The sequence below is a fragment of the Cupressus sempervirens genome, chromosome 6 (genome assembly GCF_028749045.1).
Source record: "Cupressus sempervirens isolate cs-2001-9-10 chromosome 6, ASM2874904v1, whole genome shotgun sequence".
Classification (NCBI taxonomy): Eukaryota; Viridiplantae; Streptophyta; class Pinopsida; order Cupressales; family Cupressaceae; genus Cupressus; species Cupressus sempervirens.
This window is the reverse complement of record NC_143123.1, coordinates 138,137,917-138,210,005: the sequence shown is the minus strand read 5'-3', so window position 1 is coordinate 138,210,005 and position 72,089 is coordinate 138,137,917. Positions and strand designations below refer to the sequence as shown.

General features: G+C 36.0%; 1 protein-coding gene across 1 annotated transcript; it reads left to right on the top strand.

Moving 5' to 3' along the window:
* The first annotated feature begins 17,809 nt into the window (after positions 1 to 17,809).
* Positions 17,810 to 63,160, top strand: LOC149551608 (protein RMD5 homolog). Its single transcript, XM_089787115.1, has 2 exons — positions 17,810 to 18,224; positions 61,485 to 63,160. Exon 2 carries the CDS (start codon positions 61,520 to 61,522, stop codon positions 62,666 to 62,668), a length of 1,149 nt encoding a protein of 382 aa, XP_089643241.1. The 5' UTR covers positions 17,810 to 18,224; positions 61,485 to 61,519; the 3' UTR covers positions 62,669 to 63,160.
* The last annotated feature ends 8,929 nt before the right edge of the window (positions 63,161 to 72,089 follow it).

Sequence of the window (72,089 nt, the reverse complement as noted above, 5' to 3'; positions counted from 1 at the left end):
CTTAATATACAACAATCATCACATATGCTAATTTGAAGATTGTTGGCATAACTATCAAAGGTGTAAACTTAGAGACCGATGGGGGTTGCTAGTTAGACCAATTTATTATAGTTGTCATTAATGTCAACAAAATTTTTAAGTATCAACTGGTATAGGAAAGGAAATTGGTGAGAGAAGGAAGAACACTAGTGTAATTCTAGTCAGAGAGGGACTGCAATTAGAGTATGGTGGAAATTGATAAGTGAAGATGGGTGATCATCAAAACATACTTAGACAAAGTGGGATAAGTATAAGTTGACATTGGGTAGATATTTGAACACGCGAATAGGAAGTGAAGGCTAGTAGCCAAACAAGATAGGATGAAAAAGGAGTCTTCAACAATGACTGGTGAGATTGAGGTGGCATCAAGGCCAAAGGGAAAAGTCAAAAAACACATGATTGGACATGTCATAGGGCTCTAGTGAAATTCATTTAACATATCAAAGAATGGAGAAGGAGTTATTAGATCAGGCTCCAATGGGAAGATAAGAAGGATAATTTTCAAATTTAAATTCTCATCAACAAGTAGATAGGTTTGGGGAATTGTTCTTGGCACACACATCCTATAGAAAATAGCACATGACAGAGGCAAGGGAATTCAAAATTTGTATTGTCACATTAGCGGTTGAAGGTGATTGTATAGGAACCATATATAATCATTCACTTTTGAATGAATGAGTGGATTGCACATTGAGAAATTGAAATACCACAAGGCTGGGTTGTTGCAATCATAGGAGAAGAGAAGAGAACGGAGAAGGGGTCAAGAGTTAAGATGAGGAGTGTTAAATTAAGCCAAGGGAGTTGAACACATAGTGAGATGAAGTGTCGAAGCAGAGAAGAGTCAAGCACAAAAGAGATGAAGTCTCAATTGCAGATCTTAGGAGAGCTGAGCAAGTTACATACTAGTGTCTAAGCATCATAGTGATCTGAATCAAGCTAAGATAAGTAGCTATCTTACATAGGCCAAATTCCTCGTTGTTCTCTCACAATTACAATAGAAAATCCCATTGAGGGTGACACTAAAAAGTATTTTATATTAAATCCATTAATTAGGTAACACATTCACTCATTTTCTAAGTCCTCTAATCAAGCTACCTCTAACTAGGTAAATACTCTAATAGGTCTCCCTCAAATCCCTTAATTGGGTGGCACTTGACAATGTCTTTGTAATTTTCTAACAAGGATAAGCTCTTGATCGGGCACACTCTAGAAGGGTGCAAATTTTGTGAGCCTCATCTCACATTATGGTTTTTACCCAAATTGGGTTTCCATGAGAATACATGTTATAAATTCGATTTTTTCTTTTTAAAAATGATGTGTTATTTACCTAGTCCTTTGGCAATGATCCATACACAATCAATCATCCAAGATTTTAGGAGGAGATAAGGCAAAACTACCCATAGAAAACCATGTGAAAAGGTCTTAGATTATGGGTTGAAGGAAGTGATCCATGATTTGATGCAAATAAGTCTCCTTTTAAGAACCATAGGGAAATGTTAAGAACCAATTCCTTCTTCTCCATAAAATCAAACTCAATAATGAAACACACTTTGGCATAAGATATATGTGATTTATTCCTCTAAGTATTCCTTCCAGTTTTAGTTGTCAAAGTTCAACGAGTCAACCATGTTTGTATAAACCTATAAATTAGGGCAAGATCTTAGAGGTGCTCCTCTTGATTACGGGAAAACATATACATATAAATACATGAAATAGAAGCTAACTAGAGAACAAGAAAAAGGGAGATATAATGCCCAAACAAGCATGAAAAAGAGGAATGTGAAGTAGGAGTGCGAAGGAGGACAAATTGTGAGCAAAATCTGTAAGAATTAAAATAATGCAAATAATGCATTATTATTATTAAGAATTAAATTTTTTATTATTTGAATAAATAATAAAATAATGCATTAACCTAAGTAAACTTAAGTAAAGTGTAAATAGTAAATATCTATTTACACCAACACCCCCCCTTAAGTACAACTTAGGGGAATGCACTTAAGCTCACAAATGCATAATAGGTCCCGACTACGAGGCCATGTTAGGTACCCATGTACAAAAGTAATGCTCTACATACAATGATGTAATGCAATCTCTCATAAAGTGGAGAAAGAGGGAACCTCATGGGAAAAACCCTCCTCCAAAAAGAGATATAAGTACAATAAAGAAGATGAGAGAGAAAAAACCTTAGATGAGGAAAAAAATCCCTCCCAAAAGAAGAAGAAGAGAGAAGTCAAGGGACTCCCCTTTCAGCAACATCCTGCACCCCCAAGAGATCTTGCAAATGAGTATACTTGACCTCAGTGAAGGGTTTGGTGCAGATATCAGTGACCTGCTCTGTTGTAGGACAATATTGTAGTGCAATGATTTGCTCATGTATTGACTCTCTAATGTAGTGCATATGAACCTCGATGTGCTTGGTCCACTGATGCTGAACTGGATGCTTAGAGATCTCAATAGCACTCTAATTGTCATAATGAATAACTATAGGGTTAGGTAGATCAAATCCAAACTCCTTCAGGATATGCTATAATCAAATAGCCTATGTAGCTGCATTGGCAATGCCTTGACACTTAGCCTCTATGGAAGAAAGAGCAACATTATTTTGCTTCTTACTCTACCAACAACTAGGGCCAGAACCAAGGTGAAATATGTAATCTAAAGTAGACTTGCGAGAATCAAGGTCTCCTACATAGTCTGAGTCTGTGTATCCAATCAACTGAAGTTATGTACCTGTTGCATAATGTATCCCATGTGTATGTGTACCCTTTATGTAGTGCAAGATGTGCTTGGCAACCTTCCAATGAAGCTCATGTGGTTCTTGCATGAAGCGTAAAACCATGCCAACTGCAAAAGCTATATCAAGGCGTGTATGTGTCAAGTGGATAAGGCTCCCAACTAATTGTCTGTATAATGTAGCATCAACAAGTGGAGTGGCGCACTTGGCTTCTAACTTGACACCTGGTAGAAAGGGAGTAGGAGCAAGCTTATAGTCACTCATGTGAAATCGAGAAAGCAAGTCAAGAGCATACTTGGGTTGAGAAAGTGTGATCCTAATTGAAGACTATGTGATCTCAGTACCAAGGAAATAATGTAGCAAACCTAAGTCTATAATAGCAAATCTGTCCTATAAAGAGGTCTTGACACTGGCAATGACGGATGAAGTGCTCCCTATAATGATCAAGTCATCTACATAAAGCACTAGTATCAAGTGTGAGTCATCCTTCTAAAGAATGTAGACATTCGAATCAGAATGACATCTGGTGAATCCTGCTAGGAGTAGGAAGGAATCCATCTTGGCATACCAAGCCCAAGGAGCCTGCTTAAGACCATAAATAGACTTCTTCAATCTGTAAACCATAATAGAATCTTGTACGAAACCCTATGGCTACTCCATATAAATCTCCTCACGAAGATCACCATTCAAAAAAGCACTCTTAACATCCCTCTGGTGTACAACCCAACCATGAGCTACAACAATAACTAGTGTCAGGCAAATGGAGTTCATCTTGGCAACTGGTGCAAAAGTCTCTGTATAGTCAATACCTTGAACCTATGAGAAACCTTTGGCAACTAGTCTGGCTTTATGCTTATCCACACTTCCATCCATTGCAAATTTGGTTCAATAGATCCACTTACATCAAATCACCTTTCTTCCCTTAGGAAGGGGAACTAAGTCCCAAGTGTCATTTTTCATCAAAGAGTTGTATTCTTCCTCCATAGCCTTGTCTCATTCTGGAATCCATGATGCTTCTTTAAATGACTATGGATTTGAAGCAATGGCTATATATGCATATGGAAATGACTTGTGTTGTGACCTAGTCCTCCAAGTGTCTGAAGGATTCCCCACTAATGAACCTGCTACATCAAGGGTTTGATGTGCCCAATGAGGTTTAGTGGAAGAAGAAGGAATGTCCTCAAATGTTTGTTGACCATGCGAAGGTGGTGTTCTGCAAGTCAAAGTTGAAGGAATCTCATCTTCCAAGTCACTGTCATCACTATGATCACTGTCCACAAAGGAGGAATAAGGAGGAGTTGAAGAAGCCAAACTTGGACAAGTTTCTTCAGAGTGAACACTCCTCCCATAAAATATTTCATGAGTCTCTAGATCCATTAGTTTGTATGCCTTGAGACGATCAGGATATCCAACAAATATACATGGTTTGCTTTGTGGTTCTAATGCTTTTCACTTTTGTGGAGGTATCCTTATCCATGCTAGACAACCAAAAACTTTGAAGTGCTTGACACTTGGTTTTTTACCACACCACGCCTCAAAAGGTGTTATTCTATCTAAGGCCTTATGTAGAGTTTTATTTTGGATGTAGTTGGCACAACACATGGTTTCTGCCCAAAACACTTGATCTAGAGACTTATGTTGAAGCATACAAGTGGTCATTTCCTTAAGGGTTCTATTCTTTCTTTTAGCAACACCGTTCTATTGTGGTGTGTATGCAACTGAATGTTGAAGATCAATACCCTCATGTGTCCAAAAGTCTATAAGCCTGGAGTTGACATATTCCCTACCATTATCTATTCGTAGAGTCTTGATGGCTTTCCCTGATTTTTTCTCAACTTGAGCTTTGAAGGCGACGAAATTATCAAATACTTCACTCTTATGAGCAATAAAAAAGACCCAAGTGTACCATGAAAAGTCATCAATAAAGGTTAGAACATAGTGGGCTTTACCAAAAGATGGTACTAGAAACGAGCCAGCTACATCACTATGAATCAATTCAAGAATATTAGTTTCCTTCCAGTACTTCCCCTTGTCATATTTCTCTTCGGGATGCTTGCCTACTTCACAACTTGGACATACACCCTTTGAATACTTGACTTGAGGTAGACCAATGACCATATCGTTGTTGCTGAGTTGTTGAAGGTGGTGATAATTGAGATGTCCAAATCTCTTATGCCATATTTTACTTTGTGTGTTTGAATGAGTCAAGAAGGCAAGGGAAGTGGACTTAGGCACAAGATGTGAGAAAGAATAAAGTCTTATCTCATGATTGCCTTTCCAGCTACCACCATAGAATCATCTTGGATATTTTTCACCACAATTATATTGGGGAGGAACTCCACTTTGTTGCCACATCCATAGTGAGTTATTTGATATATGGAGAGAAGGTTGGTGGTAAGGTTAGCAACATGAAGAAAATCCTTGAAGACACCATTTTCCAACTCAACATTGCCTTTCCCTTCAACTTCCACTTGAGTATCATTGCCCACATAGATGTAATGTACATTTGATGGTTTCAAAGAGGAAAACTGCTCCCTTGAAGCAACCATATGATGTGTTGCTCCTGAATCAAGAACCCATTCCTTAGCATTGTTTGTACTTGCTACCAAAGCTTGTCCCTTACCCTTTGAAGTGGATGAAGATCCCTTATCCTTATATGCATTTGGTACATCAATTTTTGTTTCCTCATTATGTTTACCAATTCATCAATCTACTTATCCTTGCACTCATGTTCATCATGACCATTCCTTTTACAATAGGAACAAGTTTTCTTCTCCTTTTTGTTGGAATTGTTCCCCTTTTGGTTATTTTTGGAAGAAGACTTTCGTTGTTGTGAAGAAGATTGATTTGAGGAAGATTTTTGTTTTGAGGAGGATTGTTGTGTGTCATCTTGTGGCTTAGCCTTCCATTGCTTTTGCTTCTTGTTGGAGTTTTTACCACATGAATTACCTTCATTTGTTACCAAGGCTTTGGTCTTGGAAGACTTGAGAATTCCAAACGCACTAGATTGTCATGTTCTAAGATCAACATTTCTGAGAATTTCTTGAATGAAGGCTTAACATAGCACTGCCCATTGTTAATTTGTGTGTATTAAAACTAGAAACAAAAGGAGCATATTCAGGTGGAAGATGAGTCATGATGTGTTTGATCATCTTTCCATCCTTGATGGGTTCACCATAATCCTTAAGTTGTGTCCTATACATGTCTACTTGGGTAAGATAGTCTTTGATGGTGTCAAAATTCCTAGGATCCAACTTGAGAAGTTTATCCTCTATGGCGTAAGCCATGTCTTCATCTACTATCCCATACAAAGCTTCAAGTTTAACCCAAACCTCTATTGGATCGGTAAGCTTCCTAATGTGAAATTTGATAGGATTATAGATATTTTTCAACAAGGTTCCTAGGGCCATCTCTTGTTTGGATTCCTAGTCTTCTTTCCAAGCTTCATGAGCATTAGTAGGAGGTTTCTTTGCTACACCAGTTACATAACACAGTAAACCTTTTTCTACCAGTGGTTCCTTAATGTTTTCTTTCCAAGTAGCATAATTATGTGGAGTTAACTTTGAAAAAGAACCCATAATGCAAGAACACAAGATCAAGGAGACACAATACACAATGCACACCCACCCTCCCCCCCCCTTTTCACTCAATCAAAAAATCCCCTCCCCCCTCCCCCCCCAAATGAATGATTTTGGCACTTTATATATAGTGCATTTACAATAGGCCACTTGTTAAAATGGACAAAGTGGGCTTCTGATTTTGCTAATTACAACCTCTGTATAGAGTACAAATATGGAATTTTATAATGTAGCTAAAAAATACAACAATTGTGAAGCAATATAATGCAAAACAAGACCTATTTGTGAAAGTGGTATTTTTGTCCACACAAGACTACAATATGATTGCAGATTTGAAAAGTAGACAAAAAAAAATGCACTTTCAAAAAAAATAAAATTGAAAAGGAGTCTAGATGAGCCCATACGATGCATTTGAAGTTGCAAAATGCAGGATTGGACAGGTACAATCGCTAAAAAATGTTATTTCTGACAAATCCGTGCACTAAAACTAGAAAAGAGATGCACCACTGAAAAGTTTAGAAAATTTTACACAAAATAAAAAAAACACCTGATTTGGAGTTCGGATGATCGAGTTATGGCCTCGCATAGTCGGGCTGCCAAATCAAAATTACATCTAAAGAGGGGTCTAGAGAGGAAAAGACGATGTTAAATTTGACAATCAAACGACTATCGCAATAGTTCTATTTTTCCCTCGAATGATGGTCAAACAACCGTCAATTTTAGCCTAGCAGTTTGCTGACATCAACGAAAATGCAGGCCCCTACTGACATGGTGATGACATCACTTATACGACTAATGATGTCAGTTGTACAAATTGTACAGATTTGGTAAACATGGCAGTAAAAAAAATCTGACCAGGTGTATGAAAAGCTTGACTGTATGGCCAAGTCGCATGACAGCTGGCACTGAGTGTACAGTACAGTTAACTGACTGGATGCCACGTGGCAGTAGCGGATTCAATTTTGCAATGTTTGCGTGGAAGGGTTCTGCAGAGTTGGTGGCATGTCTTTTAACAGGCAAAAAATTTATGTTGGACTGCATGGCCAAAAGGCACAGCAACACGTGGCGCAGTTGGTGAGTTGTCTTGCACAGTCACGAGTGGGGGAAATGTCGTCGCCGATGTTAAGTTACCATTGCCAAAGTCAGGGTCTCGACGGTGCTTGAAAGTTTAAATAGCGGTCGTGTGTTTTCAATTGTTGGAACCTCCAAAGTGGGTGCTAAAAAACTAAGATAGGTCAGATATTATTTTCCACTAGTGAGATTAAAGTCCAAAATTGACTGTGTGACAATGTCCAAGTGTTTTTAAAAGACTTTGCTGGCAGTTTGATTGTAAATGAAGCTTGCCGGGTATTATGTGCTCGACCTATGTGGTAGGTTGCTCACTGCATCAGATTATGATGTGAGTGGTGCCTGAAAATTACAGGAATAATGACTGCTCGATTAAGGAATCTACTCTGTGATTGAACAATATTCCTCCCAAATTGCAGGGCCGAGGTGTGACTACCCAGTTCTACAAAAAAAAATTCTCTATTAGCCCGACTGGGCAAAAAAAAAAAATCCTGCGAATTTCCAAAAAAAATCAAAAAATAACAGAGAATAATTTCAGATCTGAGAATTAATTAGCAGATCAAATAAAAGATCATACCTAGCTTGCAAATCCGGCCTCCGGGTTCTAATTTGCAAATTTTTTTGCCTCAAGATCAACTTTTGCCTAGGGTAGGCAAATTTATAGTTGATTTTCACTGAATTGTTGCTCAAGACGCAATGGTGAGGTCCACTTCAGCTCTAGATGCCCCTAATTGTTGTAGATGCTCCGGATCTAAATCAGGTCCCTTTGAGAGATGAAGCAACAAGGTCTCCAATGGGTTTGTGATGAGAATCTCCCTCAGCTCTGATACCATGTAATTTCATTTCAAATTTGTACATTTAATTTTCAGATCTGCATTTTTTTCATTTGCATCTTTGCTATTTTTTTCAGATTTGCATTATTTTTCAGATTTTTTTATTAAAATAATGTATTTATTATGCATTCGTGAGATTAAGTGCATTCCCCTAAGTTGCACTTAAGGGGGGGTGTTGGTGTAAATAGATATTTACTATTTAAACTTTACTTAAGTTTACTTAGGTTAATGCATTATTTTATTATTTATTATTTAAAAATTCTTACATGACAACTCAGTGAATGATGCAAACTCCAGTGTTGTAGACACCATGTGTTGAAATAGAGTTGCATACTTCTGTGTTGTCAACATGACAATTCAAAAAGGTACACTAACTCCTAAGTGTCTCGCAAAATAAATAATAAAATAATACAAAATAATAAAATAATGCATTAACCTAAGTAAACTTAAGTAAGTGTAAATAGTGAATAATTATTTACACCAACACCCCCTTAAGTACAACTTAAGTGAATGCCCTTAAGCTTACGAAAACTAGGATGAAATGCATAATGGGTCTCGGCTACTAGGCCATGTTAGGTACCCATGTACATAATGAAATGCAATCTCTCATAAAGCACAGAAAGAGGGAAACCCTCATGGGAAAAACCCTCCCCCAAAAAGAGAGATAAAAACAGGATGCATGGATGGATGGAGTAATCAAGACCCCCCCATTACGACATATATCGAGTATATACAAGAGAAATTGGAGAACGACAAAACCCCCTAAGAGGAAAAAGTCCCCCCCAAAAAAGGAGAAGAAGAAGGAGACAAGGTAGTCCCCCTCCCTTAAAGGTAGTATGTTGATCAGTGAGAAATGCTCCAATATAGAAGTTGATCCATGATCGCCGAATGATGTTCCTCCCCTTTGGAAGAAACAGTAGCAGAGGTATGGGTGAGATGCTTCCGCTATGTGTGGAAAGAATCTCAATGATGAATGGTGTCTCTGAAACTTGTTCAAGTGTCTCTGTGTTGATACTGATGGTGGCTCCTTCCAAAATAGCTAAGAAGTGTATATCTAGGAAGGAATGCTATAGAACCTATTTCAAAGAACCATTTGTTTCCTCAAATTATAGAGAGACCTCCTGTAACTACTGTACATAAGGATCCACAATCACTTCAACCTGTAAAGACTGATCATGTAGAGAATGGACATGAGGGTCAGAGTGAGCCCTCACAACAACTATAGAAGGATCATCCTCGTCAAAGAGAAGCGATATATCATCAAAAAAGTCTCCCAAGTCTACTATGTGTGACTCCATGAACAAACCTGAAATCTCAGTCAAGAAATCATCACTTGAGTCTGGAACTGGAAGACAAAGTGTACCCTACTGTATTGAAGTACATGAATTGGTCACTGTGGTAATAGATGAAGAATTCACCTCAAAGAGAAGACAAATATCACTAGGATGTCTCCCACATCTTCAATGTGAGACTCCACGAACATGCTTGCAACGTTTGGTAGGAAGTCGTTGCATGAAGGTAAAGCAGGAAGACATGAAGTGTCTTGCTGCACTTAATCCGAAGCATCTGGGGCTAAAACAAGATTAGTATGAGCAACAGGAGCATCTAGAGGTGTGATCTCATCTAGAGAGGATGCAACTGCAACTAGAGGTAAAAGATCTTTTGGGAAAGGAGGAATGTGTGGATCTCTACACGTCTCCCAAAGATGGATCCAAATATCATATAAATCTTTTAACTTCAAGTCATCAAGTAAATCCATAACCTCCATATCCATATAGAGAAAGAGGGCACGACAAAGGATGGAACATGTGTCCTCATTGTATAAGAGCCCTCTCGCATATGGTAGTGCATTATGTTGACTAAGATATGGGATAACCAATTGATTCCATTCCTGATAGTTTTCTGGTGTCAAGATAATCAAATCTTCCTCTTCCATGATGGACTAAGCAATGCAACCCCCAAAGATGCAACAGAAACAACCCCCCCCCCCCCCCCCAATGTATGATTCAGGCACTTTATCGGTAGTGCATGTACAATAACCAATTTAGGGCCTATTTCTAAAAGAAGTATTTCTATCCACAAAACCTATAATCTGATTGTAGATCTGGAAAGTAGACAAAAAAAATGCACTTTCAAAAAAAATGGAACCTGATTTGGAGTCCAGATGAGCCTGTACTAAGCATTTGAAGTGGAAAAAATTGGGATTTGCGAGTTTTAGAAAAATTCAGGAACAAAGATCTCAAACCACCTGCACCAATGTGTAGATCATGAAATTCTACCCCAAAACAAAAAAAAATTGCTAGCAAAAAGGAGTCCATATGAGGGAGATATCGTTGTTTGAAAATTGCTACTGCTGTTATTTTTCTTGAATTGTCGTTGTCGTGCCTCCAAAAATCAAATGACTCTAGATTTTGCCTCAGATGTTCGATTTGGATAAAACAAAATTCGATCTGGGGGGTTTTTTGACCTTCTGAATGTGATGCAAATATATGATTTGCACCAACAAGCACCAATCTTCACCTGCAAAAAAATCTCTCTCTTATGGCCCAATGGCCAATTTTTTTTTGAAAAATAATGCAAATCTGAAAAAAATAGCAGAGATATAGATGAAAAAAATGTAGATTTGAAAATCAAGTGTACATATCTGAAATGATCATACCAATTCTGCAAATCAGTCCTTTGGGTGTCGGTTTGCAAAAAAAAATTGCCTCACAATTGACTTTGGCCTACGATAGGCAATTTTATAGTCAATTTTTACCAAATTAGCGTTCCAAATGTAATGGCAAGGTCAAATCTGGTTCTAGATGCTCCCTATTTATGCGATACTCTGAATCTAGGTCGAGGTCTTGAACCAACAATGGTCTCAAACGACTATGTGAAGAGAAATTCTCCAAGAGCTCTGATACCATGTAAGAATTTGCCTTAGGGCAAAATTCACCCAAGAACAAAGAACTCAAACACAAGCACAACTGTAAACCATAAAGAGTATGATCAGAATATCAATATGTATTCGATTCAATATGCACAAAAGTACACTAGAAGTGCTTGTATATAAAGGCCTTTGAGATGCATCTAGAATGCCTAAGAATCAACTACATGATAAGTCATTCAACCAGGCACATGTCCACCAGATATGGGTTATCCTCCATTAAGCACGATAGTAAGTACGATGATGAGAAGATAAGCCTACAAAGGTGTAACACACAAATCTATGTTGTAGACAACATGTGCTAAAAAGGGAGTGCGAATAACTGTGTTGTCTACATGACAACTCAGTGAATGATGCAAATTCCAGTGTTGTAGACTCCATGTGCTAAAATAGAGTTGCGTACTTTTGTGTTGTCAACATGACAACTCAAAAAGGTACACAAACTCCTAAGTGTCTCACAAAATAATAATAATAATAATGCATTAACCTAAGTAAAATTAAGTAAGTGTAAATAGTGAATAATTATTTACACCAACAAAATCTCTGGCATCCAATGTTTAAGATTTGTGTCTTCTAGCTTAAACCTTCTTGTAATTTAACTCTTGATTACCTAAAATATCTAGAAGAGAATAAGAAGGGCTTTATGTATAGAGGATTGAGGGAGATTTATTTCCAAGAAGAGTATCCATAATATAACCTCGAGGATTACCCCCATCATTAAATGTAGCCAAATCTTTTAGGTTGGAAAGAGAAGCCAAACTCTACTTAATAGGGATTTAGGCAAAAGTTATCATCGAAAAGAGTGTAGTGCCTGCCCCTAGTTCACATTTTTGCTATCATTGTCGAACTCTTTTAGGGCTAGTTTTATGTTGATGATTAATAGTGGCATTGTTTTGAGATTATCAGATATTGTTTCAGATTCAATTGATAAATGATGAGATTACTTGGTACTTTATATTTCATGTATGTATGATGATTATTACAGTGTTTGCAGTTATTAATGATGATTAGTTAGATGATTTATTACCATATGTGTTTTCTTATGGATACTTACCCCATACTTGCATGTGTATGGTGTGCGTGTTTATTTTCTTTTTGTATCACCTGCTAGTCAGGATTTACACGATGCACCACTTCCTGCCATTGCCTATTTAGCTTAGTTTATATTATGCTTGTGCATGCATGGATTTTATGCAAGTACCGGGTATCAACTTCCTTGAATTTCCAGGATGAGCGTACCCTATCGCATTATCTCAATGGTAAGAGAGGGGAGATAAATTCTCAAGTTTAAATCCCAACCCTTTAAGCCATTTGTTCTAATTGAAAATTAGGGCAAGTATTTGAGTCGAGTACCCTTTGAATGTGTCGAATGACGTAATTCATGATATTAACCCTTTTGGTTTGATTTTGTACGGGTTTTGCTATGATGGGTTTTTTGTATTTTACTTTACGAGCCTTTGGTGTATTTTCTAATAATCAATTCTAATTAAAAGATTTAATTTAATGGAAAATTAATATGATATTTATTTTATATAATTAATTCAGAAATTAATTAAATAAAATAATTAATTTAGAGATGAAAGTTATAAGTTTAAATTTGGAACGTGACAATATTTATTTTAATAATAATATATTTAGAGTTCATTTTTAATAAATGCTAAATAATTATTATTTAAGTTAATAAATATTTTATCAATTAAGTTTCAAAAATAAATTTAAAAGTGGAAAAGATATTAAAATTATTAAAAGATTCTAGATCGCATGATATGTGCATGTGATTAAAATATATTAAGATAAAATAAGTGGATTTAATAAAGTGAGTGCATGAGATTTAAAATTAATAAATTAATTAAAAAATGAGTTAGTGAATATTAAATAAATTAATGTGCATTATATTTATTCACATAGGAGTATGCGAGCTCTTGGGAGTTGTCATGTTGACAACACAAGAGTTTACACTCTAATTATGCACGTGTTGTCTACACTTAGGAGTTAGCACATTATTTGAGCACATCATGTATACAACATTCTAGAGACCTCATCATGTTTATCTTCTTATCATGGAAGTTATGTGCTTAGTTGTCATGCTTATCTCCTAGTTCTTTCTAGACACATTCTAGATGCATCTTAGAGGCCTTTATATATAGGCTCTCCTAGTATGCTTCTACATCCTCATATGCTTCTACAAGCACTCCTAGTCACTTGGGGGGTTTTGGTTCTTGGAGGAATTGCGAATGTTGGAGAAGGAAGGAATTTTCGGAAAGGAGAAGGTTTTGAGAGGAGGAGCTTTTTTACAATTTTTCTAGGCATAGCGAATTAGCATTAGTGTCCAGGTAGGCACTCATGATTATTTCACATATTTTATTATGCTCTTTCTCTTCCTACCTTCATCGTGTCTGTTATGTGTGCCTGAATAATTCTCTATGAATGAATCTTTAATTTTGTAATTTGGAATTCAAGCATGCATATTGTTTCATCCAGTTATGGGAATTAAAAATATTATTGCAATCTTCTCTTAGTAGAATCAAGATTTGGAAATTGTTTCGGGTTTGGGTTCGAATTAAAATAGAATCTTATTATTATGCATTAGTTTTATATGATTTATTAACTAGTCTAATTAAATTAAATTTAATTAAGATTAGTTAATAGTAGAAGAAGTGTAATTAATTATTAGTTAATTTAAGTAAATGAATTTTTAAATGAGGGCAAATTAAAAGAAAAGAGATATTAATAAGTGGAATTAAATAATTGAATTATTAATGAGATTGATTTTACTTAAAATTAATGAGGATTATTTTAAATAAATGATTGTTCTTGAAGTGTTTTAAGAAAATTGTAAACTAATTATTTGAAGGTTGATAAGTATTATTCTAATAATTTGAATAATGGGAGACGCTTCTTGGAATTATTAGTAACATTGATTTTAGTAAAATAGTGTGAATGATTTTATTAAAAGTCAATAGGAACTAATTCAGTGATTGAAATAAGCAAACAAGTATCTTTGGATTATTTTAGAAAATTATTTTAAATAATGGAGGGATAATTCTATGTTTTATTCAAAAAGATAAATGGGTTGACTTGGAGATTAAATGAAGAATCTTATACACTTGAAGTATACTTGAAATGAAAACTGAAACCTAATATTTGGCTTAACCATGTGACTGAGAAAGCAAACTAAAATATGTGTTTGTATCTTGTTCTTTATGCTATCCATATTTGGGGTTTGGGTGGTCCTAGAGTGTTGACCAGTTAGGATGTCTACCAGAGGTTTGAGAGTTATGCGAATGTGATGACATGTTGATGTTATTTGGTCTCGATTCTTTTAAAACTTAACCATGGTAATGTGATGACATGTTCTATGAGATGTTTGTATTTACTGCTTGTTATTACTTTCCAGTCTTCTTATGTGAAGCTGAGGTGTATGTATTTGAGATACTAGACTTAACCATTTTGAGTCATTGATCAGTTATACTTGGATTACTCTCTAGTCGCCTTGATGGGACTGAAGTGTTTGTTTTGATCTTGATGTTGTCATGTTGTGACATGTTTTGACTCGACCATTTTGGAGTCTTTGATCAGTATTATTTTCTTTGAGATGCCTTTTTGGTTGCTCGTTGAGAACCAATGGATATGGTGATTTATCATTGATATGGATATTGAGATTTATTTTGAGATAAAATACGGTTGCTCGATGAGGACAGATGGATATTGTGATTATCATTGATACCTTCAGTTGCTAATAGAGAACTGTTGTGGTCATGATTATCAATGGATGCTTTTCAGTTGCTCATGGAGATTTGATGTTCTTATTGTGGATTATCTTTTGGTATTTTTCTAGTTGCTTTTTCAAGACTGGGGTGATTTTATGTGATTACTTTTATTGAGCTAGGGTAGGTTATCTACTTGTAGTGTCAAGAAGTGGCTTGCAATGGGGGTCGGGGCCCTAAGTGGCTGCCAGGGTAACTCATTGTAAGATGTATTAATAAGTGAAAACATTACACTAAATGAGGATTAAAATGAACCTAATAAGATAATTGTTTGTTCTTTCCCATGCCTCAAGTGCTAGTACAAACTAGGGTGGGAGTAGAGAGAACGCTTGGTTGTGACCTTGTATTCCGTAGTATGCCTCGTTAGTATGAGAGGATACTAATGGTCGCATAGGGATCACTAGGGGGCCGGGGTCTATTGAGAGACTACCAGGGCAACTCTAGTGTGATTCATGCGATGACACTTTCCCGCTTACATAGTAGGTTTTCTACGTGTCTTGTGTGCCTCTAGGTATAGGTGTCGACCCTTTTATGATGGAACCTTTGAGTTAGCATACTTTTAGGATTTCCTGGAGTTAGAGAGTATTTGTGTTATGTGATTTGATATCATGTTTGGGACTTGAGACTATCTCCTCAGCCCGGTGGGAGTGGGCCATTTAGGTCCCATGTGGTCAGGTGGTAGTGCTTTTTCACTCTTACCATTTGAGATTCGTCCATAGTCACCGTGGCTAGAGCATTCTTTGTTGGTATTTATCTTCATTCTGTTCATAAATCATTATGATGGATGTTATTTATTGGTATGTTTCTTTATATTGATGATTAGCATGTGATAGATGATGTTATCTAATTTGTAGGATCATCTTATGCTTAATTTTTGCATGTTAGATTTCTTTATGCATATGTTGTAACATGTTAGATTTCTTTCTACATAAGTTGTAGTATGTTTTAGGAGTGACATTCTTGGATGTTACGCACAGAGGGATGGCTAGGGCCCACGATGGTCTAATGATGCTATTTACGGTTGGGAGGAACTGTGCATTTAGATAATTATGTGGTGTGTTTATGATATATGGTTATCTTTTACGATGGATGTTTATATCTTCTATGATGATGTATCATGTATGGAATTTGGTTTCATTTACTTTATTGCACTTGCATCATGGATTAGAATAGGATGATGTACTTCATTTTCACACATGTATATTCTTTTAAGCTTTTCATTCCCTTGACATGTATAGTGGATGATTGAGTATTCCAAATTTAATTACCAAGAGGCATTCAGAACAAATGTGTAATATGGACATTAGACTTTCTATTTATTCTTTCATGTGGATGTGGCAGTGGTTAGACTTAGTATCAATTAAATCAAATGTGACTCAACGTCTTGGGATCCTTAAGGAATGTAACTTGTTATGTATGCTTACAATTGATTGTATGTTATTGTTTCCACTACTATGTGTTTGATGTGAATGGTTTATCTTTCATGATTAAAAAAATAAAATTGTTTGGCAAACTTAGTAAAATTTTAGGTTAATTCTTTTGGATCCCTTGGCGGGGCGTTACAAAGAGCATAGTCATGACACAAGAGAAATCATGCACCATAACACCTTCATTTTTCCCCTCATCACTTGAAAGAATCCTTGATAATATACAACAACCATTTTGACCAATGTGACAACGACTGACCAAGATAACAAAAGATGAGTACAAAGGTCATTGTAGAGCTTTATATGTACATACATTCATATATACTTGTTTTACTTTAAAAAAACAATTAATTTTATATCATTATATTTTAAAATTTTATTAAGTTATTAATAATTGTTGTTGGAAAAAATTGTAAATGATATGATAAACTTTAAATTAAGTTATATAATTATTAAATGTAACAATTAAATTTTTTGAATACAATAAATATGTTGCACAAATAAATATTACAATGCTATTATAAAAAAGTGGAGAAATATAAATGCATGACAATAAAATTCTAAAATATAATAATTTAAAATTTAAATAATTATATATACATATATATAATAAAAAAGTATAATTCTAACTTTGTAATTTTAAATTATTATAATTTATCTATTATAACTTAGTTCAAAATAATTATTTTTATAATTTATAATTATTTATTTAAAATCAAATAATAAAATTTAATATCAATATAATAAATATAAGTGATTTTATTAAAATTATAGTTTTAATTGCAATAATTATTTATTATAATTATATTAAAGTTAAAATTAAAATTAAATAATATTTAGGATTATAAGTATTCAAATATTATATTATAATATAAATCTATATTTTTATTTAATATTTGAAACTATTATAAAATACTTCCTTATTTAAAGAAGTTAACACATATTTTAATTTACAAATGATGGAAATTGTTACAATTAATGTTTTTACATGTTACAATTTAAGAATATTTGCACATAGTATCAAAGAAAACAATAGAATGAAGAAAATAATAGAAAATAATATGATGATGTTCCCTTTCTCTATCCTATTATATGATCTGAAAGATTGATTTAAAAATAATTCATGCAGTCCAATAATTCATGCAGTCCAATCCAGAAGCATAATAATTGATAGCAATATAAAATAGTATGAAGAAACAATAGTCTAAAAGATTGAACTTTGCTAAACTTCACATAACAATAATAAACAAAATGTTTTCAAACCAAAATTGTTACCAATGTGTTGAACATCTCTTAATAAAAGATTCTAACACACAAAACTCCAACAATGATACTAACAAAGTTTGAACATTTCTTAATAAAATATTCTAACAATGATACTCTTATCTCATATACTAATAATAAGAACCTAATATTGGCCCTTAGTAATAACAACAATATTTTAATTGGCAAATTTTATTATGGAGGAATATTGCTGAGCCATATTCATTCGTTTGATCTACTACCAATCTTCTCACTCTTTAGTCTCCTCACGTTAAAGACCTTCCCTTCCCTTCTATTATATTCCAGTCTTCAATGGCAATTATTGTACACGTGGCTTACATCGGAGGCACCCTTGGGATTTAAGATATCGGCCTTTAATCTTAGACACAGGCAATGGGCTACCGCGAATGGCCAAGGGTTAGTCCAGAGGATAACAAATTCTGTCGATTAATAACAAATAAATTGATGCGGTGATTGCTTGTGCATAAGGTAGACTTGGCCCGAAGCGGGAAAATCAGATTGGGTAACTGTAATCCTTTTCCGTAGCGCTGAAGAGGAGCAGGGCATAGAAGGCCGGCGTCTTAAGGTAACCTTCAAACTCTTCCAGCGTTTCGAAATTCATATCAATCTTCTTTGTTTGATCGCGACATTTACAAATGTCTGTATCTCTGTTATAAATTTTGGCTTTTGTTCTGGTTTCTGCTTGTCTGTTTAACTCCTGTGTTCTTAGGGTTTCACCCAAAGGCCCAAAATTTTAATGGCCGTTTTCTTTCATCTATTGCTTTCTTTTTCTAATTCCATTTTAAAATATTCGCAAATTGTCCTTTGATACGTACACATTTTCTCGAAATTCTCCTGAATATATACATACAGAATGGCGTCACCTCGAGCTATGCGAACCGTAGGACAGGTAAGATTGACATTTCGACCCGAGAATGGTATGACTGTGGAAAGACACGAATAGCAGGACGGATAAGACTGGCGTTAGACATGACAGCAAATGGAATGAAGGGAAGCTAATGTAATTTGAACCACAATAAACAGAGCAATGATCTGAGATTATGCCATGGTTAAGGGCAAGTCTCTTGTTCCATGGAGAGGATGAACTATCTAAAGTTTCTCAGTGCTCTCTGAGAAAGCTCAGGAGTTTTTAGTAATTAGGCTGTCCTATGGATTTTATAGGAGCAGTTAATGTTATCAATTTGGATGGGGGAGTCGGTTGTGTTCGGGTTATTTTGTCAAGGAGTAAAGACCTGAGATTATGTCACGGTCAAGGGCAAGGCTGGGGTTCCATGGAGGATGAACTATCAAAAGTTTCTCAGTCCTCTCTGTTAAAGTTTAAGATTTTTTAATTATCAGGTTGTCATATGGATTTTATAGGGGCAGCTAATTTGTAAATTTAGCCTAGAATTTATAGGAAACCTTTCCCGTTCCATGATTTGCTCAAACAAGAGAAGACATAAGAGCAGAAATTCACTTGCAAGATTTAAAAACTTAAGATTCCTTTACATGATGCCAAGTTGATCAAGATCCCTAATTGGGTTCTGAGAATTTCCAGCTCCACCGCATTTGCAGCTGCTGAGATTTTAAGGGATAAAACCTAGAGAATTGAATTCTTCAGGATAATGTATCCTTTAGCAGATGTTTTCTCATTACATGAGATTCATATCTCCATAGTTTATAAACCTTAACTCTCTGCATAGGATTACATCCCATTTTTTTTTGATTTGATGTATGCACTAGTTTTCTTTTTGATCACATTGTATTTTTTTAACTTTGGTTAATCTTTTGTTCACTACACATACATGACTAGCAGGGAAAACTTTGGGCTATATTGTTTAGTTTTGGTAGATTAGTGTGCTATTATCATGGTATGATGCCACTACTGCAATGGGCAGAGGTCCATTAGTGCTTAATAGCACAGAAAGTTTCATACTTTAGTAGTTACTGTTGTTTAAATGTTCTCTTTATTATTCATTTTACATCTAGCATTACTAAAAAATATTATGTGAATGATATTAAAGATATTTTACTTTTATTACACACAATAGACACATACACACATATGTCCATCCATCTATGTTAGCAGAAATGAGAAATATGATGGTATCAACAACAATATGGAAGAAGGAATGTAAATATATTACATGTAAGCTGCAAACATATTATGCTATTAGTTTGGAGGCTCGACTCTAGGTCCACTTTTGGTAATTTTAGTTGCAAGTATGTCTTGGGACCTATAAAGCAAGGATGAACTTGTATTGGATGAACTCAGTGAATTAAAGTAGAACTAATGGCATTTTAAAATATTTTTTGGGCATTTTAAAAATTTCCTAATATTTGCATTGGACTTGAATGGTTGAATGGATTAGCAATAATGAAGGAATTGGGAGATATAAGTAGCAGAGAGACAATGAATTGTGTTGTGCCTAAGTTTTAGTTTTTCTAAAATTACGAAGTAGGACAAGAGTGGATTAGCAAGAATGGGTAACATAATGAGTATGGACTATGGACTCATTAGGAGGTAGAGATTTTAGAGGGTGTAGTGTTGACAATAGTTAGCTTGACATCTTTCATGCCTGCAATGGTTGCCTCCAGTTTTTCTAAAATTACGAAGTAGGAGAACAAGAGTGGACTAGTGAGAATGGGTAACAGAATGAGTATGGACTATGGACTCATTAGGAGGTAGAGATTTTAGAGGGTGTAGTGTTGACAATAGTTAGCTTTAGGAGACATCTTTCATACCTGCAATGGTTGCCTCTGCGATTTGGTTCCGATCATTCCTTGTTTTGCAATTTGGTTTTATTGACAATAGCTAGCTCTGGGAGACATCTTTCATGCATGCCTTTGTTGCCTCTACAATTTGGTTATGATCATTCCTTGCTCTGCGATTTGGTTCTAATGCTATGTATCCATTCAAGTGTTTTTTGTAACCTCTAACGCCATCATCACCTATTCTTTCATTGGGGATAGGTGGTTTAAGACTTCAAAGGCTTAAGCCTTCCAAGAGTCTTCATTGAGGACAAGTGGTTTAAGCCTTCAAAGAGTCTTCCATTTGTATATGATCGACCCAAGACTATGAATAATCTGACCCTTGGTGTCAGATGATTGAAGACTATGAAGAGTATTTTGGTTCCAGAAAATGAAAAGGCACCTTCCTGAATAACTGTTGTCGGTTCATTTGTCACAACAGACAAAGCATGTAGAGGTTGTTGCTTTGTGGTAGCATTGTGATTTTGTAGATTAATGTTTTTATTTGGAGATTGTTGTTCAAAAGTGTTTTCTGTGTTTTTTTGAGACAATTGTATCGGTTATCAGTATTGTTCATATTCATATTGTGTATGTACTATATTGTTGATATTTAGTGTTTAGTACTGTACGCAGGGTATAGAGTGTAGTTTTTAATTATTACTTAAGTGGTATAGTTGTGATATGTATTATAACTCAGTTAACAATAAAGAGGAATTATAATTCCTATGTTAATTATTGTGTTCTTGTGCTCACTATTTTGGTTTGATGTTGTTTATGTTATTTTTGGTATAAAAATCAACATGTAGAAACATTGAGAAGATATTGACATTGTGTCAAGGGAAGTTGCTATCAAGGGCATCTTTTTGCAGCTCAACAGGCAATGGGACATGCATGTTTACCAAAAATACCAACATATTTGGTTGCAGACATGTATTGAGGAGGATGATAACATGTGGCATACAAATTGCACACACCAAACACTTGATCTATTGCAAAACACTTATTAGAGGCGTGGATTATGAGTCACCACTCTAAAGAACAAGTAATTAACATGTTGCATAATTTTTATAAGAACAAAGTTATCGTTTAAGTTCATATTTTACCAATATTTTAGTATATTGAAAGTTTTATTATATAAATATAATGGAAATGTTTTTTTTTAAATATTTATTGATGAGATAATTACAATGATGTATAATGATGATGAATTTGAAAGTATTCCTTCATTTATTTTAATATTGAACACTAAATCTAGGTTGTATTTTAAGTTTACAAATACACATATTTATGATAAGTATATGTTTTTTGTAAGCACAAGCCCAAAATGAATTCAATCCCTAACATCCTTTTATTGAAACTCCAAAACAAACCTGTGAACTAAACCCAAACTAAACACCTTAGTATAAATGAGTATATGCATGCATACATTTGTATGTTTGCATAAATGTATGTATAGGCTTGTTTAATTACCTTTGGTTATGGTTGTCTTAAGAGCTTGACCAAAGGATTTTGCTACAATGAGGAACAAAAAAGGTAAGAGTGGATCCTCTTGCGAAGGGCTTCATTGTGCCTTGAGGATTATCATAAGTTTACCATTGATTAATAATAAATGTTGAGAAGGATATTGCTAAGATGCTACTTTGAACCCTATTAGGAAATATGTTGTTTTGGGTTGTTTTAAGCATGCTTTGACTAAGACTCAGTGTCGACTAGCAACCCAAAATAGGGCCTAGAGTCGGCCTAGAAAAAACAAAAAAGGGGATTTCAAGTTTGTTTTTGGGGTTTTCATAAAAAAACGAGGAGTCCTTCCCAAAAACTTGCCAATCTTTGACTTTGACTTTATAAGACTAAACACACTAGTATATGGCGAGTCGACTAAACAAGCTACGAGACTTGCAAGTCATGACAAGTCCCAAGAGTCCTTAAATTATGAATTTAACACCTCACCCATATTATAGTGAGTAGTATATTTGCTTAAAGAAAATTAGGGAACACTCCTTTAAAAATAGATGTATTGTCTCAAATGCTGGGCAAGGCATAATAAAATAAAATTAGTCTGCTGATTTCTATTATGGTATTAGAGTGCTCCATTACGACAATGCTAAGGTGAAAGAAATGACTGCAAGATCAAAGACCGATTCCTCTTTTGAATGAAATGTGGCTAAAATACAACATGGGTGCAAATTTGTAACAACCATCGAGTGGTTGATTGTGAATAGGTTGTGATTGTCGTTGTTGTGGTTGATTCTTAGTGTGAATTAAGTTTACAAGCCAAAAACTAATTCAAGTAAGTTTTACGATACAAGATAGGGATTATACCATTGCTCATGGATTGCGCAACCATATTTACAAATGTAGAAATGACATGTGCTTTAGCGGTGGAAGTAGTAATTGAAGGTTGAGGGTGCAAAGTTTTTCGTTAACAACACATTTAAGCATAAATCAGATCTTCAACACAACATGAGCTAATAAATGAATGTTTGCCCATTATGTTTTTTACAATCTAACTGAAATTGTGGATTTTCTGTCTGACTATTCTTGCGAGTCATAACATTCTGGTGGCAATTCTCTTAGAAATAAGCCTATCAGCTTAATATGTAATTATATGAAATGTTTGCATTATTTGAAATAGTTTGTAATCTTATGTACATTTTTCTCATTCTTGAGTGTATTAGAATATAAATCTTGCAATTTTAAACCATACATCTTATGAATTCACTTTGATTGTCTATCTATCTAGTTCAAGTCAATATTACCATGTTCTATCTTTTACCATTGCATATTTACCATTCAGGAGTCATAGTAGAAATAAAATGTAAATCAGAATTAAATCAACATTTAGAATTTCTAAGTGGTGTGTGGGGCCCAAAATATTTGACCATCCCCTTGGAATGAGCTAGCCTTCTTTAGGCATCCCAGACATTTGAAGAAATGATTATCAATTCATTATGGTCTATTTATGCAATTCCATTAAATACATCAATATGTCATATCATCTCATTTGACCATAAAACTAATGCATAATTAACTTTAATTATCAATTTAGTAATTATCATAATCATCGTTTACCAAATCGAAGACATCAAAGCCCCCAAATAAGTAGGATACCAGAAACACCACAGGACACGTATATTGAACCAAATATTCAGCTACTCGTGTCTTTTTATTTGTTTAAATCAATTTGAATATCAGAAAAATAACATGTACATGTTGATTCATGTTCAAATGTGAAATACAATCAATGAAGCCCAGTCTGGAATTTCAAATAACCTAGAGTTGTCTAGGGTCCCTATTTGAACCTATATTGTATAAAATCAAAACAAAGCCCCTTTTCTTTTATAAATTTTAGGGCAAAACAAAACTACACGAGGATAAATTTGCAAAGATATCGCTCAATGTAGCGTATCATACACAAACTATCGACTCAGACAGCTACATATCAAGCCGAAATGCACAGTACAGTTTGTGGGTACTTCCCTCTATCATTTTGTTTTCCGAACACCAACTATGTTGTTGTAGGAGAAACCATGTTTGTTATAGGTGCAAGGGAAAATTGAAGTCGAAGAAGAAATAACAATTTATAATAATAGATTCAAACATAATAGTTTATATGCGAACACATTGGTCTGGAACGTATTGACGATGAATGGAAGGAGAATTTCACTATAGACCAACATTTTGGGAGAATTATCTAGAAGTGGATAAGGAGGCTCATATGATTCTTATTGGTGGTTCAAATACAAGGATAATGAACATTGATAGAAGTTCAACGAAATCCAGTCAGAATATTCAAATAGGCATAAGGAGTAAACATACAATCATCAAAAGGAGATAGGACATAATACATGGACAAACATATAGGCAAGATTATTACATTTAAGACTCATTCGACTCTCAGTAATGAATCCTCCATGTCAACACTTAATGGAATCCATTCATAGATGTAGAGGAGATGGGAACAAGTCAAAGTGAATTAAAGTTCTAACCAACAATAGAATGTCAATAGAAAGCATTGAATATGGTGGGAGGAATATGAAAAGGATATAAATCAGAGAACATAATATTGGTATTCATAGTCATCCATTTTATACACAAGACTAAACCTTTCATACACATCTTGAGAGTGGTCACAATTTATCGGTTTTGAGCCCTTGTTCCAATGAGAATTCGGATTCGAGGTGATGGGATTTAAGTGTGAGTGTAAGCGGTGCATCTTAGAAAGATCGTTACTTGCAGCCCTCCTGAGAAGTCTCGGTGCTTCACCCCTGTGAGCATCACCTAGATCCAATGAGTGCTAAGTGTTCCATTTATTCTCATGAGAGATGGATTCATGTTGAATCACTGCTCATGAAACATGGGTCAATGAGTTTGACTCAAAAATCACACACTTAAATCTTGATAGCAATATCACAATTTGACTTGTTGTGGAAATTATCTCCTACTCATCAATTGATGAGCTTAAGGGGCTTTCTAATGAATAGTTCACAAGGCACAACACTTGGTGAAGGTTTTGCAAATGGGGTTGTAAGCTTTGGGTTTAACCATGGAGGAAACTCCGTAGTTAAGCGCGCTCAAGCTGGAGTAGTACTGGGATGGTTGACCTCCCAGGAAGTCTTGGTGCTTCACCCCTGTGAGCATCACCTAGATCCAATGAGTGCTAAGTGTTCCATTTATTCTCATGAGAGATGGATTCATGTTGAATCACTACTCATGAAACATGGGTCAATGAGTTTGACTCAAAAATCACATAGTTAAATCGTGATAGCAATATCACAATTTGACTTGCTGTGGAAATTATCTCCTACTTATCAATTGATGAGCTTAAGGGGCTTTCTAATGAATGGTTCATAAGACACAACACTTGTTGAAGGTTTTGCAAATGGGGTTGCAAGCTTTGGGTTTAACCATGGAGGAAACTCCATAGTTAAGCGCGCTGAGGCTAGAGTAGTACTGGCTCTTGGGAAGCCCTGGTGCTTCACCCTTGTGAGCATCACCTAGATCCAATGAGTGCTAAGTGTTCTATTTATTCTCACGAGAGATGGATTCATGTTGAATCACTACTCATGAAACATGAGTCAATGAGTTTGACTTAAAAATCACACAGTTAAATCCTGATAGCAATATCACAATAATTATTTTATCGTAGAGACCTATCTGTAATCCACCTACCGCTGCATCACTCTTAAGTTTGCCATACATGTGTTGTCTCTTATTTTGAATGCGAATTATGATTTGATAGTAGGAACTTGGCAAAGCTTAAGACAAGTAGTCTCTCATATATTAGAGAAAGGATCTAGGCCAACCTATAATACTGCCAATTGAATTTGTAGAGACCAGTGTTCTCATGTTGACATGCCTCCAATGTGTACCTTTTGGGTCTTCCTTAATTTTTCTTCATTTATAACTTGATGATACGAAGTACAGATATGGGATATGATTTATGAGACTTTTTGAGAATAATTATGTTTAAGTCAATAAGAGATCTTATGATAATTAGTGAGATAAAGTTCTCAAAAAGCCATAGATGCTGAATCGTCTAGATAAGTGATGTTTGGTGTAATTTTGTGTTAATATCTTGGACGTCTTTGAATCTAGAGACTTACTATGGAGAGGGGTCCACATTGTGTTAGGAATCAACATGATATGAGCTTCATGTACTCATAAAACCCTCCCGCTTTGAAAGTGAGAATATAGCTCTTGAAATATTTATAAGTATTCCTCAAACACTCATGGAATAAATTTGTTTGGAGGCACATCAGACATTAAGTGTATACATTAGGAAGGCACATACACTCAAAGTAACCATACTGAAAACACATTAGAAATGAATCAAATATGTAAAGTGTGAAGTAATCACCCGAGGCATGAAACATAAACAGTTACTCATGGACCATGAGTACACCAAAGTTGTGAAGTGCATGAATTATACATATGAATGTACATTAGGCAATTAAGGCACAAAATGGGCATCTGAATACATATGAATCATATACATGATTCATAAACCCAAGGCATGAAGCATACAGATGGATATGTGTGGTGTATAAAGCATAATTTTTTTAAGTCAGGAAGTATACATGTACATATACCTAGCACAAAGCACGCACATGAATTCACTTAGTCATGGAGCATACATGTGAATATATATAGCACATAAAACATGAATTCATTTAAGTTTGAAACATACACGTGAATACATATAGCACGTGAAGCATACACATGAATACACTTAAGTCATGTTGCACATGAAGCATATGCATGATGTTAGAAAACACATATGCGAATACAAATAGCACATATAGCAAATGCATGATTTTAGGAAACACATATGTGAATACAAATAGCACACACAGCATGAAGCATACACGTGGATCTACTTAAGTCAGGAAGTAAATGCACGTGATGCATGCATATGCATTTACTTAAGTCATGAAGCATACATGTATGATGTAGCCATGAAGCATGAAGCAACAATATACATAGACACACACAAAAAGAATAAATATATGTTAGGCATGAGCAATCTGCAAGGCATGAGGCATCCATATAAGGCATGTAGTAGTGTACGTGAATACACATAAGACATGGAGTGCACACATAAGGCATGAAGTATAAATGGGATATGAAGCCATATAATGCACGCAAGGCATGCAGTATGCATGTCAGCCATAAAGCAATAAATACACGCCAGACACTTTACGCATGAGGCAATGCACTTATTTACATGCTAAGCATGTAAGGCAGGAAGCAGTAAATAGATACGCGTCAGTTATGTAATGCATGAAGCAAGTGATAAATGCATGCATGAAGCAATACACAGAGCTTGCGTGGGGAACGTTCTCATGGAGTAAACATGCACGAAACAAACACCTGATATTCACATGAAACATACATGTAGAAATGCAAGGTTGGCCTACTTGATTTTTTTTTAACTTATTTGAGAAAAAGGCTGATTAGTTAACTCTATTTAGATGCCAGTTATGGTAGGTTTGTCCTGCAAGGTGGCAGGAGTATGCTTTGATGCCAATTGCAATGCCACCTAGTTGGTGGTTGTCAATTTCCAATGTCTAACATATATAAGCAAGCGTTTAAATCAGATTAATTTTTAGAGAACATTGAATAATTTTTAACATATTTGATAGTAAACATATTTAAGCTCACTTTCTTACTTTTCTCCTAAACTCATCCCTAAGGAGGTCAAGAAATACCTGTCACAGGGCACTTGGAAACTGATCTACAAGTGGGCTTTCACAAGGTTTCTGAAATACATATCCATATCCATCTCGGGACTACTCCCGCAAGGTTTCAGAAACGCATGCCCTTAACCAATCTGTTGATTTGCCTACCATGTGAGAAATTACTCCCAGCTTCACCTACCTTGTGAGGAATTACTCCCAGCCGCTCCCTACAACCATGCTTTCCACAAAAGGTGCCAGAGCAAGAGACTAAGGAATAGGCTATTAGTATACTAGCTTTAAATGGACTATGAATGATTTGTGAATATATATATGTGCATAAATAAAATACATCATAGCTTTTAAATATATATACACGCTTTCTGATTTCACTAATATAAACCGATGCCAATTTTAAAGCAGTATTAAATCAAAGGTAAGTTGCAGCATACTGTTTCTGTTACCTGCTTTCCAATAACTTAAATGGACTTATTCATTTCTGATATCTTGTGAGGTGAATGCCAGATATAATCTATAAACTGATTCTTACATGACTGAATGGGTGATGGGGGACTACATTCTTATATTGAATGTTTGCAGTTATAAGTCTCTTAGCCAATAGATGTACCCCACGCACATTTATAACAAAATGCATCCTTAACGGCTACCTTTTGCTTATTTTAAACAGTGTCTTTTCATAACATGATTGCTTTTCTGCTAATTAACGATGAGTACTGATTACTTATAGCTTTTCCACTCTTATCGTATTCTTAATCGTTAATCGATAGTAATGAGTCTTAGAAATAGTGTACTCTTTCACCTTGTTCCTCTTCGTGACTATTGACAAGTCTTGTGTTATCTGATCTGATGATATTACCATTTCTTTATTTATTATTCACGTCATTGCCTAGCTAGTATTCGTTGCTATCCTACTCCAAGGGAACAATGATATTCAAAACTCCATTGTTCATTCATGTTAATTATTGGTAGTTGGACAGCTGTTATTTCTGACCCGGAAATAGCAGTAGTATTTATGGGTAGCTTGGACAGCTTTCGTCCTTACATTAGTTATGGGTAGTTTGGACAGCTGTTTGTCCACTTGCCAAGAATTAGTAAATGTTTGTTATGCAAGGATAATTATTTACTAATTTAGTGATTTCCTTTTTGGGCACCTTGCAACCAATTCTATTATTGGCTGTTGAGTTATCTTAATCTCAGTCGTTGGTTTGATTTAATCTCGGCCGTTGGTTTTCCAACTGAGTAGTATAAAAAAGGGGTCATTGGGTCATTTGGAAAGAAAAGTTTTTGTAGAAGCATTTGCAGTGATAGCAAATTGTCTTGCAGTGTTAACAAGGGTGCAGTGTTAGCGTGGGAATAGTAGTGGGGAATATCAGCGGGAGAAATTAGGAGGTTGTTGGAGTTTTGCCAGTGAGAGGCAAGGAATTTTGTATCTCTTGATTTGCTAAAGTTTAATATAATTCCTCATTTGTAGAACTAGTTTTCCCTTGGGGGTTTTTCTAGGGACAGTTTGTTTGAAAATATTGTGTTCATAATGTCGTGAATTTCTTTCCGTATTTTATTGGTGAAGTTGTAGTTGTGTTATTTTTCGATATTAAGATGTGAATTTAGTTTCGGTAGTTAAATAATCTTTTAAGATAGGAGATAAATAATCAGCGACTGCAATAGTATAATTTTTCACATGGTATCAAAGCGGTGTTAAGGGTAGAAGAGTTTTGCCCTAGGAAAGAAATTAAGGGTTTATAACACCTAGTTTGATCTCTTTAGATTTATTATTGCTTTAATGAAATCCCTTGAGATGGCTTCTGCTGCTTTGAGAGATCAGGACAGACTGGATGGTGCCTCGAATTTCGGTGTCTAGAAGGCCAAACTTTCTTTATTGTTGGAAGAGAATGGTATCAAGGATTATGTTACCAGTGTTGTAGCTATACCTACAGATGCGACACAACTTGCAGCATAAAAGAAGGACGATGCCAAGGTGAGGAGGATAATCCTTGATGGTGTCAAAGATCATATTGTTCCACATATCTTGGAGCTAGATACAACGAAGAAGATGTGGGATGCCATTTTGAATCTGTACTAGAATGCTACCACCAACAGGAAGATGATTCTCAGAGAGAAGCTAAAGAATACCCAAATGAACCAGGGAGAAGATGTCATAACTTACCTCACCAGGCTCAGACTTGTTGAGGACGAGTTAGCAGCTGTTGGAGATAGCCCTAGCGATGATGTACTAGTGAGAATAGCCCTAAATGGGTTTACTAAGCAGTGGAGTGTCTTTGTTCAAGTTGTCAGTGGACAGGATACTTTACCGAGTTGGGATTGATTATGGAGTGATTTCACTCAGGAGTTTAGACTAAGTCTTGTCAATGGGGCCAACAAGAGTCAGAAAAGTGAGGTGGAACTAGAAAATGTTGCCCTAGCAGGTAAAAGGAAAGCAAAGAAGGGATCTAGCAAAGGATTGAATTCACAAAGTGAGAAGAAGAAGAAAGACCTTTCTAAGGTCAACTGCTTTGGATGTCACGAGTTTGGCCACTATGTCAGTGATTTCCCAGAGAGGAAGAAGGGTAAGAAGCAAGTGGTAGCTTCAACAAGTGCGGAAGAACTCTCCAGTAGAATGGAAGATGAGTTTGCACTCATAGCTTGTATGGTTAGCTCAACCTCATAGTGTGTTTGGTATATAGACAGTGGGGCGTCATTTCAAATGATAGGAGTTAGAGAGTACTTCTCTAGTTACAAGTAGGAGGACACCAACATACAAATATCTATGGGAAACTTGTCCAAACTCAATCCAGTCGGGAAAGGGATTGTTCAGTTTTAGAGGGAGAATGGAAAGATAATTCCACTTCATGATGTGTTGCATGTGCCAGGGTTAGGTATGAATTTGATTTTTGTATTTGTTCTTTAGGATAGGGGGCATAATGTACTTTTTAGAGGGACAAATGTGTTGATTAAGCACAAGGATTGGAAATCACCCATAACTATTGGAGTTATTAGTAGTTGCCTTTATAGGTTGCAGTTTGATACTCTTAAGGCACTCATGAGTAGCAGTAATCCTAAAGATCTTGGAGAGCTATGGCATAGGAGGATGGACCATATTCATCATGGAGCACTTAAATTGCTTCGTGAGACGGTGACAGGTGTGTCAGAGGTGAGCACAGGGCATGATGATGTATGTAAGGGATGTGTGTTGGGGAAATTTGCAAAAGCATCTTTTCCAAGGAGTGACACCAAATCTGAGGGTGTTCTTGATCTAGTACATTCAGAGGTTTGTGGACCGATGTCAACGAAATCTCTTAGAGGATATGAGTACTATATTACTTGTATTGATGATTTCTCTAGGAAGCCCTGGATATACTTCTTGAAGACCAAGGATGAGGTTTTTAGGCGATTCCAAGAGTTCAAGGCTCTTGTGGAGAATTCGACAGGAAGGAAGATAAAGGTTCTTCGGTTAGACAATGGAGGTGAGTACAAAGGGAATGCCTTATGTACCAGAGAAGGAACCAAGAGAGAGTGGACTATTCCTTACAATCCACAACAGTGTAGTTGTTGAGAGGAAGAACCGTTCTATATCGGAGGCAGCAAGGGCTATGCTGCATGACCAGGACATGCCCCGTTACTTATGGGCAGAGGCGTGTAGTACAACAATCTACATTTAGAATAGAGTTCCACACAAGGTGCTGGGGAAGATTACACCAGAGGAGGCTTTCACAGGGACTAAAAGAATTATTGTTAGACGTGATGTCAAGTTCATGGAGGACAAGGCATTCGGGAGATCTAGAGATTTGCTTGCAGATGATCAGAGTGAGCAGCTAGCAGAAGCTCCAAAGCCAAGCCAAGGGCAGCAAAGCTCAAGTGTAATTATAGTGCAAGTGTAGGTTCAGGTAGTGAAGAATCACAGAGTATGGAGCAACATGAAATGCATCTAGAGGATTTAGAGGTTGACATTTCATCCTCTACAGTTGGTAGCAGGAACCATGATGTTCTAGATACACAAAGGGATACTCAGGAGTTTGTGGGAGCTCTTAAGAAGAGTACTAGATAACGGAGACATCTAGCCAAGTTCAATGACTATGTGGCATTAGTTAGTCGGTAGATAGTGAGCCTTCTACCTATTAGGAAGCTGCAAAACATCAGGTGTGGAGGGATGCAATGGTTGAGGAATATTCCTCAATAATGCAGAATGGTGTGTGGGAGGTAGTGCCTAGACCAACAAATAGGGTAGTAATTGGATCACGCTGGATCTATAAGATAAAGCATGGTGCAGATGGTAGCATCAAGAAATATAAGGCGAGGTTTATGGCAAAGGGGTTCTCTCAGAAGGAGGGAATAGACTATTAGGAGACATTTGCACTAGTTGCTAGGTATACTTCTATACGAGCTGTAATCTTATTTGCAGCACAGATGGGATGGTAGATCCACCAAATGGATGTCAAGACAACATTCCTTAATGGAGAATTGGAGGAGGTAGATACATCCAGGGAGAAGGATGTAGATCCCACTTTATACAGACAATTGATTGGTTTGCTTATGTATTTGGTCAACACTAGGCCAGATATAGCATTTGCAGTTAACTCTATTAGTTAGTTCATGGTTGAACCAAAGAGATTGCATTGGATAGCAGCTAAGCATGTGTTGCGTTACTTGCGTGGTACAGTTGAGTATAGGATTAGATATGTTTGAGGTGAACGAATCAGGTTGATAGGCTATATTGACGCAAATTGGGTAGGAAGTACAATGGACAAGAAGAGCACTTCAGGGTGTTGTTTTAGTTTGGGATCAAGAGTTATTTCTTGGTTCAACAAGAAGTAGAAGTCTGTGGCTTTGAGTTCAGTAGAAGCAGAATACATAGCAGCTAGCATGGCGATATGTGAAGCTATATGGCTTCGGAAGTTGTTAGTAGCCTTGTTTGGTCAGAAGGTTGAGACTACTGTGTGAATTTGTAATACATTGTGACAATCAAAGTTGCATCAAGTTGTTTGAGAATCCAATGTTTCATGATAGGTCTAAACATATAGACATCAGGTATCACTTCATTATGGATTGTGTACAATGAGGTATTGTTCAGCTACAATACACACCTACAAAAGAGTAGGGAGCAGACATTTTCGCGAAGGCTTTGGGGAAGGCCAAATTTATCTTCTTCAAAGATAAGATGGGTGTCATGCAGAACAATTGCCTCGCTAAGAGGGAGTGTTAATTAATGGTAGTTGGACATTTGCTATTTCTAACCCGGAAATAGTAGTAGTATTTATGGGTAGCTTGGACAACTGTTCCTCCTTACTTGAAAATAACAGCATTAGTTATGGGTAGTTTGGACACCTGTTTGTCGACTTGCCAAGAATTAGTAAATGGTTGTTATGCAAGGATAATTATTTACTAATTTAGTGATTTCCTTTTTAGGCACCTTGCAACCAATTCTATTATTGGTTGTTGAGTTGTCTTAATCTCAGCCGTTGGTTTGATTAATCTCGGCTGTTGGTTTTCCAACAAGGTAGTATAAAAAGGGGTCATTGGGTCATTTAGAAAGAAAAGTTTTTGCAGAAGCATTTGCAGTGATAGCAAATTGTCTTGCAGTGTTAGCAAGGGCGCAATGTTAGCGTGGGAATAGCAGTGAGGAATATCAGTGGGAGAAATTAGGAGGTTGTCGGAGTTCTGTCAGTGAGAGGCAAGGAATTTTGTTTCTCTTGATTTGCCGAAGTTTAATATAATTCCTCATCAGTTGAACTGGTTTTCCCTTAGGGGTTTTTCTAGGGATAATTTGTTCGAAAATATTGTGTTCATTGTGTCATGAATTTCTTTCCGTATTTTATTGATGAAGTTGTAGTTGTGTTATTTTTCGATATCAAGCTGTGAATTTATTTTCGACAGTTAAATAATCTTTTAAGATAGGAGATTAATAATCAGTGACTGCAATAGTGTAATTTTTTTCACAATTCATGCATGTAATCTTTGGTGTGCTGTTATGTGTCGATCTGATCATAATCTTTACCAATTATTCATAATTCAGTGTATGGTTGGTTATTTGATCGCGAAATAATATCAATGATTGACAATGGTACATATTGATCATTATCATTTTTGGTCTCTGTTCTGAGTTCCCTCCCCTTGATTCGTGTGGTTTTCCTTCTTCACGGTATTGTGTAGTCCTTTGATGGTCTATAAATTCTACGGAATTCTTAGTTCTGCAAATGGTTGAGACATAGGTATTGGTGTCATCTTCAATAAAGCAAGGGTTGATCGTTAATGATCATTTTAACCAGTAACTGGTTCTGACGCCGTGATACTTCTGTCACTATTGCAACCATATGAATGGTGGATTGCTTTCTAACATATTCTGTCACTAGTAATCAAATAGGGTCTTCCATGGTTACATAGCACTTGTCGGATATAGTGCTCAGTGTCTTCGGGTTGCTTTGTTGTAAATGTTCTTTGCTTTAGAATTTCCCATGTATAGATTTATTAATATTATTATTTATCTATTTTTATACTTAAAGCATTTTATTTATTTATTCTTATTAAATCCTATTCCAGGAATGGGACATGCCAAAACTTTCCAGAATGTCTACTAGAAATGCAGTGAGCTTGAGGTTGAGTGGGTGTAGAAAATCACTTGCAACTACTTGGTGTGTGTTAAATGTGTTTATAAGTACTAAAATTAAGCTACTTGTAAAATGCCTTTAATTTCAATTTTTATTTAAATCAACTGATTGTTAGTCTGTTTTTATCTTCTAATCAATAGAAGATTACAATATATATATTGCAACGAATAAGCACTTGATGGCTTTATATTGCAACAAATAAGCATTTGGAATATCACACTAAATAATATGGATTAATCACTTAACGAGTTTATGACACTTTCTATCGTGCAATCATTATGTAACAATAATCAAAATAATAGACGGCTAAGAATTCAGAATATCACACTAACTGGATTCTAACAAAGCCCAAGTCATAATATTCCCTGAATAGGGCTGAATCTTTGGATATCCTTAACCATTGTATCATATGAAAAATCATGCCAATAAATAGCCAGCCATTATCCAGCCTTCCATTTTCAAATCTCTTAAAATATTATGTAGAGATTCCAATACATGTTTAATCTGTGCAATTATATTATAAATAAATATTGATCATGAAAATGGCACGAACAGAATCAGCTATCAACCAAGATGATTTTCAAATTGACACCAATAAACCATAAATTGACTGATGTGAATCTAGTAGAATAGCTCTTACAATAAGATATAATCTAAGTTACCCAGTTCTCCCCCTGGCCCTTCGAACCAGGTGAATTTCAAATCAGTCCTGGTCATGGTTTGAACTCAGGTAGGCTGGTTCCTCCAGGTAGACTGAGTGTGAACCAGGCAGACCCAGGGAAACAGTGCAAACCTGGTACAGTTTCACTGGAAAACATACTATAATTTAGTGCAGAAAATGATTATTACAGGATTTGAATAAAGATATGTAACATTACAAAACAAAATTTGCTGAAGTTCAGATATTTATCACATCAAATTAAATTAGTACTCAAGATTTCTTCCAGTGACTTTTTTATATCCAATTGATGATAATGACCCTTGTCTGATTAATTGGAAGCTCTGTACAGTCATAAATCCTATTTTAAACATTAAACAAGATCTTCAATAGGTGAAGGGAGTTGCAAGCTACTTATATAACGTTTTTCAAGTAGGATATTAATTACAAATAGACAAGCTCTCTGTGCAATGACAACGTAATAAGCATTTGACAATTTGGAAAGCAGAAATGTTATTAGTGCAGCTGATTCCATTGACATTGGCACGGATTGTGAATCAACTAATGCTTTTGATGAAGAAGAAGAAGAAGATGTAGATAATCCATCAAAACAATGACTTGAACTCGATATTACTTTAATATTTTGGTGTTGATAATAGTTATGATGCTACGATTACTAGTATATAGTGTTTTTGTTGTTTTTATGATATTATGTGGCATTCTAAGCTCAATTCATTCTTCTATGCTGCATACGTATGTGTGTATATATATAATTCTTACATGTTTTTGTACTAGCGAACCCAAACCCAAACAATTCCACCATACGAGCGAACTGGTTCTTCGAACCTGAACTTGAACCCAAACTCGAATCAGTAACCTAGGATATAATTATTTGCCAACTAAATTGGCAAAAATAATATTCAGGGGTCCAACATGAACACATTCCAACACAATATTCCAACAATACTTACTCAACTATAGTTCTTAATTCCCATTTTGTCAAATCAGAATGTTCATAAACTACATGCTTGTAAGAAACAATATAAAAAATTTAGTTCAACATAGGATACGGTATGTTTATGGATGGCGGTCTTGTTGTTACCAAAGGTTTTGTTTTCCAAGTGGCTCTCGCAAAAGGTCAGCGATGAGTAATGCTAGTTCTTTATCTTTTGCATTGTAATGAATATTCTCATTTTAGGTCAATTGTAGCATCTCTAAGTACATGGCCAAGGTTTGTTTAAATCATTTGTTCTCTTTCTCAAAATATCATGCTCATAAAGGTGCAAAAGAGACTCACTAGCCCTATTTTTAACCACAGTCTGATTTCACATTCAATACTTCTAGTAGCTTTCATTTTCACCCTCCCTTTTGGGCTGTTTATTCACAAGACAGGCTCAACCGACCTGTCGCGGTTCTTGTCTAGTTTATAATTGTTGGTCTGCCAGAGCCTTTTGAAAGCAGTCGTGGAGTTACAAATTTTTTTAAACCTTTGATTTCTTGTCATCATGTGTTACCGATTGCTTGGTCATAGGTTTTTGCAAGCTTAAAAGCCCCAATCGGTAGTGGTCAGCTTAGGATAATTAGCGATCGAGTGACTAGTGGGTCCCAAGCCGTAGTCGTAACTCCATTGTAGGTGTCCTTCCCTTTGTTACACCAGCCTTCACGCCTTGTATTTGCAACTTGATACTGAAAGTTGCACGATTTTCAAATTGGAATGATTATTACATTAAATGTACGTCTTGTCTGAAGTTAATATATCTTTTGGGTGGCAGATTTTCAAGCATTTGCTCTAGCTTTATCTTGAGCATGCAGTCTGCGATTCAGAGTCAGTTAGCCAAGGTAAAGGACACTGAGACTGAGTATGGAGACTTCGATCAATTTGTGGAAAGATATGAAGGCAACAAAGACCAGAATGGTTGGGAATACTTGCTCCTCCAGAGTGGCATAGTACATGCAGGAGGCTTTCCTTCAACCATGCAATGTCTTGAATTAGTAGCTGCTTATGGAAAGCATTATCATCCTCTTGAGTGAGAATTTTGAATGTCTGATGGGAAGATGTTGGCAAAGATTAATTCAGAAAGCATTGTACAGGACCTAGGCATTCCCTGTGATCACATAGAGAGGCTTATCATCAAAGCTGGGCATTAATTACCCGAAGATCACAAGGCTATTGCCTCAACAGTGTCACTAAGAATTGACCCAAGATAGAAAGGCAAGGTAAGTCCTAGATGCCTAGCAAATGAAAGAAATTTCATTTTAAGGACCCTATTGCTGATGGGATCACATTGTTACACCAAGTAGTCGATAGCCCTAATTATGAGAGCTTTGAGATTTGGATGTGTAAATTCATTTTGTGGGTTAGTTGAAAGAAAGACTATATTCACTGGGTTGTTCTTATGAGTTCCCACCTCCATGCTTAGCTTAAGGACTTTTCCTAGAAGACAATTATATTTTTCTTCTTTATTAACGTATCTCATTGTCGATTATAGAAGTGTTTGGGAGGTTTGACTCCAAAGCCTATACAGTCTGTTCGAGCCCCCATTTATAAATTGTTCCCATAGCTTACTATATGTGAAGGTAACCCACATTTTGCCTTAGTAAATGATGTCTTTCTAATGAAATTGGTTAGAGAATTGGGGGGAAAACCCTACATGAGATTGTCTCAAAAAGTCGCAGATTTTGTCTCAGGGTTTGACAATGTGTTTACTCAATTCAGGCAATTGACCTACCTACAAATAGGGAGCTTTGAGAAAGAGCCTTTGTGATTGCCTAGGTAACTCTCTAAGCTTCTTATGTTTATGGAAGTCTGTTGCCAAATGGTTGTAGTGAACATAAAGTATTCTAGTATGGAAAAGAAGGGTTTTACTTTCCCTATTTCTATGTCCTTATTTCATGTAAAACTATTGTAGCTTCTAAAATGAACTTTTATGGTGCTAGAACTTATTTCTACAAACCTATATTGGAGGACTTTTGGGCAGATTGTGTTGATAAATTGGAACAATTCAAGAAATATTTTAACTAGGCTCACTCTACATCAAATTCGATCCTTTGGGGTCGATTTGAACATTTCTGTTGGAGCACAAGAGGAGGATATTATCGTTGATCCTGAATTTCAAGAGCTGACCAATAAAGGTATTGTCAGCATATTATTGAGTATATATGAAAGGGAGAGATTGTTATCATGATCGGGGAGAATGTTGAGTGGTTGGCACTTGGATTAATTGTTTATGTGTTGCTTTCATTACTTGGTTTGTCATTAATGTCAACTATATGTATTCTGGTATATGATCGACAAAGTTGCAGTATATCGCAGAGGTAGATTTGTTCAGTGAGGTTTTGGCATAGTGAGTTAAGCTATGCAGGTTGAGACAGATGTTCGTGGATGTGTTCAGATGCTACATCTATGTTCGCTTAAGTTAGTATGAAAATTGGGATGAGTTACAGTTAATTTATTGAAGTCTGGTTGTAGGCTAGTCTGCACAAAACAATTTATTGGTAATTCAGTTGTATCTGTAAAGCAAGATGGTATGAGGTTAAGTGAGCTTAGATTGTGGTTGAAGCCATGTTTGTGATGCTATTTTCATAGTAGCAGATGTTGGAGATCATTCTATGGAGGTTCTTGAAGTGTACCGTGTGATATGTTCACTAGCAATTGGCTTTTGTATTGGAATTCATTTTGGTAGTTGTAAAATGTATTGTAGCGTGTGGAACCCAATTGTAATATCTAATTGAGGTCCTATATTTCTCGATGTATATTGGGAAAGGCCTTAAGGTTGACTCAATTAGTTTTTAGGACAAGATACAAAGGAAAGGTTGTTTCCTTGGTTGTAAGTGTGTTGTGTGGTTATGTGGAATTGTATTGATGTCAAGGATGCAAATTTGATCAAATCGGAGAAGTAGATGATGTTGAGATTAGATTGAGAACTTCAAAGGAACTGTATTGACAAAGAAGCTGCTGTTTTGGCCAGTTCACTACTTGGGATATATTATCGTAGAGATTTGTTTTGTGTAACAGTTCATAAGCAATTTGGATAGTGGGTTCAGTTCTCTTCCATATTGCTCCAAATAGGGCTGGAATCTTCTAACAGGGATTCATAGTTTCCTAACAGGGACTCACATGCACTGATTGTATGTAATTGTCTCCTATCAGGGTCATATCCTCTTGTAAGGACCATTTATATTAGTACATCATTTTGTGGGTACCATCCCCATTGGGGCTTTACCTCTGATCAAGGATTTCCCTAGGTAACAAATCATTGTGTTGTGTATGTTTTATCTCTAGGCATTGTTCATATTGATGGTTATTGAAGTTGGATTTGGTAAATTAAGTTCAAGTTGGATTAAGCATACAACTAGTTCACCCCCTCTCAGTTGTATTGGCAGAGTTTACTTTCTAACAATTGGTATCAGAGAATTAGGTCCTTGTTCAGGAAGTTTAACAACTTAAGGAGATCAATGACATTCAGGAAGGAAAGATTGAAGTTTGATGGAGAGAACCATGACAGTTGGAAGGATAAAATGAAAGACACTTGCTATTCATTGGAACTGACTACTAGATGATCACAAGTGATAAGAAGACTGCGGTGGAAGAAAAGGATCTAAATTCTTGCTTTGTAGAATAGAAGGAACTATTCATGTATAATATGTATGCTAGGGAATCATTAACTTCTGCACTTCTTGAATCAGAATTTGTTGAGCTAAAAGGTCTACATCTTGCTTATGACATTTGGACAAGGTTAGAATCACTATTTGAAGGAGATGCACATGCAAAGACTTCTAGATTGCAGAATTTGAAAGCTATGCTTGAGAATGCAGGAAGATGAATCAGTTACAGCATTTACACAAAGAATATCTGAGATTGTTGTAGGCATTAAAAGCTGTGGAGGATCTGTAACTGAGTGAGGAATGTTATAAATTTTTGAGATCTTTTACCCCTGATTATGAGAATAGAATGTTAGTTATTAAGGAGATTATACCAGTTATGATGAACTTTAATAAACTCTAATCGGGAAATTACAAGCATTTGAATCAAGATTGAAACAAAACTTGCCTTGATCTGAGACTGTTTTTAGAAATAGTGTACAAAAGGATAAAGGGTACCAAGCAAAAGTGTAAGCACTAGTAGAGATTTTGCAAAAAAGGTTGTCAGACAGATGCAAATGATAAGAAGATTGAGGAAGCTCTTTTACTAGCTGCAAGGAGGGAACCGAGAGGAAAGAAAGCTTTTGCTTGTTGGACTTATAAAGAATTCGATCGCTTTTCATATCAATGTCCTAAAAGAGAAGAGAAGGTGAAACCTAAAAAGCCTTACAAATCAAAGATTGCAAAAGATTGATTTTTGTTGATGAATTTGATTTCAAAGAGAAACTTTTTCGAGAGTGGTGATGAAGATGAAATAGGATTTCTTGCTATAAATAAAAGAGGCATTTAAAAGTGGAAAGACCACTTGTATCACATGTGAAAAATAAAAAATCTGATTGGATAATAGATAGTGGATGTTAACATCACATGATAGGTGATAAAGGAAAGTTTGTTGAACTGAAAAGCTATGATGGTGGAGTAGTTAGAGTTGGAAATAATGCTCCATGTCTTATTAAGGGAAAATGATCTATTACACTTGATGGTAAAACTAACACCGAGGGTGTATATTTTGTTGATCGATTGAATTCTAACCTTTTCAGTGTTGGACAACTTGTAAACAAGAGATCTTTTGCAATTCGCTAAGAAGACATGTATTATCAAAGACAAAGATGGTAAATTGATTGGAACAAGTATAAGAACCAGAGATAATGTATTTCAATTGAATGCTACATAGATGACATGTTTGGTTGCTAAGATTGATGACAATTGGTTATGGCACAAGAGATTTTGTCATTAAAACTTTGATAACATTGTGAAGATCAGTAATAGTAATGCAACAAGAGATTTACTGAAGATTATGAAACCTTCTAACATGATTTTTAAGGAATGTGTAATGGCTAAGCAAAAGAAGATTTCATTTCTAAGAAAATATTCACTACATCAAAGAATTTGGAGATTGTACATATAGATCTATGCAGTCCTACAAGAACTAAGGCATTCTATGATGAAGGGTATTACATTCTTTTTATTGACGACTTTACAAGAATGATGTGGGTAGCATTTTTTAGAGGCGTCTGAGAAGTTTAAGATTTTCAAGGCTAAAGTTGAGAATATCAATCATGATTAAGAATTAAATGTTTAAGATCAAATAGAGGAGAATTTACATCAAATTTGACGAAAGGCAGGAGGATACGAAGACCACTCCCAAGCTACCCTTGCTAGAGTTGCATACAGAAGCCAACACGATATAGGAGAGACTAGAAGGAATTATATAGATTCCAATGCAGATATAATGAGACAATCTTCATTCAACATGCCAGTCATAAGACCTGTCTGGTTGCAGCTATATACATTCAAATTACAATCTGTGAGCTTAGAAACTTGGGCTTAGCCAAAATCTTGTTATCTTGTTTGTATGTAACTTCATTCTACTTTTCCTAATCCTAGATCCCATATTATATAGCCAACAAGACCACAAGTTGGCTTGTCAAACATATTATTGCAAAATATAGGTCTTGCTCCAAAGGGGAAATCAGTGACCTTACAATTAAGAAAATAAACATCTGTGGGGGGAAAAGATAGGTCCACACGTGATCCAAGAAGCATTCCCCAAGACTGCGGAAAGCCTTGATGTCGAACAAAATCTTGCCAAAGCCAAACTTGCACGTTACTTGAGTTGCCAAGAAACAAGCACAGTTCGAACAAAGACAAGGATGACTCTCACAAATGATGGAATTAGTTTCGCGAGCATAGGTATAGGATCCACGATAGGTCCAAAATAAGGAGCCAATTGTTCGGAAAGAGAAAACACAAGCAACAAAGGTTATTTCTTGAACAACATATAGGAAATCTTTTTGGTTGATGCAAGATTGCCAAAGTAACAAAGATGCTCTTCCATCAGAGACCTGGGGTAAATAAGGATTGATGTCCACATCGGGAAGTCCTGATGGTTTGAGAAGTATCATAAAGATCCAACTCAACTTGAGATATCCAAGAACTATCTTCAATAGGTTTATTTTGCCATTGAAACAAATATTCTTTATAGTCCTTTCCCCTGGTGCTTTTGCTAACTGTTGTATCCAAAATTCTGTCAATTCACTCTGTCTTCTTAGGATAATTAGATTTATTAGAAGTCTCTTCATCATATTCATAGTATTCAAAGATGTGTGAAATATTGAAAGTAGGTGAAATATCGATGTCATCAGGCAATTCAACTTCAAAAGCATTACCGCTGTCATGTTTTTTCAAGATTTTACAAGGCCTAAATTTCTTCATCTTTAGCTCACTATATGTCCCAATTAGAAATCTCTTTTTCTTCAAATGTACCATCACCTCATATCCAACTTCAAAAGTCTTATGTCTTCTTCTCTTATCTACTTGATTATTGTCATATAGATTACTCTTTACTTCATGTAATTTTTTTCGTAAAATCCACAAAATGTTTTGCTTCAGCATCCGGTTTCCTCAACTCAGTAGTTCCTCTAGGACTCATGCCATTCACAATCTCAAAGGGTGTCTTCTTAGTACTTCTATTCACTAAATTGTTAAATGCTAACTTTGCTTGTGCCAAAACCAAGTCCTAGTTAGAAAGTTTATCTCCAATCAAACATCTCAACAAGTTACCCAAACTGTTGTTGACAAAGTTTGTCCATCAGTCTGTGGATGCAATGTAGAACTAAAATTAAACTTGGTACTCAGTTTCTTCCAAAGTGTTCTCCAAAAAAAACTGGTGAATTTAGTATCTCTGTCTGAAACAATAGTCTTAGGCAATCCATGAAGTCTCATTGTCTTTCTGAAAAATAAATCTGCTACATGTACTGCATCTGATGCCTTCTTACAAGGTATGAAATGTGTGCCATTTTAGAAAATATGTCAAACACTACAAAGATAGAATCTTACCTCTATGAGTTCTAGGTAGTCCAGGAACAAAATCCATACTAATATCTTCCCAAGGTCTACAAGGAATAGGTAAAGGCGTATACAATCCCACATTTTGTGTACTTCCTTTAGCTAGTTGATAAATTTTGCAACTCCTCACCATTCTCTTAACATCCTGATACAACCCTGGCCAAAAGTATCTCTTTGAAATTAACTTCACTATTTTATCAATCCCAAAATGTCCTAAAAGTCATCCACTATGTTTTTACTTAATGATATTATTTCACATTGATCCTCTTGGTATACACGACTGAATTCCTATAAACAACATTCTTTCCTGAATGAAATAATCAACCCACTTATCTTGCTCATTTGTCATATGATTCTTACAAGCCTTCCAAGATTCTGTAGAATCAGGGTCAGTTTCATACAAGTTCTTCAGAGCCTCAAACTCAAACACTTCCAACTCTCATCCTTGTCAACAAGCTTCGTCTTTTGCTCAATGCATCTTTCACTTTATTTGACTATCCACTCTTATGCTTCAACACAAAAGGAAAGCTCTGCATGTATTTAACCCATTTCATGTCTATGATTCAACTTATTTCAACTTCCCAAATACTGTAAAGCTTTATGATCAGCATACAACACAAATTCTCTAGGTATCAAATATTGTCTCCATTTCTATAAAGCTTGAATTATTGCATAAATTTTTTTGATCACAATCTGAATATTTCCTCTTAGCATCATTCAACTTCTCACTATAGAAAGCTATAGGCTTACCTTCTTGACTCAAAACAACTCCAATTGCATTCCTACTAGCATCATAGTCAACTTAAAAAAACTTGGTTAAAATCAGGTAAAGCAAGCACAGGTAATTCTGTGACCTTTTTCTTCAGTGTTTCAAAGCTTTTATTTACTCCATGCGCCCATTTGAATTCCATTTTGTCACCTCTCATTGTCTTTGTCATTGTATAACACGCTGAGCTGAATTTTTTTGATAAACTTCCTATAAAAACTTGCCAAGCCATGAAATGTTCCAACTTCTCCAACATTCTCAGTTGTAGGCCACTCAAGAATAGATTTTATCTTTTCAGGTACACAATTTATTCTTTCATAAAAGAACATTTCTTCAAATTTATGAACAACTTCTCTTGCTTCAGCCTTTGCAAGACTTGTCTGATATGCATTAGGTGTTTCTCTTTAGTCTTACTATAGATTAGTATGTCATCATGATATACAACCACAAACTTACCCAAAAACTTCCTCAGAATCTCATTCATCAATCTCATAAAAGTAATAGGTGCATTAGTTAAATTAACATGCATAACCAATCACTCATTCGAACCTTCATTAGTCCTAAAAACAATCTTCCATTCATCCCCTTCTCTGATCCTAATATGATTATAGCCACTTTTCAAATCAGTCTTCATAAAATACTTTGCTCCACTCAATCTATCTATAATGCCATCCATTCTAGGCAAAGGAAACCTTTACTTCACTGTTAGATTGTTTATAGCTCTACAATTAGTGCATATTCTCTATTCTCCATTCTTCTTAGGTGCCAATACAATAGGTAGTGCACAAGGACTAAACTTTCTCTGACCAAACCCTTCTCAAGTAGTTCTTGTAGTTGTCTATTCAATTCTTCATCCTCTACAAGTTTTAGTCCATGTGGTGCTTTATTCGGCAAACTAGCTCCAGGTATCAAATCCATACAATGACTTATCTTCTCATAGGGGGTAATCCATTAGGTACATTAGCAGAAATAATATCTTGAAACTCAGTCAACAAAGATCTAACCTCAGGTGCATGCTCAAGTTCATTTTGTTTCTTTGTCTTCCTAGGAATCAAAGCAAAGCAAACATTCTGTTTCTTCATGTCTTCATGAACTGATTTCCTTCAACCAAATAGACTCTAATTGTAGTATGAGTGATTTTACTCAAGTTTCTCTACCAAAGGTAACATTACTTGTCTCTTTCCATTAGCCCAAATAGTATTTAGAGTCAATCTACTATCTTGTAAAATTTGTCCATCATACTGCCAAGGTATTCCCAAAAGAAAATGACAACAATCCATAAGCATTAATATCACATAAGACTTTATCAAATTAATTCCCAATCTTAAATTTCACAAGACATTGTTCACTTACTAGAAACTTGCATTCATCCTTGATCAAAGCAATGTGATAAGGGTTAGGATGTCTCAATCTCTGCAACTTAACTTAGATACCAACTCTTCAGATGCCAAATGATCAGAAGTGCCACTATCAATGATTACTTTGCAACACTTTCCTTCAATCTTACATTTGGTCCTGAGAAGACATTTCCTTAAAATAGGGTCTCCACCCAATTGTTCATTCCACAAGGTCTTCTAACCATGAGATTCTCTCATTTTTTTAGGTTTATTAGGTGTATCAATTGCTTCTTGTATCAAAGCATTTTTGCTACTACTTGTCTTCTTACCAAAAAAGTTACATTCAAAAGCTCTATGTCCTCCTTCACCACATTTAAAACAAGTACCTTTAAACCAAGATCCATCTTCTCTCTTACCAATACTTTTATTTCTAGAGTAACTAGAATAATTACCTCTAGTGGTGTAGTTACCTCTTCCTTTGCTTTCGCTGTCTTCTTTCTATTTGGATTTGCCTTTGTCATTAGGTGTATTATCAGATCTACTACCATCTCCATAAGATCTACCTCTATTTTGCTGAAATCTTCCGCCTCTTGTCCTTTATCGGTTTTCTTGTTTCTTTGCCAACTTTTCTTCAGCCTTCAAAGCATACAAATGTGATTCTTCAACACTTTCCATTTTCGCAAAACTGATTTCATCTTGTATAGAAGTCCTCAAACCATTTGAGTATCTAGCAACCTTTTCAACCTCATCTCAATATGTCTAGAGCTAATGTCCAACTTATAGAATTTCTCAATGTACTTTTTCCCAGTCATGTCTTTCTATCTCAAATTTTGCATTCTTCTCAACAAATTAACTTGATAATCAATAGGAAGGAATTTCTTTTTGTCATGTCCCCTTTTTAGTGACATAACTTTAACAAGGGATTTGCCTATCATCGACTCTCGTAGGCAAATGATTATGGGAAGAGGGTCATTTTTGTCTTCCGATAATTACAATTTTGCTCTCGAAGAATAATAATTTAGTAAGTGGGGCCTACTCGTTCTAATATTAAATTAAGGTTGTACTCTAACTTTATAAAGTTATTTATTTAATTTTATAAAGTTTAATAATGAAGTACATCATAAAAGATGATTCCGGAAAACTTCCAAAAACTTCTCAGCGAAGTGAATAAATAGAGGACATAAGGCTCCCATTTGGAACAAGCGATTTTGTGGATTCTACTATTTATCATATTGGAGCAATTTGTGGTCTCCGGTTTGCAAATTCCATTTGGTCTTTGGGAACGAAAACTCCCTTGGATCTGCATAACTGAGGAAGTGAGATATCTTCCGAAGGGTTGCACATTGGAGATGGTCTTCAGCCATTTCATGGTGGATGAATTAAAGAATTGATTTTTATTAAGAGCCTGAAGCTAGCAAGGTGGGCAAGGCAATGTGTTACAATTCAGAGGGGCACCATCCAATACGGAATTCACAGTAGCTTCGAAATTTTACAAGGATAATTTTTGCTGACTGACTTCTCCTGAAGCTGTTTCTTTACGAAGTTCTCATCAGTATCAGCGGACCCTTTTTTGGACCATCTCATCACGGGCGGAAGTCTTGAGGATTCATTAAATAAGAAAATTCGTCAGTCGAGAGTTGTTGAGCGGCTACAGCATAAGGGTTTCACATCATAACCAGAGCATTTTCAAAGCACGCCTACCACAGAGATTTCCGAAACAATTGTCACAGTCAGCAAATTAAATCGCGACCTCCATTGGAGATTGGGAACAAACCCGTGTTCGTCCAGTGCAACAGATTCCGTCAGACAAGAGTGTGGAGGGTATTACAGCGGATTCGGAATATTGCAAGATCATTTAGGAACTCCCGATCTATCAGTTCCGGCATTCCCTTCAAAGACGCGATTTAGCTAAGTCTGTAACTAATTTCAGCAAACATAAATAAAGAAATTGGTGCCGACTTGGCTCACGGGTTGCTTATCTCCAGGGACTTGATATTTACTCCAATTTTTGGTCCATCTACTGAAGATCAAATTGTTCATCTCGTTCGAGATAGCAACATATATCCAAAACACTGTTGCAAATGGCGGTTCATGGTAACAGCAGTTGTCAGGTTCCTTCTCTGATATTGTAAGTCAAAGATCTCAGTGATACAGATTGTTATTTGCTATACCAAAATATTTGCAATAGAATTATTTTTTCTTTCTTGCATTCGTTGTTACTTATCTACTGCATTTAGTTACAAATTGATTGGGTGAAATATACATATCATGGGTTAATCCTGTTTAATGCCAAGTGTTCGACAAATTGTCATACTTTGGTGTTGACATAATTCATATAGTAAAGGTCACTACAGTAGCTACTAAGTTTACTGACATCAAATTCTCTGAAATATTAAGATTCTGGTAAAATAACCCATTAGGGGGGTGTTATCTCAGTGGTATCAGAGCTTGTCAACGAAGTGTTCGACGAAATGTCTAACCCTTAAAGTTTGAGTTTTTGGTGTTAAAAGAGGCAATAACCTGTCGGGGTTATTTCACTTTTTCAATTTACCAACCAGTTTCATCCAATTCTTGATCTTTTTTTTTTCTTCTTTGCCTATTAGTTTGCAAGTTTTCCCACGAATCCTCTCCTTATTGCATTCTTCTTAACAAATTAACTTGATAATCAACAGGAAAGAATTTCTTTTTCAACTTACCAACCATTTTCATCTAATTCTTGATCTTTTTTTTTCCTTCTTTGCCTATTAGTTTGCAAGTGTTCCCACGAAAGAGATGCACATCCTTTCAACATCGTAGCTGCTATTCTCACCTTCTTATTTTCAGGGATACTTTCACAATCGAAATATTTCTCAATCTTAGAGATCCAATCCAACAAAGCATCATTGTCAAGTTTTCCACTATAAGTAGTGTTGGTGTAAGTAATTATTTACTATTTACACTTAAGTTTACTTAGGTTAATGCATTATTTTTAATATTTATTTATTAGTCACCTAGGAGTATGTGCACTCTTGTGAGTTGTCATGTTGACAACACAGGAGTTCGCACCTCTTTTATGCACATGGTGTCTACAACACAGGAGTTAGCACACTAATTAAGCACATGGTGTCTACGACATCTCCACTTGAGATACACCTTGTCATTCTTATCCTCTCATCTAGAATGATGGATAATATGTGTGCTCAGTTGTAATGCTTATCTTATCTCCTGGCTCTTTCTAGAGACATTCTAGTGCTTCCTGAGAGGCCTTTATATACAGGCACTCCTAGTGTGTATAATCATCACATACAATACAGAGCAATGTATGAGGACATGCTCTGATATATTGATCATACTCCTTTTTGGTCTACAGTTGTGCTTGTGTTCAAGTTCTACGATCTTGGGTGAATTTTCCCTAAGACAAATTCTTACATGGTATTAGAGTAATACCAAATTCTTACATGGTATCAGAGCTCTTGGAGAATCTTTCTTCACATAGCCATTTGAGACCATTTGTTGCGTCATTTTCTCGGCCCGAATCTGGAGTATCGCAGAAATTGGGAGCGTCTAGAGACAGATCTGACCTCGCCATTGCATTTGGAATACTGATTCAGTGAAAATCGGCTATAAAGTTGCCTACCCTAGGCCAAAGTTGAGTGTGAGGCAAATTTTTTTTGCAAACCGGCAACTCGAAGGCCCGATATGTGAAATTGGTATATGATGATTTCAGATTTGTACATTTAATTTTTAGATCTGCATTTTTTTTTCATCTATATCTCTACAATTTTTTTCAGATCTGCATAATTTTTTTCAGAAAAATTGGCCATCAGGCCTGTAGGAGAGATTTTTTGCAGGTGAAGATTGAAGCTTGTTGGTGCAAATCAGATATTTGCATCACATTTAGTAGGTCAAAAAACCCTCAAATCGGATTTTGTTTCATCCAAATTGGACATCTGAGTCAAAATCTAGAGCCATTTGATTTTTGGAGGCACGATGGCAGTGATTCAGAAAAAAAAACAGCAGAGGTGATTTTCAAACAGCGATATCTCCCTCATACGGACTCTTTTTTGCAAGCAATTTTTTTTTGTTTTGGGGTAGGATTTCGTGATCTACACATTGGTGCAGGAAGTTTGACATCTCTATTCCTGAATTTTTCTGCAACTCGCAAATTCCAAATTTTGCCACTTTAAATGCTTAGTACGGGCTCATCTGGACTCCGAATCAGGTTCCCTTTTTTTTGAAAGTGCATATTCTTTTGTCTACTTTCTAGATCTGTAATCATATTATAGGTTTTGTGGACAAAAATATTGCTTTTACAAATAGGCCTTAAATTGGCAAGTGGCTACCAAGTGCCTAAATCATATATTGGGGGGGGTTCTTTGATTCTCTGGGGGTTCATTGATTGATCTCATTGAGTCTTGTCAAATATGTTAGTCTGGTATTAGACCACAGTTGACAACAAGGAACTATCACAAATGGAGTGCTTTGATACTTGATTATCTAAGAGATCATCAAAAATTGCTTCCTTATCTCTATTCATTGCCACCACATTTTAATTGGACACATCTTGTGCACCCTCATTGCTTTTTGTATAACAGTATGAGTAGGGGATCTTTTGCTCCTCTTAGAATGGCAAGTTTTCCTTATGATATTTGGATGTGTATTTGGGAAGTATATGGAGATCCATGTGTTCCTCCATCTCTAGAGGACATTCTACATCCAGTGACTCTAGCTATGGTTTCTTCAATTCCAGATGCGATCACACCTCCAGATGCTCCTGTTGCTCCTACTGATCCTGTTTCAGCAACAAATGCTTCAGATTTAGTGTAGCAAGACCATCCATGTCTTCCTACTTAAGCTTCATGGGACGACTTCCTATCAGACATTGCAGGTCTGTTTGTGGAGTCTTACATTGAAGATGTGGGAGAAATCTTAGATGATATTTGTCTTCTCTTTGAGGTGAATTCTTCATCTATTGCCACAGCTACCAATTAATGTACTTCAACACAACAGGGTACACTTTGTCTTCCAGTTCCAGCCTCAGGTGATGACTTCTTGACTGACATTTCAGGTTTGTTCGTGGAGTCACACATAGCAGACTTGGGAGACTTCTTTGATGATATATCGCTTCTCTTTGATGAGGACGATCCTTCTACAGTTGTTGCGAGGGCTCACTCTGACCCTCATGTCTATTCTCTACATGATCAGTGTTTATAGGCTAAAGTGATTGTGGATCCTTATGTATAGCAGTTGCAAGAGGTCTCTTTATCATTTGAGGAGACAGATTGTTCTTTGAAACAAGTTCTACATCAATCCTTGCTAGATTTGCACTTCTTCTCAACAGTTTTGGAAGGAGCCACCATCAGTATCGACATAGGGACAGTTGAGCAAGTTTTAGATACACCGTTCATCATTGAGATTCTTTCCACACATAGTGGAAGCGTCTCACCAGTACCTCGGCCATTGTTTCTTCCAAAGGGGAGGAACATTATTCAGCGCTCATGGATCAGCTTCTACATTGGAGCAACAGTCACTAGTCGGCATTCTTCATTGGGGGGGGGGGGGGGGAACTACCTTGTCTCCTTCTTCTCCTTTATGGGTGGGGGGATTTTTCCTCTTAAGGGGTTTTGTCCTTCTTCCTCTTCTATTTTGTATATACTTGATGTATGTCATGATGGGGGGGCTCTTGATTACTCCATCCATCCATGTATCTTGTCTTTTTATCTCTCTTTTTGGGGGAGGGTTTTTCCCATGAAGTTTTCCCTCTTTCTCCGCTTTATGAGAGATTGCATTTCATTATGTACATAGGTACCTAACATGGCCTCGTAGCCGGGACCCATTATGCATTTCGTCTTAGCTTTCGTAAGCTTAAGGGCATTTCCCTAAGTTGCACTTAAGGGGTGGTGTTGGTGTAAATAATTATTGACTATTGTCACTTAAGTTTATTTAGGTTAATGCATTATTTTTAATATTTATTTATTAGTCACCTAGGAGAATGTGCACTCTTGTGAGTTGTCATCTTGACAATACAGGAGTTCGCACCTCTTTTATGCACATGGTGTCTACAACACAGGAGTTCGCACCTCTTTTATGCACATGGTGTCTACAACACAGGAGTTAGCGCACTAATTAAGCACATGGTGTCTAGAACATCTCCACTTGAGATACACCTTGTCATTCTTATCCTCTCATCTAGAATGGTGGATAAGACGTGTGCTTAGTTGTCATGCTTATCTTAACTCCTGGCTCTTTCTAGAGACATTCTAGGTGCTTCCTGAGAGGCCTTTATATACAGGCACTCCTAGTGTGTACAATCATCACATACAATATAGAGCAATGTATGAGGACATACTCTGATATATTGATCATACTCCTTTTTGGTCTAGAGTTATGCTTGTGTTCGAGTTCTACAATCTTGGATGAATTCGCCCTAAGACAAATTCTTACAAGTAGAAAGTTCAAAAGTAGGTCTTGAATTTTTTGTAGCCAAAGCCATAAAGAGTCTTTCCTCATCTTGTTCTTCTTTAGGTTCAAGATTAGGTGCTTCTTCTTCTTCTTCATCATTAACATCTTCAAGATATACTCTTCTTTGGGCTATTTCAGTAGCTTCAAGTGTAGCTGAAATTGTTCCAACATGTCCATTATAGCTTTGTCTGCACTTCCTTTATGTCGAACCATTTTGACAATAGTTCCTGTAAGAATAGTAACCCTTTGCAAGTTATAGGTCAAAAACCATATTTGCCACCCTACAACCAATCCAATCAGGGTTCTTCACAATTCCAGAACTTTGCAAAGAAAGAAACCTCTGCTCTAATACCTCCTAACGCAAGGCAAGAGGGTAAGAAGACCACTCCCAAGCTAGCCTTGCTAGAGTTACACACGTAAGCCAACACATTATAGGAGAAACCACAAGAAATTATATAGATTCCATTGCAAATATAATGAGACAATTTTTATTCAACATGCCAGGCATAAGGCATACTTGGTTGCATCCATATACATTCAAATTACAATTTGCAAGCTTAGAAACTCGGGCTTACAGAGCCAAAATCTTGTTATCTTGCTTCTATCTAACTTAATATTACTTAGCTTCAATTGTAGTTGCAATTTGTCTCAACATGTCCATTATAGCTTTGTCTGCACTTCCTCTACGTCGAACCATTTTGACAATAGTTCTTGCTACAATAGTAACCCTTTGCAAGTTATAGGTCAGAAACCATATTTGCCACCCTACAACAAATCCAATTAGGGTTCTTCACAATTCTAGAACTTTGCAAAGAAAGAGACCTTCACTCTGATACCTCCCGATGCAAGGCAGGAGGGTAAGAAGACCACTCCCAAGTTACCCTTGCTAGAGTTACCCATGGAAGCCAGCACAATATAGGAGAAACCACAAGAAATTATATAGATTTCATTGTAGATATAATGAGACAATTTTCATTCAACATGCCAATCGAAGGCCTACTTGTTTGCATCCATATACATTCAAATTACAATTTGCGAGCTTAGAAACTCAGGCTTACGGAGCCAAAATCTTGTTATCTTGCTTCTATCTAACTTAATTCTACTTTTCCTAATCCTAGATCCCTAATTATATAGCCATGAAGGCCACACATCGGCCAATTAGACAGATTATTACAAAATATAGGTCCAGTCCTAAAGGAGGACTCATCAACGTAACAATTAAGGAAACAAACATCCGTGGGGACAAAGATAGGTCCACACGTAATCCAAGAAGCAATCCCAAGACTGTAGAAAGCCTTGATGTCAAACAAAACCTCACTGAAGCCAAACTTGCACGTTACTTGAGTTGCTAGGAAAAAAGCATGCCTTGAACAAAGAGAAGGATAACTCCTGCAAATGATGGAATTAATTACCATGAGCTAGGTACAGGATCGACGAAAAGTCCAGAATAAGGAGCCAACTGCGAGGAAAGAGAAAACACGAACAACAAAGGCCATTTCTCAAACAATAGACAAGAACCATAAGAAATCTTTTTAGTTGATGCAAGATTGCTAGAGTACCCAAGATGCTCCTGCATCAAAATCAATTTATAACAACTTTCGTGAGAATAATGGAATCAAGAGACAACTTTCAGCTCCTAAAACACCACAATAGAATGAGATAGCAAAAAGAAGTAACATGTCAATAAGTGAAGCAGCTAGAGCAATGATGGTTCAAGGAAATGTGTCACGTATCTAATGGATAGAAGCAATTATTACAACAATATACACTATGAATAGAGATCAAATCAGACAAGGCATTGGTAAGACACCTTATGAACTTTGGTTTGGGCAATACATCTATTGTGAAGTACTTTAGAATCTTTGGCAGCAAATGTTATATCAAGAGAGAAGATGACATTGGAAAGTTTGGTCTTAGAAGTGGTGAAGGTATATTTCTTGGTTATTCATTGAAAAGAAAAACATATAGATGTTATAATAAGAGATTGAGAAAAATAGTTGAGAGAACAAATGTAAGAGTTGATGAGAAATTCAAGGTACAAGAGAGGATGCTGGATTATGATTCTGATAATGAAGCAAGTACTAGTCAAAGGCCCAACAATTAGAATGAACAAGAACTATTTTATGAGACAAATAATGATTCATAGGTACAAATTGAAGAGCTTACAGATGAACTTGAACAAGCTGCTAGAGAAGAGCAAAGGACACCATAACAAAGGATCCCTACAAGAAATCATTCTGTGTAATAGATTATTGGAAGCGCAAACAAAGGAATGATGACAAGGAACAAGGTGAATGATGAAGAACTATGTTTGATTTCACAAGTTGAACACTTGAACAAGAAGCTAGAGAAGAGCAAAGGACACCATAACAAAGGACACCTACAAGAAATAATTCTATGTAACAAATTATTGGAAGCACAACAAAGGAGTGATGACAAGGAAGAAGATAAATGAAGAACTATGTTTGATTTTACAAGTTGAACCTAAGACAATTGATGAGGCATGCAAAGATGAATATTGGATGAAGGTAATGAGAGAAGAACTTGAACAGATTGAAAAAAAATAAGATTTGGGAACCGATCCCTAAACCTAAAGATAAGAATGTTATTGACACTAAATGGGTATTCAAAAACAAGATGAGTGAACAAGGTGAAATGGTAAAAAACTAAGCATGGTTGGTATGTAGTCACAATAGGAAGGAATTGATTTTGAAGAAACTTTTGCCCCTGTTGCAAGACTTGAAGTAGTAAGAAAGTTTTTGGCTTATGCATCTAACAAGAACATCAAGGTATATCAAATGGATGCTAAGTAAATGTTTTTGAATGGCGAACTTGAGGAAGAAGTCCACATTGAACAAGTTGATAGTTTTCCCTTGACTGAAGAACAAGACATGTTTTGTAGAATAAAGAAGGCATTATATGAATTGAAATAGACTCCAAGAGGATGGTATGCGAGATTGGATAAGCACTTGATAAGCTCGGGATTCAAGATATAGTAACATATACTTAAGAAAGAATTCAAATGGTTTGTTAATTGTTGTAGTATTTGTAGATGAAATTATCTTTGGAAGCAATGATGAAGCTAGTGACAAATTCTCTAAGGAGATAAAGAATGAATTTGAGATGACTATGATTGCTGAGATGAAATATTTCTTGGGATTGCAAATAAATTAGAGTAAGGATAGAATTTTCATATCACAGACCAAGTATCTAAAGGATCTATTAACAAGATTTGGATTGGAGAACTATGAGGCAGTTGGCACACCCATGGTTACAGGTTCAAATAAGGATGAGTCTCCTAGTGCAATACAAACAAGGCACATATCAATGATAGGAGGATTGCAATATCTAACACATACAAGACCAGATATAACATATGTAGTTGGAATTGTTGCAAGATTTCAGGCGGACCCTAAAGAAACTCATTTAATAATAGTAAAAAGAATATTAAGATATTTGAAGGGTACATTAGATTATGGACTATGGTATGACAGATCAGACGATTTCACTTTATGTGCATATATAGATGTAGGTAATATGGATGATAAAAAGAGTACTTGTGGTGATGCGTTCTTCTTGGGAGGAAAATTAGATTCATGGCTAAGCAAGAAACAAGATTGCATTTCACAATCTACAACAGAAGCAGAGTATGTAGCAACAACAAACAACTGTAATTAGATATTTTGGATGAAGTAGATGTTGAAGGACACATGTATTTGAATTTCTAGAACATATTATCATTCATTGTGACAACACGAGTAGAGTAAGCGTGTCAAAGAATCCAATTTTACATTCAAAGACAAAATACTTTGCTATAAAGTATCATTTTCAAAGAGAGAAAGTTGTTGAAAAGGAAATCAAATCAGAATATGTTAGGTAAAAAGAACAAATAGCAGATATCTTTACGAAACCTTTGGCTAAGGATACTTTTGAGTACCTTAAATGCATGCTTGGGGTTAATGCCCCAACCTATTTTGGAGGAATTGACGTAAGGATTGCATCAGTCCAGTACAAAGAGAGCACTATTCATTATGGACTGGATGCTTGATGCCACTCCTATGGGGGAGTAGTAGTTGTTTGGGGTAGAGTTATTTAAGAACTCTTACGTAATGATTTTGGTATAACAATGTCTGTTGACACTTGACCTTTTTGTAGATGGTTTTGGGGATGATTACAATAATGAGAGCACTTCAAATTCTTAGATTAGCACAATGACACTTTTGTTATTGATGTGAATGGAGGAGAGTAATATGTGAAAAACTCATGTATAGATGGTATGAGTAGGGGAGAGCATTCAGTAGATAATTGATATCTATGGGGGAGTATTCAAATTGATGTTTTTGGCATTTATGGGTTTTCATCATATGTTGCCATCAATGCCAAAGGAGGAGATAATTAGCATATTATTGAGTATATCCCAAAGGAAGAGATTGTTAGCATGATTGGGAGATTGTTGAGTGGTTGGCACTTGGATTGATTGCTTATGTGTTTCATTCATGACTTGGTTTGCCATTGATGTCAACATATAAATTTTGGTATATGACAAACAACGTTGTAGTATATCGTAGAGGCAGATTTGATCAGTGAGGCCTTGCTATGGCGAGTTAAGCTATGCAGGCCTAGATTCATGTTCGTGGATGTGTTCAGATGCTACATTTGTGTTAGCTTAAGTTAATATCAAGATTGGGATGAGTTACAAATTATTTATTGAAGATTAGTTGCAGGCCCATGTGTAGGAAATAGTTTACTAGTCACTCAATTGTATCTATTAAGCGAGATGGGACGAGGTTAAGCGAGCTTAGATCATGGTTGAAGGCATATTTGTGATTCTATGTTCGTGGTAGTAGATGCCGGAGATTATTCTGTGGTGGTTGTTGAAGTGTAACGTGTGATATGTTCATTGGCAGCTGACTTTTGTATTGGAATTCATGTTGGAAGTTCTAAAATGTATTGTAGCTTGTGGAGCCTTATTGTAATATCTTATTGAGGTCCTATATTACTCTTTGTATATTGGGAAAACTCTCAAGGCTGACTCAATTAGTTTTTAGGACAAGGTATAAAGGAAAGGTTGTTTCCTTGGTTGCAAGTGTGTTGTGTGGTTATGTGGAAGTGTTTTGATGTTGAAGATGCAAATTTGATCAGATCAGAGAAGCATATGATGTTGAGATTGGATTGAGAACTTCAAAAGGAAATGTATTGACAAAGAAGTTGCTGTATTGGTCAGTTCACTACTGGGGATATGTTATCCTAGAGATATGTTTTGTGTAACAATTTTGAAGTAGTTTGGACAGTGGGTTCAATTGTCTTCCATATTGCTTCCAACAAGGCTAGAATCTTCTAACAGGGATTCAAAGTTTCCTAACAGGGACTCAAACGTACTGATTGTGTGTAATATTGGCTCCTAACAGGCAAAGAACTTCTACATTAGTACACCATTTTGTGTGTACCATCCCTATTGGGGTTTTTCCTCTGATCAAGGGTTTCCACAGCTAATAAATCATTGTCATTGTGTATGCACTATCTCTTGGCATTGTTCATATTATTGGTTATTGAAGTTGGATTAGATAAGTTTAAGCTGGATTAAGCATACAAATGGTGGAGTGTAATGTCTCGTTTTAGGACATTTATTTATTTCCCTATTTCATCCGTATGAGTTTTATAATCTTCTATCTGATGGTCCCCTTTCAATGTTATTATTCAACATGTATACATATTAATAGTAAGAGCCATGCCTCTTCATAATAATAATTATATTATATTAATAATAATTATATTATATTAATAAGCTTAGTTAATATATTATATTAATAATTATGTTATAACATATATTAATTTAATAATATATCAACTATACATTATTATAATACATTATTAATATAGTATTGTTATATTGAAATATCCTTAATCATCATAATCTCATTATATTAGATTATTATTATTTCATTGATTATATTATAATACGTTATACATAATATGATAATAATATAATATTGTATTTATAAATCTAACATGATTATAAAATATTATATGATTATAATAGTATTACTAAATATTATTTAAATATAATATCATTATTTTAATTATTAGTATTACTTAATATGTAATACCTATTTGAATTACATGTCAAAACGGGGACATCACATGGAGGGGAAGGAGGGTCATGATTTGAGTGATTTAGATGACATAAATCATATTCAGATTAGTTGCCAATAATGTAGAGCCCATATTTTCCATGGAGGGGATTGCCAAGTTTGAGTTTTGTGTTACAATTGGATTTGCAGGGACAATCCATCTGAGGTGAGCAGGGGTTTACTATATTTGTATTCGGGTTGGCTATTCTATATTTCTAATTTTCTTTCCATTTCTGTCATTGTATTTGCAGGTACAGTCCATCTCAAGTGAGCAGGGGTTTAGCATCTTTGTATTTGGGTTTGGTTTTCTATATTTTTCTAAATTTATTTCCATTTCTATCATTGTTTTGGAATGCAGCACATAAAAAAAAAAAAAATAGTCTCAGCTCATGGATATCTGCAATTGAGCACCTCCGATTTGTAATATCCCCAAATAATGAGCACGGGAATTTTGCCTGAAATTACTACTTTTTTTAATATATTAAACAAAGTAGGATTCAGGGAACTTGATTGAGTACCTGCAAACAAGATAGGAATCATTTATAATCATAATTCATAATTAGGTGTTCTTGAGTTAGAAACAAACATAAATTGAAAATGCAGATCAAATCAATAGATTATTTGAACCAGGTTCAAGATATCTCAATTATAAAAGTGGTAAGGTAGAGTGACTTGATGAGGTGTCTTAGTGGCACATTGACTAGGCCCAAGAGCAGATATATCATTCCTCTTGGTCTTGTGGCCCATACCATCCATATGAGGCGGCTTACCTAGTGTAGTGCCCTATTGCCATTACCCTCAATCTTGTTCTATCTTACCTCCAATGATTGAACATCTCCATGGTTCTATTCACCATGATAGAGATTATGAGCAACATTTACATTGGAGTGTCTTGATGATCCCATCTTCCCAAGCTGAAAGACAGTCCCCTTGTCCCTCTTTGGCCCCATGGGACTTGGTCATATACCATGGAGTGGCGTGCTCAGAAGATGACCTCATCACTGTTACCCATAGTCTACGATCCCCTCATTTGTCTGTCATCGCTGTTTATAACAGCAAGAAAATATACATGTCGTGCAAATTTTTTTATAATAAAATAATCTCTGATCGTAATGCAATATAGATGGAATCAGAATTGTACATATTTCTGTCTATGCTTCTGTAAAATAACAATCACACAATATTATGATTCAGAATTGCGTATATAATTCGATAAAGATAATCACATATAGATTTGTAATATGCTATATGTGCCATATAATATTGATACACAGATTGCAGTTCTGAGTTTATTGTGTGCTCCTCTTATTTTGTCTTGTTCTCTCCTTTTGATAGATTGTTTTGTCCAACATTTTTTGAGGCATATATTGCTTGATTTTGTTATTGATGTTTTCTTGGAATGATCTCCCTTTTATAATTACAAGTGAAAGGACCACTGCCTTTCATAAGATTTGATTCACCGATTTTCATTGTTTCCTTTGAGAATAATGTTATATTCTCCCAATTCATCTCCCATTTTGATTCCATCCCCTTCTTTTATGAAGTACTTGTCTTTTATATCTCCTTTGTGTAGGGAGTCACACCTTTTCGTTTGTTAATGCCCTTATGAAAGGGTCACACCCTTGGTTATGAAAAGATACATCTGTTTGACAACAACTGCCGCCCCTTTCACTTCCTTCTCAAATTATCTTTACTACATTTTAAACCTGCATATATCACATTTAAGATCTGCATATCTTCTTTCTGTAAATCTACGAATCTTTTTTTTCTTTCCTTCTCAAATTTTATTTCAGATCCCTCCTTACACTTCTTCTCTAGATCTCTTTTACTCCTTTTTCCCCCCATTCCATTTGATCCTTCTGCTCTCTTATATCTTCCTGTGTGAGGGGGAGGTCGCATTTTTCATCGTGTCTGCATTTTTGCAAGAGTCACTACCCTCTATAATTGCCCCTCTTTCGAAGAATCACAACCCTTCATAATAACAATCCTTTGGAAAACTCACATGCCTTTCGAAAAGCCATAACCCTTTATAATTACAACTCTTTCAAAGAGCCACAGCCCTTCATAATAACAACCCTTTGAAATAGTTACAACCCCTCATAATTGCTGCCTTTTGAAAGATCCACTTCCACAGTTTCTTCATATTAGTATCTCCTTCCATTAATCCATATTGCTCTCCTCTTCTTTTTTCTTCCTGGACACCTTCAAAATGAAGTCTCATCGCTTTTATTTCTTATTTCGAAGGAGTCGCAACGCTTGAATACATCTCTTGACTTGTCATTAAAATTAGTTATATTATATTGTATATTTATTAACTTTCCATGTTTTAGTTTTATAATTTTTATTTATTATAAAATAATATTTCATAAAGGGGAAATTACACTTTCAAACCAGGAAATGTATATTCAAGTTATAAGGTTCAATCATCTAAATTACATCAAGGTATCTTTCTTCCTTGTACAAGTTAGGTCTGTATTATAAGTTGATTGAAGAACCAATTGGTTGGTCTGGATTTTAGATTAGAGCTTCTGGAAAGAAACATAATTGATAAACAATAAGAGGAGTCGATGGAAAATTTTTGAACAGTGCAAATATACAGGGATTTATTACGCGATATCTAGTGACAGTGCAAATTTACTGGCATCTAAATAACTGATTGCAATACTTTACAACATAATTCTCACATGAAAGGTGAATTTTGCAAAACAAATTAACCATATCTTTAAAATTCTATTCTGCCTATCTCTAAAATAGGTAAATGGAAAAAATATTTGCATTCCTTAATAAGAGTATGAAAAGTCATTCACCCCAAAACATCAAAACCAGCTTACTGTTTCTCTAGCCGAGGTATGGCTGATCTCATTGAATACTTGCATTACTCACAAGCCACTGGGTACAATAGAACCAGTGCACCCAAGAAGCAGACAAAGGAAAAGGAGCGGCAACACCTTACCCAAAAAAGAGTAAAGCCAGACAATGCCAATTATGACCTCCTTTGGAGGAGAGAAACATGTCTTTGAACAAAACAAGGGCCAAAGCAGATCCTAAGGGAGGAGACAATTGCAACTCTCCTCAAACCACCTGAATACCTACAGGAAAAATCTCACAGGTGTCAGAACAAGCAAGCACACAGAACGACTTCGAATCCCCTGCAAGAACATGGCAACCCACCAAAAGCCAGGACGGGAACAAAAATCCCAAAGGCAAGGCCGTCACAGGAACTTGTGATAGAGCCACCAATTACCAAGGCAGAAGAATGGGAAAGAACCCCACACATGCACTGAACTGTCTGGAGAAGATGGAGCTCCAATGCCAACAAAACTATCATTGCCCTTACAGAAACAGCGATCTCACTGCCATTTTCCTCAGAGTTGCCAAAGTAAGGAACTCCCATCCTGCTCCACTGCCAGGACATCAAGCTTTCAAAGAGAGAGAAACCCCAAGCCTAATGCCAAAGGTGAAATGGGGAATATGCAGCCGTGCAAGAAACAAACAGAGCTGGCTCATAAGGCAAGTGGTGTTAACCTAACTCCTGCACAAAGCCACACTTCACAAAAAGACCACTAGCTGTTACTACCCCTGTGGTAACAATCAAAGGCCGAGGCAAAACGAAAGCACCCAACCCCAACCAGGCAACTGAAATCCTCAAAATTCGGTGCAGCAGGGACCAAAGAAGTCACCAACGCATTTCTAACACACATGGATCCCCCTGGATCATCATTTGCTTCCTCTTATTTCCCATCTACACTTCCAGTTTTTAAAAACCATGCTCTGTTTACCCTATTGCATGTTGAAATGAACTGTGGACTTGAATATTCATAATTATTGCTCATGAAAATTCAAGCTTGTAAGTTATTTGGTTGACATTTTATTTTTCAATAACAAAAGAATTTTGTTAAAGAAGTAAATTATCATCAAGGTGATGTTTTAGGGAATGAATGCTCCTTGTAACATTTATCTGGATTAATTTTCTTGCAGATTCTAAAGTGATACTGTTTGGGTTTCTGAGCGCTATGGAGCTAAATAATATTAATGATGCTTTTGACCGAGTTTCCAAGAAGCAGAAGATGTCATCTGCAAAGACTCGGGATGTGATTGATACAATTGGAAAAGAAGTTGAACTGGCTTTAAGAAAACTCGTAGATGGGTCTGGTGTTGATCATAAAGCAGTTATTGCTGAATTGAATGCAAAGTTGAATGAAATTGGGCCAGCAAATCAGTTGGCAGGATCACAAAAGGAACTTAATCTTGTAGTGAATAAATATGCTAAAGCTGTTGAAAAACAATTTTATGCTGACATAGGCAAGGCATACAGGGAAGTGGAATTTGATGACCATGTTATAAACATGATAATTGCATCACATTTTTACAGACGAGGGTTGTTTGAACTTGGAGACTGTTTTGTGAGGGAGGCTAATGAACCTGATGCAGCATCTTTGAAAGCTCCTTTTCTTGAACCGTATCAGATACTTGAGCAAATGAAAGCAGGAAATCTCCAGCCAGCTCTTGCATGGGCTAGTGTTCACCGTGATGAACTCCTGCAGAAAGGATCTTCTCTTGAATTTAAGCTTCATCGGTTGCGATTTGTACAAATTCTGCAAGGAGGTAGCAGAAATGATGCTTTGCAATATGCAAGGAGTTCTTTTGCACCATTTGCGTCTCAACATATGATGGAGATACAAAAGCTTATGGCTTGCCTTTTGTGGGTAGATCGGCTTGAGGTTTCTCCATATTCTGAATTGATCTCTAATTCACATTGGGATGCCCTTGCTTTAGAATTAATACAAGAATGTTGCAGTCTCTTGGGCCATTCTTATGAGAGTCCACTTGATGTAACTATCTCAGCAGGTTGTCAAGCTCTTCCCACGCTGTTGAAATTGGCTAATGTTATGGCTCCCAAAAAGCACGAGTGGCAGAATATGAAACAGCTGCCAGTTGAAATCGAATTAGATAGGGAATTTCAATTTCATTCTATATTTGCTTGTCCGGTGTCTCGGGATCAAAGTACAGATGATAATCCTCCAATGATGATGTGCTGTGGTCATGTGCTTTGCAAGCAGTCTATTGCAAAACTCTCAAAAGGAAATTCAAGAGCATTTAAGTGCCCATACTGTCCTCAAGAAATAAAAAATGCAGCAGACTGTAAACAGCTTTACTTTTGAAAAGTGTTCTTAAGCGACACTCTCTTGGGTGATGTATGTGAATGTACTTTCTTCATGAATAACAGATGAACAGGTTTGCAGGACTAATTTATTTTGTATTTCGTTGAAATTAACCATCTTTCTGGGAGGCGAGGTTAAAAAACTGGTAGATATTTCAACCCACCCAAGTCATTTTGAAATGCATGGGATCAATCTCATGAAGCGTCTTGCCGACAGGAAAATCTGTGAATATGAAACATTTGTAAGGATTGCAGGAGCATCACCAATGCTTTGTGTGACATTAATTGGGCATCATTGGAATTTGGTATTAGCACAGTCAATCTGTATCTATTTCTTATGGTAGGAAGGAAGAGCTGTCACATTCATATGTTCCTACTATTCAACCTTTTGCATTTGGAAATGCCATTGTAAATAATTTGGGTCATACCTATTGTGATTTGTTGACAATGTATTGCAGTAACTACTAAAAGATGATGTGCATTTCAACTGTTATTGCTGCCCTTATATTTCAAAAAAGAGACGACTTTGCTGCCCCTTTTTAGTTGCCTAACCCTGTTTGTTCCTTAGCATTAGCTGCTGCTTAATCGTTTCTTGTATTTGCTGAATGTGATTAAAAATTTATTTTCATTCTCCATGACATTTGTCTCCTGTGTGTTTAACACTGCTGTCCCCTTTTAGCTGTTTGTTCCTTGCATTTGCTTCTTCCTAGTGGTTTCTTGTATTCGCTAAATGTGATTAAATCTTTATTTTTGTTCTCCACGACATTTGTCTCCTGCATGTTTAACAGATATTCTAGATGAGAAGTACAATATATTCATTTGTATCCTATCTCAGTCCATAACATTTTACCGAGTTTTTTTTCATAATTCTGAACTTTTTGGCTGATTATTTGTGCTTTGTGTCTATCTCTTCAGTTATTCTGGTTGGCATTTCAAGAAACTGTGATCCGCTCAAAATGACTTTATGTACAGTATTGATAGTGATTGTGGGAAAGATACATGTTATGAATCATGAAAGTTGTATGAATGCAATGATTTAAATTTTAAACTGTATAATTAAAAAAAAATTAAGATTCATATATGGATTATTATAGCTGTCATATGTGGACTATTAATGCTTGGGATGTTTGTGATTATTTCTTTTTGAAGTTGTTACCTTGAGATTATGTTTTCATTAATCTTTAATTATTCCTTTGCACTGCGTGTTTTGTGTTCAAATATTTCTGCTAGTTGCAACTTTTAATAGCACATTACACAAATACGTACCTTCTATATTTTAGCCACTGTATTCTGCCTAGTATCTCTTCACCTTTTTAGGTTGTACAGATATTATGTATCCACTTTCATTTGTTTGGCGCATTTGCTTGAATGCAGGACAGGTGGGCATGTATACAGTGTTTGCTATTCAATGATCCACAGTATCTAGCGTTTTTGCATTTGCCCTTGACAAAACCAAGGGTTGCAATTTGTCATCGTCTATTATGAATACTACGTTAATGACATAGGGAGGGTTTAAACTTAATATTGGGTTAGTTCTTGTATTATAATGGACTAATGCCCCGCCCAGGTTCCTAGGACTAGGACAAACATGCTACAGTGGGATGTGGCTTGATTTCTTGGACGCCATTTTAGGGAATGGTAGAGGGGAGGATATTAAAGATTCATACGATAGCATTTTTAAGACTGTCAGCTTATCTTATAGATCAATATTTACCAAAAAGCTTGAGTAGAATTGTGCAATCGATGAGCCCATCTTCCTTTTCTCAAGATTGTAAGAAGTCACACAAATGACTAAGGAGCTGGCTTTGTATAAAAGATGGGAAAGAATGTTGTCTCAATAAGGCTGAAATCTTTGCCATTATATGTTCTAAACAATAATTTTGATATACTACTTTGACCAGTATATTGGGATTGAAATAGTACTTTCAGATGTACAGATGGAGGTTGAAATTTTAAGAATAGTTTATAGTTGATTTTATTTTGAAAGCCTTGTTTATTTGTCAATTGAAATGAGTGAAAATCTATTGTTCTGTTAACTAAAATTAATCATTTTGGGCTCTGAGTGGTTTGAGGTTCTATAAAAGGATAATATGATATTTTAACTTTATTTTGGAGGAATGTCGGAAGACTTCTTTTGTACATCAATGATCTTTTCGATTGCTAGTCCACCCAAGGGGTTACAAAAGCATTTGCTTTCCACTTGATCATGCACGTGTTTTCCTTTGAACACTGGTAAAGATATGGGTATGCAAGCTCATGCTAGCCAAAAAAAGGTTGCATTTTTCACTAGTAGAAAGCAAAAAAAAATGGTCCACCTTTTATTTTGAAGGAAGAATTCTAGATAAAGTAATGAATTATGAATAACTTGAGAATGTTTTAAACACTTTTATTCGAAAAATATTGTAGATGAAACATATGCAAAATATTGTAGATGAAACACGTGCAATTTCTATTGAAACCATTGCCGTGGCGAGTTGAGCAAAAGAACTTAAAATTGTATAGTGGAAAATTAACACATAAATTAAAAAAAATGACATGGTTTGTTGTCCCACAAATAATCTTTAAGCTTGAAGATAAAAAAAAATCCAAACTACGAATACCCCAACATTCTCCTTCTCTGTGTTCCCTACGTAGGAAGCGGTAGCGTGTAATTCAGGTGTATGCAATGGTGTCTTTCGCACCCTTCAAGCCTGCCATGCACAACAACAAAAGGAGGTATGTTGTTGGAATATCAAAAATGGTATGTGAAGGAAGGATCATACACAGATCCTAGCGTCAGAGATTTGGTGGATTGTGGCCAAGTGATATCATATGGATATCCTCTGATAGCTGGCTGTGGACATTTATCATACTTTTTTGTTTGGCAGTATGAAGTAATCACAATGGTCCATTGGTAGCCAGTCTATAATCATGGAGCTATTTCATCGAGCTTTGTTATTGGATCTATATGCGATGAGTGAGAGCATGCCATGCTGAAGAAGTGGGTTTGTGATGCTTTAGTTGCCGACTTCACACGAGGTTTACATATCTATCGCTTGGGACCATCTATCAACAATAGGTATAGAAAGGTGGACAATGTGAGGAGGTTGGGTGTTCTAGTGGTATTGCTTCAGGATGGATTGCAATCAAGAACAAATAAACTTTGTTAATGTAACGGACTCTCAAAAAGATGAATCGATTAATGGATGAAAAAGATATGCTAAGATTATTCATTATAAAAAGTTTCATTTAAGATATTTCATAGAGAGAATGTGAAGTACATTTGTGAAGAATTACATTTATGATGAATTAATTAAGGGATGAATACATTGTAAGATGAGGATGTAAAAGGTCACTAGTTCGAAAAATTTAAATTTTTTTTAAAAATAATATTTTTAATGCAATTTTAGGTACTTGAGTTTATTCAAAAGAAGAATGATTAGATGAGAAGAAGATTAAGACAGATAATGTCATTTGAAACAAATTTTGAAATGTAGTTCATAAAGTTGAGAGGATTTACAAAATTAGAACTTCAAAGAAAAGATGAACAAGCAGATCACAACATTCCTACCTTGAGGAGGTCAACAAGACAACAAAATCAAGCTGATATATATTCACCACCATATCTTGATCATGTATTTGCTTTGTTGAGTGTTGATAATGAACCTATATCTTTCGAGGTGGCTCTCTTTGCAGGAAAGGGAGTCTTGGATGTAGGCTATGCAAGAGGAGATGATGACCTTGGATAGTTATGAAACCTAAAATCGTGTTAGTTTTCCCAAAGGAAGAAAGCCCATTGGTCAATAGTTACAAGTGGGTATTTAAACAAAAATTATAGCAAGCCATTAGTTGGACTCATATAATGTTGAACTAGTGGCCAAGAGATACTTATAGAGACGGAACCAATTTTGGTGAACTTTCCCTTTCAAGTTGTTATCTATTAGATTCCTATTGTATGTTGTTTTCTTGTGTGCTTTTGAGACAACATAATTAATTGTTAAAAGCTCTTCCTTGCATGGGGATCTTAAGGAGGAAATCTATAAACAAGAGCATAATGATTTTTGGTGAAAGGAAAATATTAATGGGTTTGTAGGTTAAAGACATATTTGTATGTTTTGAAATAATCACTCAAGATGTGTTACAGGCTAGGAAAAATGAGGATCATCATATTATATTTATGTTATTGATGATTATATATATATATATAGCTTTGATAGGTAACATTATGATTTTATATTGATATTAACAAGAGGATTTACATTATATTGCCATATGCATGATTTGGCCAAAATCCTTTCACACTTATATCTACCCATCCCCTAGGCCATACATAAGCGTTTGAACATACAATAAGAACAAAAAACATGGGCATAAACACCCTACCATACACACAATATGCCTAAACCCACAAAACCACCAAAAAGTAACATTTTGGTGCCCAAGGAATTAGCACCATCCTCCTTTATCTACCACCTGTGGCTAATCTTTGAACCATTGAGCTACCTCCTCCCGTGTGAAGGTTGGAGTGGATTAATCATCCTACATAGACCTCGGCCTTGGCTTCCCCTGCGGAGTGACAACTTGGCAATGCTTGCTCCCACCTCTCCTGTCAAAGAGGCATCCACCCACATGCCTTGCACCAAAGATTCTCCCCCTCCGTTCTATTTCTTCCTCAACTATTTGATGTCGCAAGGGCTGTCCTAGAGACAAAACACTATTGGGTGGTCTAGCCTTCATGAAACCACACCTATCCTCAGCCAACACCTAGATCTTCGCCTTAAGGAACTCCACTATTGCCATCCTTTCTCGGCCAATGGGACATGCACCCATTATGGGCTTGTAGAAGACCAGACTACCAAGGGTTGTAAAGACGTCTCCCACCCAATCAAATGCCACAACTCTAGTCCCATCTCCAATCCCACCCCCTGCACAATGCATTCCACTATTTCTTCAAACCCCTGCAACCATTGTGGGTCGACACAAGCTGCTACAATTCTGCAAACTTCCTCCTTGGAATCACCCACCACCAGTGCCAGTGCCACAAAAAGTAAAGCCACATCTAGATTAAAGTGTCGCTTCCAACAAGAGTCTAGGTACTCTACTCCGTACATTTGTTGTATGCCCTCCAAGAATTCTTGATCATTGAACATGAAGATATTCTTCAACTGCCAAACTGTAATCTTCCCATCATAAATTTGAGTCTGGTTCTTTGATCCGAGAGTGAAATTTGCCTCCATTACCGGCTTCCTTGTAAAAGACTCTATGGAGTGCCCTATTTCCCCTCGTTAAATTCACCTACTTCGAACTATCTAGAATCAATTTCTCACAGGGATGTCAATAAAATAATTCATTCTTTGACACACACTGGAGAAAGTGCTCACAAGAACGGTAATTTCATGAATGCCATCGAGGGGATGAAATCATGATGAAAAATGTACTCCCAAAATGGTCAGCAAGAGCACATTATTTATTGGCCTCTTCATTGTTTCTTCCTCTCTTTAATCTAATTTGAAAAGTCTAAGGTATTCGAATATTTCATTCTGGATCCCCAAAGTTGCATTTGCACCCATATTGGCTAGCTTATCTGCCACCTTGTTAGCTTCTATGTAAACATGGAACCTTAAAGTCTTCAAACTCTATTAACAAGCCTCTAATCTGCTGAATGTATTTGTCAAGGTGCCACGCTTCTAGCTTCCCTTTCTTTATGCCATTAGTGATAATCTCTGAGTCCCCTTCAATATGAATTCTTCAGATACCCAATTTAGCCCCTAATACCAGAGCCTCATTTTCCGCAACACATTCTACCATGTTGTTTGTGCCATCGCTCAATCTTTTGGCCATAAAAGCAAGAATGTTGCCCTTATGATCTCTTTCTACACAACCACACCCAGATACTCCTGGATTACCCTTGGAAGTAACGTCAAAGTTTATTTTAACCCATCCTTCCTCTAGTGGTGTCCAAAACACCTTATCCCTTTTCAGATTACGATTAATCCTACCAAGCCCATTAACAAGCCGATAATATTTTAATTATTACTTTGTATGTTGATGACATGTTTATTAGTAACAAGAAAACTATAAAAAATCATGTGAGCCATTTTTTTTGGCATATTTGATATGAAACGATTTGGGGCTCTAAAGAAGATCCTTGAGATGGAGATCAATATAAATCATGTTCATGGAATGATTTGGTTAAAATAGAGCATGTCGATGCTATTTTGTAGAGGATTAATTAACTATCATGGTTGTAGGCCAATTAGTATTTCATTTCTTATCATGTGATTCACTACCTGTGTCCACATGTTTTCTCCTCTTCTTTCTCTTGGATCCATCAAGGGTTAGTTGAGACTTGAAAGCACATTCAACAGTAGCAAGTGAATAATTATCAAAATGATGTAGAAGCATCCTTGGTGTAAGAGCAATCTTGCATCAACCAAAAATATTTCATTTCAATTATTTCAATAAGGGTTGTCTTAATGCAGAGTTGATGTCTGTGGAGGCTTGCTACTCAGTAAGTTAGTGATACGAGCTCAAAATGTCCTAATTTCAGAGATGGATGCTCATCTTGGATATATTAGCCCACCAGTTGAGGCTCAGTGCCATATCATGCGTATTCATGGATTTATTGCAAATTTTTGGTGTGTAATTTTGGTAGAAAAACTTCAGGCTCACCATTGAAGGCCTAAATGTGCCTGGATGAGGCCCGAAAACTCAACAATTTGGCACTTGCATAGATCCGAGTTTTTAGATCAAAAGCTAAGGATTCTGAAGAGTAGTTATAATAGCCAATCAGAGCAACAGTTTGAGAGTTATGGCCTTTCGAAGTTGGGCCAAGGAAAACTTCCAAAATAAATGTCAAAAATGTATTTGGTCGACTGTATATGTATTGTTAGGGTCTGTTAGCCTTCGGTATTAAGTTTGAGTGTCTAGAACTTTCCCAAGTGACATAAAATTGCATATTTATGAAATGCCCAAACATTGTCTAGGATAGCTTTGGGTGATAGTTCACAACTTTGTCTTGCAGATTACTATAATGAAGGCGCCCATGTGGGTTAGCATATTATAATTATGAGTTCTGTATTTCCTCATTTGCAACAATAATAAGAATCCCATATTGTGTTCTCACAAATTGTTGTTACTTCTTTGTTCCTATTATTTGTTTAAGGGACCACCCTTCATCAAGTGGTATCAGAGTCAGGGTCGTGAGTGTGTGGACAGATTGCCAACTATGAGGTAGTTTGCACTTGAACTATGGTTTGGGTTGAGCGTGTAGATAGATTGCCAATTGTGAGGTAGTTTGCACTAGGGTTTCAGTGGAAGTGCGAAGATGCCTCCATGAAGAGAGCATGGTGGGAGAGTCCTAGGTATTACACTTGGGGGTTTTAGAGCCCTCTAGAGGAAAATACAAGAATTGCAAGAACAAATGCGTAGAGGAATGAATCTTGTCGTAGTCAGTGATGAGAGTGAGGATGAAAGGTAAGAAGGAAATGTTGACCAAGCAATAGAAAATAAAGTTTTGAACCTAGAGGACAAGGCCATTTCTAAGATTGGAAAAAGACCTAAGTTTGATGTTCCCACATTTTTGAGAAATCTTAACCTAGAGGAATCAATTGATTGGATCAATGAATTGAAGGATTACTTTGAATATGAACATATTGAAGATTCAGATAGGGTCAAGTTTGCGAAGGCCAAACTGAAGGGTCATGCAAAGATTTGGTGGTAGGAGATCCAATTGGAGTGAAATAGAAGAGGGAAAGACAAAATCACTAGATGAGATTGAATGATAGTTAAAATGAAGCAAGTGGGAATATCTATTCAAGAGTATACCGAGGAGTTCTATTGAGTTCTCATAAGAACTAACTATGCAAAAGTTGATAAGGAGAAAGTTTCCCTTTGTCTTAATGGATTAAGGCCAAGAATTCAGGAGGAGTTGAGCCTAGTTCGAATGACCAGTATTGAGGAGGCATACTAGTTTGCCTTAAGAGTAGAAGAGAAGTTGACCAAAAAGTTCGATAATAAAAGTAGTGGTAGAGGTTAGGGTGGAAGATATAGTGGACGAAGATACAATGGACGATCTTATGGAGGCTGAAATGATGATAAGAAGAATAAGGATGAGGTTGGAAGTAGCAGTCAGAAGTAAAGGGGAAAAATTTCCAATCGTTTCCAAGAACAAAACAATATAGATTAGAGAGGAAGAGGAAGAGGACAAGGATTTGGTAGAGGGGGTTTCCATGGAAAATATTTTCACTGCGGAGAAGAAGGGCATAGAGCATTTGAACATTCCCAATGTCAAGGAAGGATAGATTGAAGAACAAAAGGCTAGGCCAAAGTGGTGCATGCTAATGAAGATACCAAATCATTCCATTATGAAGATGCTGAAATAGGAGAATTCCAAATTAATTGAAGAGTCTTGTTGAGTGGTGAGAATGAACTTGATCAAAGGATGACTTTGTTTCACACTAGGTGAAAATGTGAAGATAAGTGTTGTGATGTGATCAGTGATGGTTGAAGTACTAACAATATGGTGTCAGAAAAGATGGTCACAAAGTTGAAGCTGAATAGGCAGAAACACCCGCATCCATACTGTATTGCCTGGGTGCAAGATGACCACAAGGTCATGATTAGTGATAAATGCTTAGTGAAGTTCAAGATTGGAAGCTACCAGGATGAGTTGCTATGTGATATCATACCTATGGACATATGTCATATGTTGTTGGATAGGCCACGATAGTTTGATAGGCATGCTGTACATGATGGGCAAGCAAATACCTACACTCTGATAAAGGATGGAGTGAAACATAAGTTGAAGCCATTGAAGGAGAAAGAAAAAAAAGTATATAGTGCTGCTAGAATATGTTTTTTTGATGGAAAGGAGTTTCTCCAAGGCATGAAGAATGAGCATATGTGTTTTGTTGTAATCCTAAAAGATGGTAAAGAAGAAGTAGAGAAAGTACTTGCATAACTAGTAGATTTATTGGGAGATTACTTGATATTGTGTTAGATATGTTGGAAATACAATAAGAAAAGTAAACTTTGAGAGCGAGGGGGGGGGGGGGGGGGGGTGTTAAATCAACACTTCAAAATTTCAACCATAAAATCATTCACCACACATCCATCTCACAATTGTGCATGTAAACTAAAATAACGAATTAAGTGTATCCAATGAAGGTTACAATGTTTGATCATGAAACATGATCTACCCTATGAAAGGTCTTCCCTGTTAAAGGCTTACAAGATTGTTAGATCTTACCATATTAAAGGATTTCAACACCCTATTAGAAGTGTGCCTGGTTAAAGGATTTTAGCTTACAATAAAGTAAGCACCATGTTAATAGCATGTTAAGACTACTCTATTAAGAGATTTAACTAATTCACCTGTTAGAATGTCTCAACAATGATCCTGTGGTTAGCACTCTGCTGCTAGATAACAAATCACCTCTTTC

Excerpts from the sequence above, each read along its gene's own strand:
- LOC149551608 (XM_089787115.1), top strand. The coding sequence starts at position 61,520 with ATGGAGCTAAATAATATTAATGATGCTTTTGACCGAGTTTCCAAGAAG.